General features: G+C 42.6%; 4 protein-coding genes across 5 annotated transcripts; 3 read left to right on the top strand and 1 right to left on the bottom strand.

Annotated features, from left to right (window-relative positions):
• LOC8084345 (monothiol glutaredoxin-S2) lies at positions 13338 to 14143 on the top strand. Its single transcript, XM_002457143.2, has one exon. The coding sequence runs from the start codon at positions 13413 to 13415 to the stop codon at positions 13773 to 13775; it is 363 nt and encodes a 120-aa protein (XP_002457188.1). The 5' UTR covers positions 13338 to 13412; the 3' UTR covers positions 13776 to 14143.
• LOC8082835 (protein indeterminate-domain 7) lies at positions 28597 to 31774 on the top strand. Its single transcript, XM_002457142.2, has 3 exons — positions 28597 to 29704; positions 29884 to 30283; positions 30394 to 31774. Exons 1-3 carry the CDS (start codon positions 29524 to 29526, stop codon positions 31307 to 31309), a joined length of 1497 nt encoding a protein of 498 aa, XP_002457187.1. The 5' UTR covers positions 28597 to 29523; the 3' UTR covers positions 31310 to 31774.
• On the bottom strand, positions 41838 to 48518 carry LOC8084344 (receptor-like serine/threonine-protein kinase ALE2). 2 transcript variants are annotated; one of them, XM_021457549.1, is made up of 16 exons: positions 47886 to 48518; positions 47109 to 47219; positions 46912 to 47016; positions 46457 to 46807; positions 46263 to 46361; positions 46102 to 46185; positions 45890 to 46015; positions 45598 to 45816; positions 45445 to 45522; positions 45289 to 45363; positions 45095 to 45199; positions 44555 to 44926; positions 44063 to 44341; positions 43307 to 43711; positions 42966 to 43209; positions 41838 to 42896 (listed from the first exon to the last, which is right to left on the bottom strand). In XM_021457549.1, exons 1-16 carry the CDS (start codon positions 47938 to 47940, stop codon positions 42260 to 42262), a joined length of 3345 nt encoding a protein of 1114 aa, XP_021313224.1. In that variant the 5' UTR covers positions 47941 to 48518; the 3' UTR covers positions 41838 to 42259. The 2 variants fall into 2 exon arrangements, with proteins under 2 accessions (XP_021313224.1, XP_002455010.1); XM_002454965.2 differs by having other exon boundaries at positions 46102 to 46182.
• On the top strand, positions 49336 to 63153 carry LOC8082834. Its single transcript, XM_021455205.1, has 4 exons — positions 49336 to 49500; positions 59478 to 59647; positions 61055 to 61351; positions 61374 to 63153. Exons 1-4 carry the CDS (start codon positions 49336 to 49338, stop codon positions 63034 to 63036), a joined length of 2295 nt encoding a protein of 764 aa, XP_021310880.1. The 3' UTR covers positions 63037 to 63153.

Here is a 72089-nt window from a genome sequence, read left to right as displayed (position 1 = left end):
GATGTATAAAAATAATAAAAAAATAGCACTCTCATTAGCTATCGAGGAGAGAGATCAAATAGCTAACGACTTATAAATAGCTAATCTAGCACGATGTTCTAAAAAAATAACTCTCTCAGGGCACTCCCAATACAAAAACCATTGTGGTTTCTATAGATATTAATTGTAGTGCCACCTAAACATTTTGCTGACGTGGCAAGAGAGTTATTAAAGAGAGAGAGTAAAATCATAGAAACTAAGTCTAAGTTAGAAACCATGTCTACACAAAATCTAAGATATAAAGTGATATGATTGGCCGGTAATGAAGAAAGAATGAATGTGATTGGATGAAAAATATTTTATAGAAACTATCCGTTGATATCATAGTTTCTATAAATAGTATATATAAAAATTAATAGGTATAGAACCTACATATAGTTTGTAGCATTAGGAGTGCCCTCACAATACTCTTCACAATAGCTAGTGACTTTCTAATAGCTAGTGAATTCCTAAGCTAACTATTTGTAAATTTCTATTGAAAGCTTTTAATATTCTTCCTAAAAATCAAATAGCTAGCGATTTAAACAGCATCGCGGACGCCCTTATATAAATTGTGTATGGGCACAGGGCACGTCGGGGTAGCACTAGTCTATGCCTGTGTTGGGTGTCGATGCGATCGAGACAGTTCAGAATGGCCGCTCTGGACCACATTTGACCGGCTGGCCGGATGTGAGAGATTTATTTATTTATTTCTATACGTACGTCGTATGCGCCAACAACTTGTGTACGTATACGTACTTTGACTCATCAACGTGCCGGGGGCTATGTGTGTACACAACTTATTGCATTGGAATCTTGTAGCTTCTTACTATTTGGAGTAGCAGCCTAGTACGAGCTGCACATCTTGGCCTTTGATCTGTTTGCAGACTTCAAATAAAACCGTAGTACTTCTGTGTGTCCATTTGACTTGAATTCGTGAAATGAATTTGTGACGCCTGCCTTTGCTAGAGCACGCAGCACTGCAGCAGCACTGATAATAATGGAAGAAAAGCATCAGTTGTTGTAATTGTAGCATGCATGCATGGTAACTGGCAAAATATATTGTTGCTTGATTAATTATTGTCTTTGAACCGTTCGATTGGGGTTGGCCGGTCCATGCATCCACGGTACCTATACGCACCGAAATTCTAGATGCTTTAGCTTTGCGATATATTGTTGCTTGATTAATTATTGTCTTTGAACCGTTGGATTGGGGTTGGCCGGTCCATGCATCCACGGTACCTATACGCACCGAAACTCTAGATGCTTTAGCTTTGCGATTTTAGGAGGGGAGAAGGTACTTTTTTTTAGGCTGTTGATGTACTAGCATCAAAGTATCTTTTAGCTAAGGCTTTCCTTTATGGTGCGTCAGAGTGAGCTAGGTAATTAAGTACGTGCTTGGATCACTAGGGCTAGCAGGTCTAGAGCTAAGCTAGGCCTTGTTTAGATGTGAAAAATTTTTGGATTTCGGTATCGTAGCACTTTCGTTTGTTTGTGGTAAATATTATCCAGTTATAGACTAACTAGACTCAAAAGATTCGTCTTGCGATTTACAGTCAAACTGTGTGATTAGTTTTTGTTTTCGTCTATATTTAATACTTCATGCATATGCCGCAAAATTCGATGTGACAGGGAATCTTGAAAACTTTTTAGATTTCGGGGTGAACTAAACAAGGCCTAACAAATTAGCCCTTGTATCCAACATGCCCTTGTATCCTCTAAACTTTAGACCTCTATATTTAGAGCTAATTTTAGCTATAGCTAGCAAATTTCAACTCGACTAAAATTTAAAGTTAACTTTGGACCGCATATTTGGACACTACATCATCAAATATATTTTCTCAATGTATTTGTTTAATATCATAGATACTGTTACTTTTTTATAAAGTTTGTTAAACTTAGAATAATTTGACTTAGATCAATTGTAGAAACACATTTATTTTGGAACTAGACGTACTGAACTGACACATGGCGGGTCTTGACTGGCGAACGAAAGAGTCAGAATATATATCTCCAATCAGGCCTTGTTTAGTTCATGAAGTATTTTGCAAAAAAGCCAAAAACCCAAAACCTTGAGACTCCCACCAAAATTCTAACACCAAAATCTTTTGGTTTTGGTGTTCACTTGCCAAAAAATTTGGCAAAACTTTTGAGATTCCCTTCACATCGAATCTTGCGGCACATGTGCAGAACATTAAATATAGATAAAAAAATAACTAATTGCATAGTTTATATGTAATTTGCAATACGAATCTTTTGAGTCTAATTATTCCATTATTGGATAATATTTGTCAAATACAAACGAAAGTGCTACCATATCCATTTTGCAAAAAATTTTGGAACTAAACAAGACCGATATTTTGCAAAAAGTTTAGGGCCAAAATATTTTGGACATGTTTACTTCCAAAATGCAAAATAGCAAAATTTTTTGCATTTGACCCAAAATATTTTGGAACTAAACAAGGCCTCAGCCGGCCCGGTCCGGAATCAGGTAGTCGTTGTCCGCTACCTGGTGTCGCCAACAGCAGGGCAGAGCAGATAGAGCGTCGCGTCCGCATCAATGTTTGGATCCGATTCGGTGAGCACTGCATTACGGTCATACTCCGTACATCTACATGCACAGCAGCAGTACAGCACCAACCAAACCTCAAGTGCTGGACGGCTGGCAGGAGTTCAGAAACATGAGCACTGCGACGACTAGCTACAGCCTCTGGTTAGATCAAACAGACAGCCACAGTCTATGTTATCCAGATTTCATAATCCCGAGATCACGGTTGTCATAATCTAAAAAGTATCCAAGTCCTATCCGCCGAAGTACGTACGTACGTACGTACGTACTTGTTTAAAACAAAACCGGTTAAGTACTTATTAAAAGGCAGAGCCATGCATGCCTACTCCGTGTCCTGTCCTCGTGTGCACCGCAGCGCAAATGTCTGCACTGTTGTATCCTGTGTATGTCCTGACAATAATCAGGCGGATTGGTGCTCCCGTCGGGAAACTGGGGTCTTGTTTAGTTTCAAAATATTTTGTAAAATATGAATAGTACCAATTTTGTTTGTATTTGACAAATATTGTCCAATCATGGATTAACTAGGCTCAAAAGATTCTTCTCGTCAATTCCGACTAAACTGTGTAATTAGTTTTTATTTTCGTCTATATTTAATACTTCATGCATACGTTTAAAGATTCGATGTGACGGAGAATCTAAAAAATTTTGTAAAATTTTTTGAGAACTAAACAAGTCGTGGGACTAAAAAATGTTTGATTGTTTTTGTACTAGTGTATTCAAAAGTAGAGAGCGAGAGCGAATAATCAGCCGTCCACGAGATAGTAGCTGGCGAAAGAGAGACAGCAAGCTGGCGCAGGAGACGTCAAAGTCAGCCGGAACGTAGAACACGGCGGCGTGACTGTCCTTGTCAACTCGGCGGCGACAGCAAGGAACGGCGAGGAGGATATCGGCATGTCGGGGGAGCACTGCACCGGAGCAAAAGCGGAAGGAAAGCGATGATGAAGCCGACGCCGTGGCCCGTGGGCGGTGCGTGGGGCGCATCGATCGTTTACCTGATGAGGTAGCAATCAGTCACGTTTGGATCTGCTGAGACTCGGTGAGCATTGCACACTTGCACACCACCTGCTCCCTGGCTCCATCAATATTCTTTATGTTCATGCGAGGATAAGAGAGGTGCTATCGGAGAAAGAACCCATAAAGACATCATAAGTACTGGCACGTGAGTACTGTTGCAACAACGCTCGACTCTTTTTTTTTTCCTGTCTGGTCGTGTACTATGATCTTGTTCAGTTGGCGAAATTTTTTATTTTTAGATACTGTATCACTTTTGTTTATATTTTATAAATATTATTCAATCATAAACTAGCTAAACTTAAGAGATTCGTCTTCTAAATTACAGACAAATTTTATAATTAGTTTTTATTTTCGTCTACATTTAGTATTTTATGCATGTATCATAAATTTTGATGTGACGAAGATCTTGAAATTTTTTAGTTTTTGGTGTCAAGGCCTGCAGAACCTGAGTATTCCTACGCCACACGGATTCCTCTGGGGCCGGCGCCGGATATGTTGTCACGTTGGATTTGGGATTTGTTTTTCAACATCATGATGGCTTGGTGTTACAAGGGATTTTTTTTTATCTATTTCTAGCACTTTCTTTAAACTAGTATTTTCAAATCTGATCCGGTAATTTATTAAAAAGGCAATTCTAACACTTTCGTGGTGGTGGGCCTGGGGCTTTGGGCACACGCACAAGGAACTCTCTATCGGGGAACCTTTTCCTGGTGGTGGCGTTCAAAGTCAGCAAGAGCTGCAGCTGGCGGCTCATGCTGATATGTGCTGGGGCCGCCTACCGAGCACAGCTACACGAGGCACTGGCATAGTGACACACTCAAACGGTCTTGTTTACTTGCTTAAAAATTTTGAAATTTTTCAGCACATCAAATCATACGATACATGTATGGAGCATTAAATATAAATTAAAAATGATTAAATATAGTTTATCCGTAATTTACGAGACTAATCTTTTTAGACTATATGATTGAACAATATTTATCAACTACAAATAAAAATACTATAATGTTTATTTTGCAAAGAAAAAATTGCAACCAAACAATACCTAAAACGGGCAATTAGTCCACGGTACAGCTGGTCGTTGCCACGTGGCCGTCTTATGACCGCACCGCGCCATAGCATGATTCTAAATTTAAACAGCAAATCGCACCGCACCGCGCCATACTGTGGAAGTACGCAGGAACATGTATGGTGAATATCGGCTCTATTCACTTGAACTTGGACTTATAAACACGGGCTATAATATAATATTTTTCTCTCACAACAAACAAACAAAGTTGATCATAACTAATAAAACCATTCACACGGATTTGATTTTTTTCTGCCTCCATCCACCGTGCGCCACCGCCGGGTGTGCAACTTGGACTTGCACGTCCGTCTCTCTCGGCTCCCATCACATCACACTGCTTTCTTGTAACCTTTCAGATCACTGAAATTAGTTACAGTATCTATCCATATATATACGCGTATCTATATATCCACATATAAATGTAAATAGAAAAAAATAAACAACAACGAGATGAGATGGGAGAAGAAGCTTCCCCGTTGCTGTCGGAGGAGACGTCAGTGATCCAATCAGATTCGAGGCCCTGCACCTGCCTTGGCAGCGTTCAAATCCGTGGAACGACGGAGCGATCAAGGCAGCGTGGCTGACTCGCTGTACTACTGTGAAAGACCACGACCATGGCATGCAATCACATCGTTACGACTCAGACCCTATCATTTGCCCCCACAAAACTAGTATTGGGGCCTTGTTTAGGCTTTGTTTCGTTGGTGAAGGAAAAAAAAATTTACGATCCTGTAGCACTTTCGTTTGTTTGTGGTAATTATTGTCTAACTATGGACTAACTAGGTTCAAAAGATTCGTCTCGTAAATTTCGACCAAACTGTGCAATTAGTTTTAATTTTTGTCTACATTTAATACTCTATGCATACGTCTAAAGATTCGATATGACAGGGAATCTTAAAAAAATTTGGGTTTTTGGGTGGAAGTAAACAAGGCCTTAGTTCACTCCAAAAACCAAAAACTTTTTAAGATTTCTCGTCACATTGAATCTTGCGGCACATGTATGTAGTATTAAATATAGACGAAAACAAAAACTAATCGCACATTTTGGCTGTAATTCGCGAGATGAATCTTTTGAGCCTAGTTAGTTCATGATTATGCCAAATAAAAATGTAAATGGTACAGTACCCAAAACCAAAAAATTATCGAAACTAAACAAGGCCTTATTTTCTCAAAAAAATTGCAAAAGTTTTCAGATTCCTGTCACATTGGATCTTTGTGGCACATGCATGGAGCATTAAATATAGATAAAAGAAATAACTAATTATAAAGTTTACCTGTAATTTATGAGATGAATCTTTTGAGCAGAGTTAGTTCATAATTGGACAATATTTGTTAAATACAAATGAAAAATGCTACAATATCTATTTTGCAAAAAAAAAAAATTGAAACTAAACACGGCCTTGGCGTCTTGCTGGGCTTCGTACACCAGTCCTATATGTGTATCCTTTATGTTATGTTATGTTTTGTTTTCCTTTTTATTGTAACCCATCGTATCAGTTGGGCCGCGTGCGACCTGTAAGCCCAGACAGCCCAGCACAAAGCAGAGAGCAGGACGAGAGGCCTCATTTGTTTTCCCTCCGATCCAACACATTCCCACGCGAGGAATGAATGGTGGAGAGCTCGACAACTTGCAGCGTTGCTGTGGCTTGGCAATCAGTTTCTTTTCTTTTCTTTTTTTTTTAAAAAAAAATGAGACACGCTTGGCATTTGGCAAGCAGATATTCAGATGGATGGGAGCTGCATGCATGCATGCAGCACCACGGGACGTCGGCGTGGCTTGGCTTGGCTTGGCGTGGCGTGCGTGTGCGTGTGCGTGGCGGCCCGCGGCCAAATGCATGTGGTACCACGTACGTGTCCTCGATAGTCTACTCGAAGCCAAGGCACAGAGTACCTTAATCAATCACGTACGCTAGCAAGAACAACCTGTTGGCTGTAACTGTATAGTCATCATGCAATGCATGGTGGCGATCGGCGATACCAGTTGTTGAGAAGCTCCATCTGCTCTGCTGGAAGGTTGGTTGGGGTTTCCCTTTCTGAATCCGAAGAATGAAGGCATATGTGGAGGTGCTAGCGGATCGACGCTGAGGCCTAGTTTAGTTATGAAAACTTTTTAGTTTTCGGTATTATAGCAATTTTGTTTTTATTTGATAATTATTGTCGAATCATGAACTAATTAGATTTAAAAGATTTATCTCGTGATTTACAGATAAACTGTATAATTAGTTTTAATTTTTATCTATATTTAGTGCTTCATATATATACTTTAAAAATCGATACGACAGAGAATTCTAAAAAAAATATATAGTCGGGCGGGGCAGTGGTGGTTGCAGAGAGGCCCCCACGCTGCATGACACTAGTCCCAGTACCTAGGCTACTGTGGTTAGGCCTTGTTTAGTTCACCTTAATAATGAAAAAGTTTTCAAGATTTTAAATCACATCGAATATTACGGTACATGCATGAAGTACTAAATATAGACGAAAATAAAAATTGATTACACAATATACCTATAAATCACGAGACGAATCTTTTAACTATAGTTAGTCTATGCATGATTGGACAATATTTGCCACAAACAAACAAAAATGCTACAATAACGAAATCTAAAATATTTTCGCATCTAAACAAAGCCTTAATTAGCAGCACCACGCACTGGAGGCCGAACCAGACGAGCTCTCTGGTGGTGGTGCATACGATCAATAATTCTACTCGATACATGCATGACCACTAGTGGTGGTGAATGGTGATGACAACCGGCTAAGGTAGTGTAGCCTAGTCGGCGCTAGCTTGCTGCTTTAGCAACAACGCGCTCAATAATTCTATCTAATCTAATACATGGCCCATTTTCACGCATCAATTCATATTAGTGCTATCGTCAACACGTGTTATGCAGTACATAATCTCTCATGGGAGCGAGCAAGGCGCGCGCTAGCGCTAGCTTAGGTTAGTTTAGCTTGTGACTAGTTGTGACACAATTGTGGAACTGTGATTCTGTGATGTTGGGTCATGGATCTCAGGTCAACGTCAAAATAGGGCACTTAGATGAACTAGAGTCTAGTGAGCCCATTTTAGTCCCAAATAGTCCCTACTTTGTCAAACAAAAGGACTACTAAATAGACTAAAGCCTTGTTTAGATGCAAAATGTTTTTAAAGTTTGACACTGTAGCACTTTTGTTTGTATTTGACAATTATTGTCCAACCATAAACTAACTAGGCTCAAAGATTCGTCTCGCAAATTACAGATAGACTGTGTAATTGGTTATTTTTTAATCTATATTTAATATTCCATGTATGCGCCCAAAGATTCGATGTGATAGAGAATCTAAACTAAGACTAAGGGCCCGTTTGGTTCAAGAGGCTAGAGACTAGCAACTAAAACAAGGAGTATATTGGTAGTCCCCTACCATGTTTGGTTCAAGGGACTAAAGACCATTAAAATGCTGGACAATGACAAAGATATTCCTATTCAATGCTTTTGGGATGGGTGGGAGGGCAATAATAGAGGGGCATGAGCTGTTCTTTTGGGCTTGTAGTCCCAAATAGTCGTCTTTAGTGGCACTACGACTACAGGCATTAGGCCCTCTGTTTAACAAATTAGAGACTACTGTAATTGCGACTAAATTGGGTTCACTAGTCTCTAGTCCAATCTAACCAAACAGGGCCTAAAGTGGGTTTGGGTTGCATCCCCTCAAGGGGTGACTATTTGGGACTTTTAGCCCCACTTGACATCACATGCCCCTCTCTCTCTCCCTCCTCTTTATTGTGTCGCGACCATCCTCACCACCCATAGACCCAACCCTGTGCCCGTCACCCCTCTAGATCGGTGTTGACGTGGGCGCGACGCCACCCCACTCTATGTGTCGCTACCGCTAATCCACCTCCTAACACAATTCTTTGTCCCCATAGGCACGACAGCTTGGCCAACTGGCGGCACCGCGGCCCCTGTCAGCGCGTAGCTTCCCAACCCCAACTAGTGATGGATGATGTTCCTAGCGACGTCGTGGACCACATCTTCCACTACAACTCCTTCCTCGGTGACGGCGTCACGTCCCTTCCACCCTCACAGTAGTGGCGACGACGTCCACTCCTTACCTTGCAGCAGTGAGGGCCGAGGAGCTGGAGGAGCAAGTGTGGTGGTAGACGTTCAGAGGAAGAAGAAGAAGAAGAAGAAGAAGAAGGGTATTTTAGTCTTTGTTCAGCAGCTTTAATACCTTTTAGTCACCACTATCCCTAGATCCAAACAGAATAGAAGACAAAGTTTACTACCTGTTTTAGTGTCTAGTCCCTGGATTATAGAACCAAACAAGGCCTAGATTAGTACCAGTTGTTGTTAGTTTTGGCTTATTTAATATAAGAAATAGACATATGGATTGAGCCAGATTATACTACTCCACTAATAAGTTTGCTTGTATTGTTAGGCCTTATTTAATTCGCGAATTTTTTTAGGTTCGGCTACTATAACACTTTTGTTTGTATTTAGTAATTATTATCCAACAATTGACTAAATAGGCTCAAAAAAGTTATCTTACAAATTACAGATAAATTATATAATTAATTATTTTTTATCTATATTTAATGTTTTATGTATATGTCTAAAAATGTAATGTGATAGAAAATATCTTGAAATTCTTTGAGGACTAAAGAAGGCCTTACTTCAGCAGCTGCAACGAACGCTGATGATGAGGCCGCATCCACCACCGTAGTCGTCCACACCGCCGAGAGAGGCTAGGGGGCCGGGGGCAGGGGCGGATCGGGTTGACTTGAGCCTACCTATTCATCCATAAGTGCAGCTGATCGATCGATACTATTCCAGGGAGATTCGATAGAGGAAGATTCATGGATTCTCGGGACCAGGGATCCATGATCCCTCCACCGCGCGCGCACGAATGCCTGCTGTAGGAGAGTGAGAGAGAGAGAGAGAGCCGTGGAACATGCATGCAAGCTAAGAGCCATATATACACACGATTATACTCTCTATATAGAATTTAGATATCGTTCCATACGGTCTCCAAAACACAACTTTGACATCTTATTTTTATAAAACTATTTAGAATAAATGATATATGTATACTTTTATGAAAGTATTTTGACAAATCTATTCATATAATTTTTACATTCGCAAACTCAACCATTTAAAAGTTATCGATTATTTATATTTCTAATGTTTGACCAAAAACTTGTCCAAAACGACATCTAAATTCTATACGGATGGAGTATATATATATATATATATATATATATATACCACACAAAATACAATACTAGTAATAATATAGTATACTCTCTCTATCTCAAATTCTAAGTCATTACAAGAATGGCAACATATCATATGCAATCCAGCTTCGTGTGCAACCTATGCAACCACTAATTAAGGCCACAGGATCTAGATCCAACGTCTGATGTTTTTTTCACTTAAACCCCTCCACCTGTGGGTTTAAAATCTAACTTGTGTGTATCCAGATGGGAGGGTTTAAGTGAAAAAAATCTTAGACATTAGATCTAGATCATGTGGTCTTAATTGGTGGTTGCATAGGTTGCACACGAAGCTGTGTTGCACAGGATACGTTCCCACTAGAAGAATCTTGGAGAGTCGAAACATCTTAAGTTTGACCAATTTTATATGATAGGATAATAAAATTTATGACATCAACTAAGTATTATTAGATTCTTCATTAATTATTTTTTCATAGTATATTTATTTGATGCCATAAAACTTTGTAAATTTTTCTATAATTTTGGTCAAATTTGAGATGCTTTAACTTTTCAAAATTATTTGGAATGGAGTGAGTATAATGCAAGCTGACGACGACCATGGCGCATACACTAGTGGCACGCAATGGCATTGCCGCACCACACGAAGCAGCAGCCAATCAACCTAAAAATCTTTCTATCTCCTGAAGCTAGTGCGGCAAATCAGCACCAAAAGCGCGCGCGGGCTTTCCACCAAATGTGTCGTGGAGTCGCCCACAGGATAAGAAAACTACGGCCATTAGTTTCGCTTCCGTTCCATGGATGGACGTGCGTGCCCTGGCTGCCTGCCGGTGGAGTGGAGGAGGCAATTGCATGCTGCAGTGGGCTGTGGGCAGTGGCAGTGCCGATGCGCGCGCGCGCGTACGTAACCCATGACGATGGCCGATGGGCCACCATTATTACGGCATTGCCCACCATCACATGCATCATGCCGTACATGGTTGGGTTCTGGACGAAGCAATCTTTCATTATTATTTTTTTGTTATCATCCTTATATTTTACAATAATCGCAGTGCAATCAGACATCTCATATATCGCTCATCTCTTATGCATGTACTATGTCAGTATGTGTGTGTGCATGCGCCAGCAGGGTTACGGTAGCAAATTGGTGAATGGTAGTGAACAAATAAAGATGCAGCACCGGCCGGTCGATGCATCGGATCGGATTCGATCGGAGGCCAAAGAGTGTCTCTCGTATGCTTGCAGCTGCACTAGTCACAAATTAATGTTCCTTTTGTTTATAGATAGATACTAGATACTAATATAATATTATTGGTGCCTATGAACCTATCAGCACACTGTTTTTTTTATAGTTTAAATTCCTTTGTCGTTATTCGATACACTTACGAGTTTCTCCTTCCGTACATAAATAAATGCCTCGAGAAGTCAATTTTTTTTAATTTTAACTAAATATATTTAAAAATATACTAATAACATGAAATATATTTTCATAATATATTTATTTGTATATATATAAAATATTGATCTTATTCGATATATTTTTAGTCAAAGTTAACAAAGTTTGACTTCTTAAAAAGCGAGATATGTATTTATTTGTGAAAGAAGGGAGTACGACACTAGCTACTTCCGGCCGGAATCCGGATGATGGTGCACGTACTACGTCTGTGCCGTCCGATCGCCCGTGGAGAAGGTGTGTGGTGCATGATCGAGATCGACGCATATGCATGTGGCCGACGACGTGTCACATGTGCATCACATCGTAAGGCCTGGCTTAACGTGATCGGCATGCATGCATGCTGATCGGTCGAGTCCACCACCCTACTGGTTGTCTCGGTCCTTGTGCTGGCCGGCCGGCGGGCCGGTATTTGCTGACCGGAGTGTAGCAGCTGCCTTTTTGCTGCCGACAATTCACGGTACTACTGTACTCCTCCGGTACTCCCATCACGTCGTATGGCCACGCACACAGCAGTGACCGTGACGTCACCACCCCGCGATCGCGACCCGTCAACGGCACTCAGCACCACGGGATGGGAAGAAGGGGAGACCGCCGGACAGTCGGCCACACACGACGCCGACCCGCGCGCGCGAATCGATCTCCGCCGTTCACGTCGCCTCCTCGGGATGTGGGCGACGACGAGCGCAGGGAATCATCGATCAGCACCAGGAATGCAACAGCTAGCGACGTCAACGGCCGGGCGCCCGCCGCGGCACGTGTCCGGTGCGCCGCGCGCTCGCCGGCCGCACCGAACGATGACGCCACGGGCGCTGCTCTCCCGTCGTGCTGACGTACGACGACTACTGCTGGGACACGCATGCAAGGCAATGCAGTGCAAGTAGTACGTTTCTTGTTTGACGAACGCCGGCCGGCCGAATCGCCTTCGCCTAGGGCCTTGTTTAGTTCGGAAAAATTTTGGAAAATAGATACTGCACTTTCGTTTGTATTTGACAAATATTGTCCAATTATGAACTAACTAGACTCAAAAGATTCGTCTCGTCAACTTCGACCAAACTGTGCAATTAGTTTTTATTTTTGTCTATATTTAATACTCCATGCATGTGTCTAAAGATTCGATGTGACGAAGAATATGAAAAATTTTGCAAAATTTTCTGGGAAGTAAACAAGGCCTAGCTTCGGCCTCCAGGCATCGTTCTAGGTACGGAGAAGACAATGCCAGAAATCAAAACTTTTTAAAATTCTCCATTACATTAAATATTACGACACATGCATAAATCATTAAATATAGATAAAAGTAACTAATTGTATAATTTGTCTTTAAATTATGAAACGATTCTTTTAAGCATAGTATTTTTAGAATTAGTTCATATAGAATTAGTTCATAGTTAGATAATAATTGTTAAATATAAACGAAAATTCTACGGTATCTAAAGTTTCGATCGAATTTCAAGCGGAGGCTTGTTGCACTTGCACGCAGATTATAGGACTTGCTTAGTTCGCAAAAAAATTTAGACATTGTTACGGTAATATTTTTATTTTATTTAATATTAATGTTCAATCATAAACTAATTAGCCTTAAATGATTTATCTTATAAAATATATGTAAACTATATAACCAATTTTTATCAGTATTTAAATATGTTTAATAATTTGATGTGATGAGATGAAAAAAATTTAGAAATTAAACGTGGCCTTACATTGACGAGATTGCCTCCACTAGTCGGGACCAGCGCGTATCAGCCAACTCGCGGGCCGGAGCACGGAGAGAAGAAAAAAAAAAAATCAGCTCAAGCACCACACACCTTCTCCACGGGCGACCACCCGCTTCTTTGGGTGGCGTGGCGCCTCCCCTTCCGGCCCGGCCACGTGACGCAACCTCCGGCCCCACCCCTCGCCGTCACCGCCCGCCTGACGTCACCCACCCGCCCCGCCGATATGGGGGCATCAGGCCATGTGGTGTGCCGCACCGCACTGCAGCTCCCGGCTATATATATAATACCCGGCGAGCGCGCTCTAGCCTCTAGCTACTCCTAATCAGCGCTTAATCAGCAGCAGCAGCAGCAGCCAGCAGGGAAGGATGCAGGCGGTGGGCATCCGGCGTGGTCTGACCATCGACCCGGCGGGGGAGGAGGAGCCCGCGGCGGCGCGCGTGGGGCGGCTGGTCCGGGAGAGCCCCGTGGTGATCTTCGCTCGCCCCGGCTGCTGCATGGCGCACGTGATGAAGCGACTGCTGCAGGCGGTGGGCGCGCACGCCACCGTCATCGAGCTGGACGCCGGCGCCGCCGAGGAGGAGGAGCTCGCGGCGGGGGCCGAGGGCGCAGGCGTCCCGGCGCTCTTCGTCGGCGGCGACCCCGTCGGCGGGCTCGAGGGCCTCATGGCGCTCCACCTCAGCGGACGCCTCGAGCCCAGGCTCAGGGAGCTCGGCGCGCTCTGCGCCTAGCTGTCCGCTTGCTTCTCCGCCGTCGATCCATGTGTCCGGTCAGCGTGCCCGCGGCCGGGCGCCCCGGGCTGTACATACTACGCGCGCGCGCGGCGGCCTCTGCGATTTGGAGAAGGAAGCTTCAGGGTGCTGGGAAAAGAGTTTTTATTTACAGGGTGTTTCGTGTTCGTGACAAACGGCACTGGACCTAAATGTGATTAATTACTCAGGAGTAATACTACTACTACTACTAGTTTCTCTCTCTCTTTCACAGCAACAAGCAAGAGAGAGAGAGAGAGAAAAAAAAAACAAGCTTCTGTTTTGTCCTGGACTCATCGATCGATCACTCCTGGTTTATTTGTTAACTAATAGTATGATGAAGTTGTTAATCGCAAGGTGCGTGAATGTAGTTAGCATAAACTAGCGCACATGATTGCGATGCAGGCGAGTATATAATCAATGCGTGGATCCTACCTGGAAGCCCCGATTATGTTATGCCCAGCACGGGAGATAACATACAAAAACCTTAGCTTAATTAGCGCCGGGCCGGGGGCGACGTACTTACTACTTATTAGTGGAGGCCGACGTCACCGCGAACTTAATCGCGACCCTAATGGCTGCCGGCCGGACCGGTTAATTCGTGCATCTTTGATCGCGCAGGTGCCAGGTCCGGGAAAAAGCAATCGGGGTGCCATTATTCCATCTCTCTCGCTCGCGCGCTTCCTCCTCCATTCTTTCCCTCGGCAGATCTGGGCCGTTGGTATTGCATCGACCATCTCTGGTTGACTGGTTGGCCGCCGCCGGAAGGCATCTCCAAGGGAGACGACGACGATCGAATGGAGGAGGGCGGCAACGGGATGGCTGCGGGGAACGGGGGCAGGCATGTGCCGGCGAGGTGGGGGGGTTGGGCGAATCGATGGGCGGACTCTTTGCAGGCGTGCACCGGATCCCACACTGTTCACCCGTGTCCACGAAACCGGCCCAGCGATGGATCCAAGGTGGGTAGGGTAGTGTAGTGTGCAAAACACTGCTCCGTCCCCCGCACCCCAATAATGGGGCAGCAGTAGCAATACGACAACAGTATTCTACTACTTCCAGAGCCTCCTCACTTTGGTTTCTCCAGTTAAAACTTATATGACTCGATTATCTAATTTATACTTTTGATAACTATATTATAAAACTACTGTATGTATTAACACTGACCTTACAGCTTACTAACGGTGTAATAAGCCGACTTGGACACCGCCAAACAGAGCTTAATAATTGCCTTGTCAGCTTCTGATTGATGATGACAGGGGATCAGAGGCTCGTAAGCCACGTCACCCCTGTCAGCTAGCTAGCGTAGCGTAGTAAGTAGCGTGCAACTCGTTTGTCCTCTACTGCGTGCGTGCTATTCCAGCGTGCCACCAGTAATAATTTTATCTTGATTTTCTGGGTCAGGTTTGTTTGGCTCCTACTAGTAGCAGACGATCAGTTTTATATTCAGTCGCAGACTCGCAGTAGTAATAATAGTTTAAGTACAGTGCACACATGAGACATGACGCGCTGGCTTGTTCTACTGCTACCAGCACACTAGTATAATCTGGGCAGTGCTTGGGCCTTGTTTAGTTCACCCTGAAAACCAAAAAGTTTTCAAGATTCTCCGTCACATCGAATCTTATGGCACATGCATGAAACATTAAATATAGACGAAAACAAAAACTAATTACACGGTTTAGCTGTAAATCACGAAACGAATCTTTTGATCCTAGTTAGTCCATGATTGGATAATATTTGTCACAAACAAACGAAAGTGCTACAGTACCGAAAACTTTTCACTTTTCGGAACTAAACAAGGCCTTGGTATTAGCGCTACAGATTCTCATTCTGGCAGCAGAGTTCAGTTCGCGCGATCCGAGTTCAGATGCCCTCCGAGCTTTGGCCGCAGCACGCAAGGGCATCCATAGTCACTGACATGTATGGTGCAAGATGGGATCCCACGTGTCAGGCTCTACTAATGCACTTACAATACTGTTATACATGTGGGTGACATTGCAGAGTCGCGCCACGATTCGGGGAAGAACAAGATTTGCACGCTAAATTCAGCGGGGGCGCTGGGCCGGCTTCTAGTATACTACTGGGCCATCTCTCTCTCTGGGCTTCGGTTCCTGCTGGCCTCGACGGTGAGCCCACGATGGAGTCTGGCCCAGTATCCACCTCATCGTTTCCCTCTTTGGTCGTTGGAGAGAGATGGCCCATCCCTTTTGGTTTCTAGCAAATTAGCCTGGCCCAATTACAATGTATCCCTCAGCTCTGGGCCCACGGTTGCAACTATCGTCTGGGCCGGAGACTACTCCTCTTCCAAGCTTTTCTGTACTGTTACGTTTCAGGATACCCTCCAACAAAATTAGATTTGAAATAAAAAAAATAATATATAATATAAAATTTGGTATTGTCAGGCACGTCTTGCTAGAATGCGTGAAATTTTCGCTATTTTACCTTTTGTTTTAAGTAAGCGGGAGAAATCTTTTCTATGTAATTTTTTTTAAAAAAAAACAAATGTAGATTTTTTCTCTTTATGTCTAGAGTTCAGATGTCCCCTGTTGTGGTATGGCAACTCTGCACAAAGTTGGGTATTGCTTAATCAGTTTGTTGTTTTACGACTTAATAATAAAAAAATTACGCTATATCTACTTCTTACTTTTATATTTTGCACATCAAATCCATACATTTGTAATCAATCACTAGGGCGTAGGTATTCCCTTCTTCCCAAAAAGAAAGTGTCATCCCCACTTACCGAGAAGTCAAACACTTTCAACTTTGATCAAATATATATAAAAAATATAGATATATAAGAAAATACCATAGAGACACTATTTTTGTAGGACATGGGGACCACTATCATAATGATAAAAAACAATTTATTTCATATATGTTCACACACTTATTTGAAATATATGATGTTAAGATAAAACTTTAACTAATTAAGATCATTCTTGGCGGTATGTTTGCTGAGTGTACCCTAGACGTAAACGTTGTCTAAGGCGGTAGTGCATGCTGACCTGTTTTGTTCTTTTCGGCAACCCAACCCACAAAAGCAGGGTGTTGAGTCAATTGACATCACACGCATTCTCTCTTTCACGGCCATCAACTACTGCTATTTGTCTCGTGTCAACTGTCATTTTGTTTGATGGATCGGACATTATTCTTTGGACGCTCATCTTTGTCGACCTTCACTTGATCTCTTCTGCAGACCAACCATTCGCTCTGTTTATTTTTATATTTATAAATATATAATAGCCTTTTGGACCGGCCGCTTGACGATGATGCCATCATCCAACCAATAGAAAAAAATGCAACAGCTTGCAAACACGGTAGAGTTAAATAAATCTACCAACATGCTCCGATCCATCAGAGATTATTAAATACTCCCTCCATACCCGTTTTAATAGACGTTTAGGATAGGATTGTGATAACCAATGAGTAATTAATTAGAGGATAGTTTTTCTGCTTTATCTCTATCAAATACGTTTGCGCGTGGAATCTTGAGAGGTTGTTTCCATAGCTCAATTGGTTAGCTTCTGGGGGTGTGTGGCTATTGGTCGTAGGTTTGACTCCTGGTTGGGCGTGGTTTTTTTTGCGTCGCGCTGGCACATACGCTGCAACATCCATCTTTGCAAAATCACAGATGATGGCCAGAACGTCTATTAAATCGGGTACGGAGGGAGTATATAATCTATGTCGACAGCTACTAGTAAGTAACATTATTGTCGCTAGCACGAGCACCCTTTTTATGAACCAAGAAAGCTACCTAGTTATAGTACTAAAACCTTAACACTAAGGAGTTTGTAGCTAGCTAGCTAGCACCGACCTTTCTTTGAACCAAGAAGCTACCTAGTTAGCTAGTACTAAGAGCAAAGCTTAACACGCTACATGGTATTATAATTATACTTATATAGAAACCACATCATTATTTTTTTGGGGTAAAGTATATTCGTAGGGATGCCGATCGACGTCGCTGTTATATATTTCGGTGGAAACGAATTGTTGTATCGCGTGCATATGCAGTAATCATCCTACTGTACTAGCTATCTACCGTCTACGTCACCGACAAGCGAGTAGTACAAGGCAGCTGTAGCGAAGTACATAGCTGGGTAGGCAACGTCACGGGCTAATGGACAAGAAGGCAACAACACGAGGGAAATGGTAAATCATGTGGTTTAGCTAGCTAGCAGCCACAACTGTCCAACTTGCTTCTTGTTGCTGGCCCCATCCATATATCTCAGGTCATTCTTCAAATGAGTCATCATCATCAGTTTGCAATATAGGAAGATTTACGTCAACATCTGGGACAAGGATGTGTGAGTACAATATATACATGCATCTTTTCTGAGTCCAACTATATATGCTCCTCTTTTGAGGGGAAATAAAAAAGAAAAGGAACCTTTTTCGAGTACAACGGCAAAAGACATGTGTGTACTGTGTGTATGGAGAATTTTTGGATGTGAAATGTGTATATTGAAAAAAAAAAGCTAGAACAATTTCCTTTATTTATTGAAAAAATATATATGAAGACTCAGATTGACCATGACTTAATTTCACGATGATGTACCCGATTTGCTTAATGAAATAAAACAGATTAAGTGACACCTGATAAAAAAAATTGACACCTCTTTTAGAAAAATGTTGACTACTCTGTCAATCCATTCTTTACACATGCTAGAATAGTTTCCTGAGATAATGAGCATTAGTAGTTCTTGTTTAATACGGTAATACCTACCGGCAATAAAATTAGTTATTCTCCGTATGCTCACCTTTTTGTTCATCTAACATATATATAATATTCATACAGATATTATGTAATTTGTATCTGGTCATGATAAATTTATCTATGTATATATATACATTTCCCATCCATATCCATATGTTTTCTTCCTATGTATGGAATCTCCATGTGTCTTCAATATATATTTAGTTAAAACCTTAACTTATGGTGGCTCTTATATATTGCAACCCATGTCTCACAATGTGATAATTAAATAGTTTGCTCAACATCGGATTCCGGACAATATTGGGGGCTTGGGGGCCATGATCACGCGGACAGTAGCATAGAAAATGATCCCGTAGGGTACCGCAAGTCCCCATCATGTGTTCCGTCCAATGTACCAGCAGTCCCCTGCACTGCAAAACAATTTTGGATTTTAGGGGGAAAAGCAAAACAGATGTGTGTGGTAGCTGCCAGTGCCACACACTACGACAGGGCCCCGGAACAACAACAGCTAGTCTACACAACGGAAAAATCGATCATTATTGCACGATATAGGTTGAATGAAACTGCACATCAGCACATGCACACACGCTGCATGCCCGGTCCCTTGCTTAATCACCCACATCACGCAGCAAATAATCACAAAAGGGATTTAATTGGCGTGGCATCCGTGCGTGCACCGATCGAGCTTTGATCTGTGTGTCGGCGATATATATATTCCTTGCTTGGCTCCAAAGGAATTGCTCAAATAAAGTCGTCCTTTTTTATATAATAAAAAATGACTAGCCATGAGAGCTGCCGATTATATAAAATGAAAGATGAATCTAGACCGGATGAAAATAAAGGAGACTTCATATTAAAAGAAAAGATAAATGTAGCTAGAGTGGATGGAAAGAAATTAAAATAGGCTAATGTAGTTGGGTTACTTGTCCATGAACATACACACTGCTATGTAGTACTAGCTTCGTTGCCTTAAAAAGTATGTAACCATATCATATAGTTCTATTCCGAGGTAGTATTTTTTTTTAAAAAAAATATCTTTTAAATTTATATATAGAAAAGTATCAATGTTTTATAACACAAAATATGTATACTACGAAAATATATATCATAAACACTGAATATTTTCTATTTAATACTAACTTGGTTCGGACGATTCAAAATGGTCTGACTTGAAACTATATTAGAATTCCGTTCCTTTTTTAAGACAGAGGGAGAGTACTACTGTATTGTACCCGTAGAAAGAATTTGAAAATAAGGACTTGTTTAGTTCTAAAAAATTTTGCAAAATCAACACTGTAGCACTTTCGTTTGTATTTGACAAATATTGTCTAATCATGGACTAACTAGACTCAAAAGATTTGTCTCGTCAATTTTGACCAAACTGTGCAATTAGTTTTTATTTCCGTCTATATTTAATACTCCATGCATGCGTCTAAAGATTCGATGTGATGGAGAATCTAAAAAATTTTGCAAAATTTTTTGGGAACTAAACGAGGCCTAAGGCAGATTTTTTTGCGACCGAGGTAAGCAAAGATCACGGGTCCGATCCGGCCGGCTGTAAACTTTTTTCGATGGAGGACCATCCTCGCATGCTCTAAAGTCTACGCTATGGTGTTGGTGTGTGTCCATGTTGTTTTGTCTGGTTGCTTGTTTGTACATGTCCGTACTTCACAGCAGGCATAGTGCACATCGATCATCGGCTGATGATCCACCAGTCGTTCCTTGTACCACCTCCATCCTAAATTGTAAATTATTCAAAAATCTCGAAGAGTTAAAAGCATTTTCACGTTTGATCAAAATTATAGAGAAAAATACTAAACTTTGTAATGTAAAGTGAGTATAATATAAAAATATAATTAAGAAAGAATCTAATGATACTTAGTTAGTACCATAATAATTATTATTTTATAATATAAATTTGGTCAAACTTAGAAAAGTTTGACTCACCAAAATTCTTGGAATGACTTACAATTTAGGATGGAGGGAGTATATATTTTTTGAATGATTAACTAGGGCGATCGATTATACTATATTTTTTTTTGACTGATTAGGGCGATCGATTATATATTTTCGACCAGGTCTTGACATACTACTGTAGCTAGCTTGCATTGCGATCTCTCTGAACTCTCGCGTTGTGGTGCGGTGTCAACTGTCAAGGCATGCTCGCTCGCTGAACCTGAACCTGAAGCCAATGTACGTTGGCATCTGGATGATGGAACTGAAAGCTCACTGCCTGCACTGAACTGCCACTGCATCGATGATGAGCATCATCAGTGTTGCATTGGGCGCGTCAGGGCAAACTAAAGGGATCCATCAGATGTTTGCTTTCGTTGGTAGCGGTCCCGGTCCCGGTCCATTCCCATCAGGCCGCTTTAAAATTGGGTGCTTTGCGCTTGCATCAAAATGTGTTTGCTTCTTGTTGTTTTGTTTTGTTTTCTTCCCACGGCGCGGCCCCCCTGCACTGCACCTGCTGCATCGATCTGCATCTGCATGCAGGCTCGCTCATCACCTCGTCCTCACCCGTCCGTCCGAGTAGCCCTCCCTACCTGACGAACGACGCGCTACTGTAGCTATCTTGGGCTGGGCAGCTCCCCAAGAACAAGCAGTCCTGCCTGCAAGTCTGCCAACCCGCCAGCCGGCCGCTAGTAGGAGTACGTGCGCTCCATACTGCATTGACATTGCCACATTTCAAAGACCAAAGCCTGCTCGCTTGTTGGGACTCAGCCGTATGCATGTATGTCTGCCCACTTCGATTCGACATTTTTCTCCTTCATATTAGGCCTTGTTTAGTTCACCCTGAAAACCAAAAAGTTTTCAACATTCTCCGTCACATCGAATCTTGTGGCACATGCATGAAATATTAAATATAGACAAAAACTAAAACTAATTGCACAGTTTAGCTGTAAATCACGAGACGAATCTTTTGATCCTAGTTAGTCTATGATTAGATAATATTTATCACAAACAAACAAAATGCTACAGTACCAAAAATTTTTCACTTTTCGGAGGAAAACCTCTTCTCTACTAAGCTAGTACGTACGCATGCAGATCCAATCCTAGACAATATATGACAGCGGCATAATATGGCTGGATTTGACTAGTCTCCTGTTTATCAGCTTTGTTTTGAGTATGCACCAGGATATATTCACCCCTCTTGCGCCCAAAGCTACATATATACGTACTACTTTTTTTTTAAGGAAACATCATGGAAAAAAATAGTCCGCTATTTTTACCGCTATAGCCCGAAATAGCTTGAAAAAAATTATGCCGCTATTTGCGTTCTTCCACAATTTTGCCACTAAAATACGTTAATTATAATTTATAAAACGCTAAACACTTTGGCCTTAGCTCGCTATTTAAAACATGGGGAACATATATATATATACGTACTACATGACATACTTGACCGACCAAACTTCATCAAAATAATTTAGCACATGCCAACAAGGTCGTTGCAATGCACCTGGGTCAGGGGCTCAGGGTCAGGGCACGGAGTAGTGTTGCTGTCTTACTGATCCATAAGCATGCATGTAGTAGTAAAGTAGTAATAAAGCAGCAGCAGCCTCCTGTGAAAGAAGAAGAGCTTACCACCAATCGATGGGCCAATCATGTATATGTGTAAACGCAAAAAGCTAACCCTTTTCACTTAGTAGTGTACCTTTCTTTACCACTCACTCCCCTTTCTCTTTCTCTCTCCTTCTTAACAATTGTATACTAATGAATGGAATAATCGAGAGCCCATCATGCATCTCCCCAACGAAATCATACCAACCTTTTTCTGTCTCTCTGCCTTTTCCTTTCGATCCACTTTCAAAGACCAAAAAGGCTGCGTGCCCTAATTTAATCGCTATAGCTACCTGTGAAAGGTATATCGATCGAGCTGCAGTTGCGAGGGCGATCGATCGAGATACCAAACCCAACGCCGGAGGTATAAGAGACGTTGTTGAAAGCACTCGAAGCAGCAGGTGGATGGATAGTTGGATACACACGCATATGCACAGTCCACACTGTTGCATTTGCATCATCATCTGCAAGACAAAGGAAAAGTCAGATGGTTGTGTCCCATGTATGTCTTGATGTTATTATCTGCTCCGTGGACCGTGCTATGCTCGGCAGATATATGCTTTGATTTGAAGCAGTGTCCAAAAATCACATTGAAAAAACGTGTGAACGTCTTCTCGATCTCTGAATGATGCAAACATATTCTTGGGATTTGATAATGGTCTCCATTTAGTCTGTTATACTCTGATATATTCCAGATTGCTACATGACTCTTGGCTCCGCTCGCTTCTCTTGTCAACAACCAAATTTCCCTTTTCCTCCCTTGTTCCCAAGCAGCATGAGTGGATGGGAAAGAAGCAAAATTCGGATGTATAGCTCTCTCTGTTGATTTTTCAGCTGCAGTCACTTTTATTCTTAATTTATATATTCATTCGGTGAAATAGCTCCTTTTTCGAATAGATGAAAGATATATGTCAAATGTCTGTAATCCCTTCTTCCGTACTTGGCTTGGTTCTACAAATGATTTGTATGTTTCATGTCAATTTGTAATATGATTGTTCAGAATGAACAATATGACGATTACTAACAATTAGTGATTTTTTAGAGTACAATGATATTTACAAAAGTATGCATGATCATGACATCATTCAACCATACATCCGAACATACATGATCATCTAGAAAAAAGGTTGCCCTTGCAATGTCATCACATAATTTATCCATTTGTCGATCATTAGATAATGGAGTTGATGTATCGGACACAATTGATGGAAGATGTCTTGCATACCTAAAAGGTATGGTTGCACATAGTTGGGATTCTAATCGCACTTACAACGATCTTTATCTAGTGTGTGATTCTCACAAATATAGTTGCGGAGACATAACTCGACATCTTGAGAAGGATTATCCAATTTCTTTTTTTCCACATGCCAAATCTATGTTCGACCACACTACGAATGCTTGATGCAAAAAATTAAAAATCTATTGTTCACCACTTGGAGTAGGACCCATCCTTAATTTGAAATATATATATGACACCTTTATCCTTGTATGGCTCCAAGTAACTAGGGAAATTTGGGTATTCAATATCAACATGATAGAATATACCTAAGCACACAAATTGAAAAGTAAACATATTAGTACACACTGCCCTTACAAATGTTTTTTCAACAATGTACTAGGCATTCATACCACGAGGTGGGTGGGGAATTTTGTCATGATCCTAGTTAATGCATGAAAGAGTACACTTGTGTCATGCATAGCCGTAAGTTGTCCAATAGATTCATATGTTAATTGTAGGTCAAAATCAACCATAGCAGAAATATTTTTGACGCTTTGTCATTTCTACCGATGTATCTAACAAGATCACATGAAGATGGTGTCACAACAATGTGAGTAACCGAGTACCATCCAGTACACCCATGAAATCTTTAAAAATGGCACCATACTCTGATCATTAGAAATACTATAGTGTGTCAGAGAGAAATTAGGATCTATTGTGAAAGGTCCTTGTTTGGTTTTGGTAATTGAGTGACAACTTAGGTGGACTAATAGTGTTTATGTGAGATACACAGGAGATTAGTCCACAGGTGATGATATGATGGAGGAGCTCATTGCATATGAGACATGACATGGAGTCATGTGACCAAGGTGGAGAAGATCAAGATGAGGCTTGGCTTGATGGACCGGTTGCAAGAGTGAAGGGCAAGTCAGAGGCTTTGAAGCGAGGGACCGCGTGTGACGGTGAAGCTTGAAGCAAGACTTGGCGCCGATGGACCGAGGCAACGGTGAAGAGCAAGTGAGGTCAAGATCGATGAACCAATACGGTCACGTGATGATATGAAGTGGATCATATCATTTGGTGATTGGTTGGTGCATGTGTTGCATCAACATTGGAGGAGATGGAATGGAAAGCGCAAGGCAAAGGTATAACCTAGGGCATTTCCATTCCACCGGTCATAGGTGTGTAGAGAAGTTTATGACCGGATTTAGGATAGATGGCCGTACTATCAAGAGGGGCAAACTCGTTTGCATATCGGTCATCTAGTGCCACTTGAGCGATCTAACTTTGCATACGTGTTAGGATCGAGTGGCGTGGCAAGTTGAGAGGCTAACTCCTTGAGAAAATGTTTGTGCAAATGCTAACACACTTGCACATGGTGGTGTACACTTGTTGGTGTTAGCACACTTTACAAAGGAGGTGGTGTTCCTAGGGTTGAGAGGGGTGTGGGTTCCTCTCTCCCTCCCGCCGAGCTTGCGAGGCGGGATTCGGCGCTTTTGAGAAAAATAAGTGTATATTTTCTATTGCGCCGGTGGGAAGTTTGGAGAAGTCGCGGGAGTGTTTCTCGCTGAGAAACACTCACCGGACGCTGGTGCTGGCAGCACCGGACGCTGGTCCAGAGCGTCCGGTGTGGTGTCTGTGGCGCAGGTGTGCACCGGACGCACCGGAGTGAGTCCGGTGCTCAGCGTCCGGTGTGAGGAGTTTTTGCAACCCTCTCTGCGCACGAGTCCGGGGAGCACCGGACCGTCCGGTGTGGACTTGCAGAGCGTCCGGTGGTGTTGTGCAGGCGCGCGTGCGCAGTAGCCGTTGGCGGCAACGGTCGAGTTCAAACGGCTAGTGACACGTGGCGGTCAGCTGAGCACCGGACGCTAGGTGTGGAGCGTTCGGTGGCTCCCTGTGAGCGTCCGGTGCCCACGTGTTTTGCCCAGTGAAGGGGCAACGGCTAGTTTAGCCCTTGGGGCCATAAATAGAAGTGGTGGCCGGCCTTGGCCGGTGCTGAGCACCCTTGGGACTTAGTGTCCATGCTTGGGGAGTGCTAGTGGAGCCTCTAACTCACATATACTTGATAGTGATCATCCGATTGTGTGAATGAGCGTTTCTAGTGCGTTGCATTGAGAGATTGCATCGAGTGGCACTAGGTGTTCGTGTTGCAAGCCGGTGGTGCTTGTTACTCTTGGAGGTTGCCACCTCCTAGATGGCTTGGTGGCTTGTGACTCCGTCGAAGCACGCAAGGAGATTGTGCGGTGCTCCGGAGAAGAGATTGTGAGGGGTACGGTGCTCACCCCGCGGGGATCGCGAAGAGCAACTCTAGTTGAGCGAGACGTGAAGAGCGACAAGTGGTTCGGCCGGGTCAAGTGCTAGAGCTTGTGGTAAGCACTCCACGTGGGAGAGCGTGACTTGCGGGTCACCACTAGCAAGAGGACCGGCGGCAACCTTGGAGCTTGTCTCAACGGGGACGTAGCTTGGTGGCAACCAAGTGAACCTCGGGAGAAAATCATCGTGTCAACTTTGTTCTTCCCGTTGGTTTGCAAGTCTCTAACACAAGCTTGTTCTTACATTCATATACTTGTGCTTGTGTAGTTGCTCTTGTAATTAGTTAGCTTGTGTAGCTTGCTAGTTACCTTCTTGCTTGTGTAGCTAGAAGTAGTTCCCTTGCGTGACTAATTTGGTTTGTGTAACCTTGTTAGTCACATTGCTTAGTTTGTGTAGCTAAGTAATTTGCGCTCTCTAATTTGGCATTGGTTGCCTTGTTATTGAGCTTGCTAGTGAGCTTAGGCTTGGTGCGCTTTGCCTCACTAGTTTGTGTAGGAGCTCCCCCGGTTTACAAAGTACTAGTTGCATAGGTTTGTGTGACCTTGCTCCTAGAATTGTTTAGGTGAGCTCTTGCTAAGGTAGCACCTTGCTTGCTTGTTTAGGATCTTTTCAAGGTGCTAGAGAACTTAGATAGAGGGGTGTAGTCTTGACTAGACCGATAGTTTTAATTCCGCATTTATTTCGGTTAGCCGGTGCGTTAAGTTTTAGAAAGGACTATTCACCCCCCCTCTAGTCCGCCATCTCGACCCTTCATATTGGCCTTACATAGTGCTCACACGTGTTGGCACGTACATAAATCCAATATTTCTTTATTTTTCTGCCAGTTTGTCTCTCTAGAATGCTTGAAGATATATTGCATAGCAATATTTCACCATCCATGTCCACATGCAACAAGGAACATAGCAAGTGCTTCCATAGACTTCATATGAACATCTCCTTTGAGACCATAAGGACTCATTAACAAATCCAACAACACAAGTTGTAAATGTTGAAGCATTCATTTTCAACATCTTATGAATTCCTCTTGGAGTGTTCAAAGTTTCCATCAAGTATCAACCAACCTTACCTATTTGGTCCTATTGTTCTAGCATCAATCTTGTCAAGGTATGTCAAATAATACTTGGTGTCAATAAGAGCACTACCAATAATATTGTTCCAAGTAGACCAGATCAGGTTGAAACCCTTTGTTTTGCATTCTTTATCATCACTTCCACTGTCATCCATCTCATTATATGAAGAATCAAATCTGTTGACCACACAAATTGACACACACATCAATAAGTCACAAGTAATAGACACACAAGCATGTCTTATTATAATGGTCATACAAGACCAAATAAATTGTCTCATACAGGAACAAATTAATTAAGTCTTATTGCTTGAACAAATAAATTTTGTCTCACAAAAGAATAAAGAAATTAAATTTCACAAGATCGATACAACGGTTCAATCTGCAAAGGATCTACATAGACACATCATTTCTAGTTATCCACTCATGTTTTTCCGCAACACAAAAGCTATCCTCATGAGTGTCTAAATGACACAAACATTCCCTATTCAGATCTCTTGGTGAAAACTATAGATGCAATAAAATGCTCACTGGTCTGGGCATAGCATCATATTCCTTCAACAATGCCATTACTTCATGGATAGAACATCCAGATTTGCTCTCTCCATTCTTGCAATGGACTCATAAGATGCAGTTGCTCTTTCATTCATCTTGAAAAGTCTTTCCATTTGTCATTCATGGAACCACTAACCTCCACTACTCTGTTGGTTTTTTCCTCGTTTGTATTATCTTGCACTTTACCTCCTTTTCTCTCGCACTTGTTGGTGTCAAGTCATTCGGCTCACTACCACCATCATTGTTGGCCTCATCTTCTTCATTCGACTCACTACCACCACCATTGTTGTAACCCCTACTTTGAGTGTTTAATAATACATCTACAATTGTCACTTTCAATTGAGTAGCGTTATTCGAGTTCTTTCTTGTATTCTTTGTTTTGCAAGTAGGGATTGGCCTCTCGGTCAGGTCAATCAGATTGTGGCGCGGTTGATAGCTAAAGTAGACATGATGCTAAGGTTGTTGGGTTCGAGTCTTTTGATCTAAATAAAGCTGAACTGGTGTGTTGCATCTCCACCAAAACAATAGTTATCTCCACCTAATAGGATATCAAGAACCCCATCCTCATCACAGAGGCCACACCCTGAAACGAGTCAGGTAATCCATCGACATTGTAGTCCGAACTTGCGCCTGGGACGGGGGCCAAGAGAGTCTAGCTATCGCCCGATGCGCTGCCGAGACCACTCACACGTTGTTTGCTGCGGGAGCAAATTTATCAAGGACGCGATCACTGAAGAAGACTGACAGCCATAGCCAGACCACACCTTATCCAAGGTCGAAGCACTCGTCCTCACTTCCACAATAGGAGGTCCCAGTCTTCGTGACCCCCCTACCATGCGCTAGCTACCGCAAGGGATTCATCCAAACCCTAGCACTTCTTTTTTTTTTGCCCGTGCTAGAGGGAAGATGACGGTTGGATCCCACGATTAACGAGTTTCCATAACAATGTGAATGTGAGGTTGGCTCTATATCCATGTGGGCGGTGCCACGGAGAAGCCACATGAAGCCATAAATCCTAACTCCACCTCCCATGGCCTTTGTCGTTGAAGCCGGTTTCTACACTGCCGTTCGGTTGAAGGACCTGAAAAGCTCTCCCCTAGAGCCATAACAAACGGGAAACGGCCCCTCACAAAAGTAGTGCTAGCTAGTACTGTTGCAGTGTACAAGCGCACGGTGCAGTGCAGGTGGTGCGCGTAGTGCTCTAATTTAAAACCCTCTGAACAATCTACAGAATCGTAATCTATTGGAAGGACATGGAATGGGATTAGAACGCTAACAACAGAAGGTAGTACAAGGGATTTCTCGAGGCCAGTGCATGCATCAGCTCAGCTCAGCTGAGGTACAGAGGGAGGAGAGGGAGCAAAGAAGGCCAGAGGAAAAGACACAAAGCCCCGCTCCCCGTGTGTGCTGAGCTGAGGGCAGTGACGAGTGAGCGAGTGTACCCAACGCCAGACCAGTGTGATTGCGGGTATCGATCGGGTGGACGATTGCACGATAGCTTTTTGCCTTGTGCTTCCCCCCTCATCCTCCTCGCTCCTTCCCTCCTCTCTCTCTCTTGCCTTCGTTTCTCCTCCCTCTCCCCACCTGGCCTGGACTCTCTCTAAAAGCCTCCAACTAGCTAGCTATCAACCCTAGCACGCACCTCGCAGCAGAGGTTCCATCGTCTTCTTCCTCCAGTCTCTGATCGATCGGCCAGCTTAACCAGCTGAGGCAGCGGGTGATCGACGAGCTCCGGTCCACTTCTCTCCCCCTCCATGCCATGGACGGAGCCAGTTAATTCCACGGCGCCGCGGTGGTACTAGCATAGCACGACGTACCAGCAAGTCGCCCCCTCGAGATTCAAGGAGAGGAGAGGATAGCTTAGCTTAGCTTAGCTGCTGCCTGCCTAGGTGTCCTTCCGTCCGTCGTCCCCAGTCCGGCAGAGTCCCCACTGCTGCTGGAGCAGGACAGGCACTAGCTGATCTGGGGTGCAACTGCAAGTACCACCACCACCACCACCACGCACCACTGCACTGCACTGCACATGATCGGGTCGCCCAAAGCCGCCCGCCCGTGAGATCTCGCGTCCTATGCTGCTGCCTGTTCCGCTTCAATTCTGACACCCCAAGCAGGGTTGCATGCGGCCGCGCAACGCAAGCTGATCTGATCCTGATCCACCACCACCACCACCCATCGTCATCCCATCCGCAGAAGCAAGCAGCTAAGCTTGCTTAGCTGGTGGTAGAGGTGAGCAAGCATCAGGAAGGAGCAAGCGCAAGAAGCAGCTGGAGATATATCTGCTTATCGATCGATCGGGGAGATGATGCTCAAGGATCTGGCAGCAATTCAGCAGCACCAGCACCACCAGCAGCTGCAGCTGGCCGCCGCCGCCGACGAGAACATGTCTAACCTGACCTCCGCCTCCGGCGACCAGGCCAGCGTCTCGTCCCACCCCGCCCCGCCTCCCGCCAAGAAGAAACGCAGCCTCCCGGGGAATCCAGGTCAGCCGCGCCCTATATATCCCGATCTATATCTATCGATTCATGCAGTAATTCATGCACCTACCATACCATGGTTTCCCTCTCGATCGATGCATGCATGTGATGGATCGACGACTGTGCTCACCTGAATTAATTCGTTGTCTCTCTCTCCATCGGCCGGATTCGGCGCCGCCGCGCAGACCCGGACGCGGAGGTCATCGCGCTGTCGCCGCGGACGCTTATGGCGACGAACCGCTACGTGTGCGAGGTGTGCGGCAAGGGGTTCCAGCGTGACCAGAACCTGCAGCTGCACCGGCGCGGCCACAACCTCCCCTGGAAGCTCAAGCAGCGCAACCCCAAGGAGGTTGTGCGCAAGAAGGTGTACGTGTGCCCGGAGCCCGGCTGCGTGCACCACGACCCGGCGCGCGCCCTCGGCGACCTCACCGGCATCAAGAAGCACTTCAGCCGCAAGCACGGCGAGAAGAAGTGGAAGTGCGACCGCTGCGCCAAGCGCTACGCCGTCCACTCCGACTGGAAGGCGCACTCCAAGGTGTGCGGCACGCGCGAGTACCGATGCGACTGCGGCACCCTCTTCTCAAGGTTTCCCTTCCCCTTAATTCCCCATGGCCATGGTCTCTCCTGCCTTTACGGTGCTTGCACTTGCAATTAATGAAATGATCCATGTGCGGCATGGTCGGCGTCGCGTGCAGGAGGGACAGCTTCATCACGCACAGGGCCTTCTGCGACGCGCTCGCGGAGGAGAGCGCGAGGGCGGTGACCGCGGCGGCGGCGGTCGTCGCGGGCCAGCAGCATCACCCGGGGATGCTCTTCTCTCAGGCCGGCGGTGGCGGGGGCGACGGCAGCGCGGGGTTGCACCTGCCGCCGGGCGTGCTGGACCCGTCGCAGACTCTAGGCGGCGGGCACGGCATGTCCTTGCAAGAGCTGTGCCTCAAGAGGGAACAGCAGCAGCAGCAGCAGTTCGCCCCGTCGTCGTGGCTCACGGCGCATCGTCAGCAGGAGCTGGAGCTTCCCGGCGCAGGCAACTCGGCCGTGTTCGGATCAGCGAGGCCGCTAGACCAGCAGGACTACATGGGGAGCTCCACGCATGAGAGCACGGCGGGCCTCAGCGGCTTCGTCGGGTTCTCCTCGCCGTCCGCCGCTGGTGGAGGGGCGGCCTCGGCGCACATGTCTGCCACCGCGCTGCTGCAGAAGGCCGCGCAGATGGGTGCAACGCTGAGCCGGCCGTCGAACCAGGGACAGATGGCGAGCACCCACAGCACCACCACCACCACCAATGCTGGCACTGGCGCTGCCAACGCGGCAGCTGCAAGCAACGTGCCTGGCACTGGCGCTGGTGCCCTCGGCTTCGGGGCACCTCATCACTTTGGAGCGGAGGAGAGGACCACCAGGCCTGATCATCGCGACGCCGGCAACGGCGGCAATGCCGCCACCGGAGGCGGCAACGAAGGCCTCACCAGGGACTTCTTGGGGCTGAGAGCCTTCTCCCACGGCGACATACTCAGCATGGCCGGCTTCGACCCCTGCATGTCGTCGGCCTCGTCGGCCGCGTACGAGCAAGGGCACCACCACCACCACCACCAGAGCAGCAAGCAGTGGCATGTCTAGACATCATCGTCAGTACAATATATACGATCCCATAGCTCGCTCGCTCGCCATATCCTGAATGAGCTGCAGCACGTACGCATGCAAGGACTTTGCTCGATCATATTGGGTAAGTCGGATCATCGATCGAATCCAGTTCACTTTTTTGCTTGGCACTTACTTTGATACGATGTTCATTTGGGGGGTATGGGCATTTCAATTCTTATATATAAACTTTAATCAAGGTGCAATATATATATGGAGAACTTGCAAATGTTTTTGCTATTATATATATATATCATATATAGTCAACGATTCATGTTCTTAGCCAGAATATATCTATTTGCATTCAGTATGTAGCTACTTAGTCAGTTAGTCGGTAAGCTTTGTAGTTTGTACGAGAAGCTCTATTACGTATGCAAATTCACTGTTACTGGATATAGCTCTCTCATGATATGCTATGCGTACCTGATGTTCAAGTTCCCTCTACGTTTGAAGTGTCATTTGAAATGATTTGAAATGATTTGAAGTTTCGCATGAAATTGAACCGTTATGGGCCGTATAAGTTAAATTAACCAAGAAAATATGATATTAACAGCTGCAGTTTTTCTTTTTAAGAAATTAGGAATTAAGTATTCTTAAGTTTGGATATGCACGAGTATCCTAATAACTACTCACAGACATATCAATGTGAATTGACAAATAAACTCCATTCTTTAGTTGGAACGATGTTTGTTGAATTTCCTAATCGGCCTGTGATGTTTTAGATATCAATATTTATGTCACATTTTCTTGGATATAATTTTGTCCGCTATTTATGTTATGTTTAACTAAAATCATAAAAATTGCACTACTTATTCGGAAAAGAATTCAAACGAAAGAACTATCAGTCACATTAGATATGGAGTTATATGTACCATCAGATATGTAGTTTGTGCATGTACTAACTGTAAGTGGTCACCAGTGTTAGTTGGGTGTAATATTGCTTTTTTTATAAACAGATGGAATGACAACTTAACCTTTGATTACACAAGCTTATATTAATTAAGACGCCTAGATTCAGCTGGCTTATATTATTTTATTTTTATATACACAGACAACACTGACAGTAGTACATTCCTTCTGCAGAATGCCAGAAAACCAATTATTTTTTTATGAAAAGAGAAAAAACAATTCTCCACAGTTTTAGTTTTGTGCTCCATAACTGCATTAGTTGTAGCTGAGACATTGGACACCTTGACAGCATATAAAGTTGCTAGCTAGTCTCATGCATTGTTAACAAGAATATGCTACAGACACATCTCTGCTCCATTGATACGTCCATGAGAGTATGTCTATGTCCTCACGGCACAGAAAAAAGCATCCCGTTGAATAGTATTAAAATATATTATCGTAGGTGAAAAGGAATGGGCATTGTATTAGTTAACTGTAGTGCACTAGATATATTACACTTTTTTTCCCTGAAGCAAGCAAGCTAAGATCCACCCATCCAATAATCTTACTTAATTAGCACCAAATTTAATCCCAGGCCCATGCTTGTAAATCTTGTGCCCAAGAGAGGTAAAACTACTAGACTTTGTAAATAAGGCTATGCTGCTGCATGCATACAAATCAGTGAAAGCTTCTACTCCTACTACTACTCTATTGGTAGTGTATGCAAGCCTTTTGGGCACTCTTTCAAATGATGCATTTGTTTGTTTCGAAGAGAGTCTTATTCACCTATCATCACACACAAGAAATGTACAGAAGTAGAGTACTCCTAGTACTTGTGTGGTCTTGCAAAAGGCAAGGCATTGTACTCCTAGTACTCCTAGCTAGTTTTTTTTTCCATGTACAGCATGATTGCACACGTAGAAGGACGGAGCAAGGTTCTTCCTTTGCTTTTGGCCTTGCCTCGGTGATCGTTACATATGCTTGCATTTCCCCCCTTGTCTTGTTTTGGGGAATCTCCATGATTTCATGGCAGCTTTTGCCTGGCCAGGGGAAAAAAAATGTTTCTTCCCAGTTTCAAATTGCCACATCATCATGTTCATGTCATTCAAATAATCTTGTTGTTGCTAGGCACACGCCCATGGCTTCGTCTGTTTTTGTATACATGTTTGTCATCTGGCTTATGTACTCGTATGTTCTCTTTGTCATATAAAATACTAAACACGCACTCTAGCAAGAAGCAAGTAATGAAGTGATAATGCAACGTTGGTAAGCCGAGAGAGAAACCACGAGGAGGATAATAACGTAAGTTTTTACTGTGTACTCCTACTCATTGACCTGTCGTGGCAGGTATAGTACCCTACTGGAGTACTGTACAATGTATGGGTGGGCGGTGTGGGGCGGCAGATCGAGGTAGAGTGGCCGGCGGCGAGGGGCGGCACTGTTGACATGTGAGCCTCTGAATGAATGGTGGATTGGTGGTGGCTGTAGCTGCTGGCTGCTGCTAGGAGTTTGGTAGAGGAAGAGGAGATGATGGGGGGCAAGCATGCAGTGTGTAATCCTGCAAGGCTTGTAAGTTTGGAATGGCGCAGCACAGCATACTGTAGGGGGATTAGGGGGATTGATTGATAGTGTCATATATAAGACGAGATGCTCCTAGACCTTGTTTAGTTTTTCTAAAAACTTTTCAAGATTCTCTGTAACATCGAATCTTGTGGCATATAGATGAAGCATTAAATACAGATTAAAAAATAACTAATTGTACAATGAGTTTGAAAATTACGACAAATTTTTTTTGAATCTAATTAGTTCACAGTTGCAAACCAAAGTGCTACAGAATAAAAAAAATTTCCGAGGTCAGGTCAGCAGTGGTGATGGTGCATACTCTGGGCTGCCCCGCTTGCTTTCCACATCAAATATTCCGCGCATCAAAGTTTGGGCGTGCTTCCAAGTGCTACGCGACAAGCGCGTGTCTTCACGTGTCCCTTTCCTAGTCAGAGGCAAGAGAGAGCGCGCCACCGTGTTTGCTGGCACTATACTACAGTATGCTTGCTGCACTTTCTCTACATTATTATCTCTAGTATCCTCTTTGCAAAGAAAAAGTTTACCGCAAAGATTTTCGAAGGATATACTAAGGCCTTGTTTAGATAAAAAAAAAACTTTTTGAATTTTGCCACTATAGTGCTTTCGTTTTTATTTGACAAACATTGTTCATTATAGAGTAACTAGGCTTAAAAGATTTGTATCGTGATTTATAGGTAAACTATGTAATTAGTTATTTTGTTTATTTATATTTAATGTTCCATACATATGTCGCAAGATTTGTGATGGAGAATCTTATAAAGGTTTGGTTTTTTGGTGCATCTAAACAAAGCCTAAGTACTCCGTGTGTGTGTATATATATATATATATATATATATATATATATATATATATATATATATATATGCAGAGTGTGTGTGGCATGTAGTACGTGTGGATGCAGCAGAGAGCCAGAGAGAGAGTGCATGCAGATCGATGCCGGTATGGGGAGCGGCAGGGTGATGACGGACTGATGCCCGAGGCCCTGATCTGATCTGCTCTTGTCAACGGCGCAGGCAGGGCGCGGCACCGCATGGATCGATGACGACGATCGAGTGCACGGCTGCACGCTGCCTCGCTTCCGTGTGTTTTCCGTCGTGTCCACGGCGGAAAGCATCATGCACACGACCGTTGTTACACTTGCATGCGGCAGCCCGCCTGCTACTACCATACTCCACACGTAGTACATGTGCCACCTTTTTGACATACAATATACATGCAGTCCTTGTCTTCCGCTGTCCGATCCAGAGAGAGAGAGAGAGGTGAGCACCCACTTGCGTTACACACTTAAGCCTGGTCCCGGGCCGGCCCATCCAAGCACACATAAAACTACTACCGCATGCTTCAGTCTTCATCTGGGTCCATCATCAGTTCATGTATGTATGTATGTATGTATGTATGTATGTATGTATGTATGTATGTATGTATGTATGTATGTATGTATGTATGTATGTATGTATGTATGTATGTATGTATGTATGTATGTATGTATGTATGTATGTATGTATGTATGTATGTATGTATGCTGTGTTATTGCCTGATGATCATCATCGTCAGTTCATCCATTGGCGTTGGCAGCACACAGCGGATCGATCAAAGAAGTATTGAAAGAGATGGATGGATCTATCCATGCATGCATCGATCATGGAGAGAGAGAGAGAGAGAGAGAGAGAGAGAGAGAGAGAGAGAGAGAGAGAGAGAGAGAGAGAGAGAGGGACGACAGTGCTGGTCACTGCATGTCTGCAGCATCTGCAAGGCAAGAAAGGTTTGGACGACGAAAGCCTAATGGTAAGCTCCTTTCCCACGCACGCTTTCTTCTTTGCGTGGACGCGGCCGGTACGGTGTGTAACCAAAAAGCTAGGCTCTGGTCTGGTGGTATGGTGGCGTCCATCACGAGGCATATGCATGCAACTCCATCTCCTTGTTCCGTGGGGCTCCTATCCACTACTACTCGTAGCTCCACCCTTTTGCCCTAGTTGCCCCACACCACACTGTGGCATGCACGCTAGCTGCGCGTACTGTATGTTCAACCTCGCTACCAGTCTCGCTCTACAGTCTACAGCTACAGCACGCGCCATTCCTAGCTAGCTCATGGCTGCATCGACTTGCACAATGCACATCATCATCTCCCTACTACTACAAACCTCCGGTGTGGTGTGCACGCTGCAGAGCTGCATGCATGCCCCTGCATTTGCTTGTGTGATGTACAAGCATACCGATCGAGCTGCATGCAGCGGCCGAACTGCTAGCTAGCTCGATCGGCTGCTGCATGCAGCTCGATCGGCATGCTTGTAGATATACGATATGATGGTTACCATCGTCGTCGGCATGCCCCCACATCTGATAGAAGGTGTATCATCACACAAGCAAATGCAGCTCGACCCTAGCAGACGGCTCGAGCTCCCACAATAATCAGCTAGCTAGCTAGCTATATAGGCCATCGATTGAGACTTGAGAGCAAGGCAGGTCAAGGCCAAGGACGCAGGGAGGAAAGCCCAAACTTTTGGTAGCCGTTGACGTCGGAGCTCGAGCCGTCTGCTAGGGTCGAGCTGAGCGACCAAGCGCCATTCCTCTGTCGTCTCGGATGCTCGAGCTTTCGGGGGTGAATGAATAAAAAGCAGTGCACATGTGCTGTGCATGCACCTCGTCTCTCTCTCTCTCTCTCATGTGAGGCGGCTGAGTGCACATGTCGATCGTCAACAGTGTTGGCCAGCTAAACAGCCAATTTGTAGAAATAAGGCCTTGTTTACTTCCCAGAAAATTTTGCAAAATTTTTCACATTCCCCGTCACATCGAATCTTTAGACACATGCATGGAGTATTAAATATAGACGAAAATAAAAACTAATTGCACAGTTTGGTCGAAATTGACGAGACGAATCTTTGGAGTCTAGTTAGTCCATGATTGAACAATATTTGTCAAATACAAACGAAAATGCTACAGTGTCCATTTTCCAAAATTTTTCGGAACTAAACAAGGCCTAAGTATTTTTTAGAAAAATGGATGCTGTAAAGATTTGAAATTTGGGACCTTAGAGCTCTAACACCGTGTAAACTTGCTTAGAGACCCGTGTCTTGTGTGTTGTAGACCAAAAAATTTGAAAAGCATCTAAACATCTAATATTTAGAGCCAAAAGTTTTGGGCGTACTCGTCCCAGTTTCTTTTTTTTCCCCAATGGTGGTTTGGTACCCGTGTGTCAAATTGTCGGATCAGCGTTGACTGCTTGCATTGCTGGTCTCCTCGATCGCGGCGAGCACCCCTCAGCACAGAGGTGTTTCGGTAAATTAAATCACTTTGTTTAAGCGTGGTTCAGTGAGGATCACACATGAAAAGCTTGACAATTCAGTAGACCTCCTATCTAATCTCGTGCGTCTTGGACTTGGAGTGCTAGTGTCGGAATCTTTCTCTTCTCGTACGGTTTCTTGGCACAATCGAGCTTGGTTGCCTTAACTACAGCTCCTGTAGTAAGGACTAAGGACAGACGTCTTCTAGGTCTTGTAATTCGAACTATATAAAAAAAATATCTGGGAGGTGCAACACATGCATGCATAAAAAAAAACTCTAAGCCTGTTTGCTTGTCTGAAAATACATAATTGAAAGTATTGTTCTCCGATTTATTGTGAGATAAAAACACTGCTAACATTTTTTCGCATGCTTAGTTCAAAAAAAACATTTTTCGCATGCCTCATTTTGTTAATATAGAATAGGAGTACTAATTTAGTTTAAAACTAGCAAAACATGTCCGTGCGTTGCAACGGGAGAAAAAAAGCTTTCAAACCTTAATCGGAAGGGACCGTAGTGATATAATTTCTATTTATAATTTATTCTTTCTATAAAACTTGAAATTTGTAATTTATTTTATGATGACTATGATATCCATAATATAACTTAGTATATTGTCATTAATATGACAATGTCTTATTAAATTTGTATCAAATTGAAACATAACTTTGAGAGATTTTTTGGTGTCTTGTTCCAAGACACAAATTTATATTTAAATTAAATATCAAGCTCATGACTTTTAATTATAGTCCACAAGGAGTTATTTGTGGGTGTGTCAAGAATTTTGTGTGATGATGATTATGGCGAGAGACCTTTCTTGATTTTTTACAAGGCAGTCATCATCAATGATTCTATAAATACATTTATTTCAACTGGATTAGATAATAAACCACAACAAACTGATCAAGATTTATTTCATGGACTAATGATTGATTTTGATTAAAATATTTTTTGTAATCAATACTACATCAACAATTCAGTGACAAAATCTTTTGTATTATTAGTGACCTTGTTTATTTTTTTGATGAGGGACTGTTTTGGATGGATCTGGAATCTACATTTGATTCTATATTTGTGTGGCCTAGATACCGAATAGTGATATGATACTTTACACGGTCAAGGGAATCCTAATTTATTTCCTCAGGTGGAGTCCGATGAGTACATAAGCTAAATATGGTATGATTAGCAAGGGAGGCCAAATCAAAAAAATACCTATCCAAAAAAATGGTTGATATTTTGCATTGTGTGTCAAGAATATATTTATATATATAGATGAAATAATAACAAAAACAAGAATTAAATATAAACTACAAAATAGCCTGTAAACGAAGCCACACCACACGGCCACACCCTAACCCCCACTCAGATCGATTTCCTGTAAAAAAAACAACTAAGAAATCTCAGATCCATTCGTCCGCTGCCGCTTATGGGTGACGTTGACCACCGCCGATGCCGCTACCCAGCGAGGACAGCATCAGCGGCCTATCAGACGAGCTGTTGCAGGAGATTCTCGTCCGCCTAGGCTCCGCCCGTGCCGCAGCGGGCACCAGCGTGCTCTCCCGCCGCTGGCGCCATGTCTGGGCCGATGTACCCAAGCTCATCCTCGATGGTGGCCCTAACGCGCCACCGTCGTCGCCGCCGGCATCGTTCCTCGACGTCGCCCTCGACGCCCACGCCGCGCCAACTGTCCAGCGCCTCCTCGTCCCTCAGGGTCTAGGGTGGTCATCGTCCCTGCTCCCCGTCGAGCTCCCCGTGTGCGGCCGGGCGAAGAGGAGCACACTCCAGCTCCGAGAAGCATGACCCCGCCGGCCGGCTTGTTCACGGCGCTCAGGCCAGACCAAAGATTTCTTTTTATACATGCACCTTGTGTTGTGGATTTGGGAATTTCTTGCTCCGTATCGACTCCGACTCTGCTGCTTTCTGATTTGATTTAGAGCTCGTTTTGGATTCAATTTCATTGTTTAACCGATTTCTTCTTTTCTTCTTCTTGCCCCAACTCTACTACCGTACGGACATCTACACCGCTTATATTGGACAGACGAACAGACGACGAACAGCATCAGCCAGAAGAAAATATTTGGCAGACTGAAATTTTAGCTCTTTATAGATAGGTATAGAATAAAACACAAATGGTGCATCGGTAGTCGTCGCACCTATGGTGCAAGATTCTAGTGTCGTGAATTGATCGTATTTCAGCTAGTTGTGGTAACTAAATTCTGCTCATTAACGCGACTGTTTGTATTTCTTCTTACTTATTTTAGGATTTTTGTAGTAAATATGAGGAATTTATTTTAGGGTTTAACAACACTATGGCTGTAATTCATAAAAATAATACTCTCTTTATTCTATTTGATAAAATATAGATTGACATGACACGAGATCATATCACAACTTACTACACTTTGATCAACTATTTATTTTATATTATTATATTATTTATACTTATAAACTTATGATAATTAGATAATCACTAATGAAGAATATAACTATATTAAATTTGAATCATAGTAAATTAAAATATTAGTTAAATATTTTATAACTCACATCTTGATAAGCTTGTGCGCCCTATAAAAGATAATGCAGGGCTACTGACGCTAAGTACAGCGGAATGGGCCGTGATTTTCCCAGAATTGGAATCTGAAAAAAGAAACCAGAGTGGGCCGTCGTATGGATGCTAGTTGGGCTGGGCCATCGATCGCGGCTGACTCTGCCAAATAGGTCTCTATAAGACGGGATGGAACAATTGGTTAGTGCAGTCGTTCAAAAGGCCCACACCCTTCAGTTCTGAAAGCCCAAAAAAGTGTCAAACAGGCCTTGTTTGGATCTCTTAGTCGTTTAGCCACTACATTTTTTAGACTATTTTAGCTCTTCATTCAATCAAGCTCTAAATAGAAGGACAAAAATATTGTCTAAAGTTTAACCAACCTCACAAAAATTTGAAACCACATAAATAAATTAAAATACTCTAAAACTTTAGTCGACAACTTTTGCCAGCAAAATTTTAAATCAGAATCCAAACATGCCATTGTGTAGGCTATGAAAGCGATATACTACCGAGCTAAGGCTGTTTGGGACGGTGAATAATCCCGCCTACGCACCGCGTATCTAGCAAGGTGTTGGACGCGAGAAAACAAACTACAGTGGCCAATTGGCAATTCCCAAAACGCCGCCTCAGAGCTGTGTTCGCTTAATCGCGGCGCCAATACAGTTCCAAACACGGTCTAAAACTGTGGATTGGGGAAAAAAATAATGGGGCAGGAAACTTGCAGCTAGCATGCAGGACGAAACTTCTGTGATCTACATCAAGTCAAGCACACAGAGAAACTTCGAGAAAAAAGTGAGAAAGTGGCCTTAGAGCTAACTCAAATTGGTTTTGTCTTTAGAAGGGCACCGGTGGATAATAAATTTATAGAGTGGTTTAGTTTAGTAGCACAGATCTTAAATGTCGAATTGGTGGAAGGTTCGGATTATTTTAGATGGAGGCTAACCAAATCTGGTCTGTTCTTTGTATCTCTATAATATGGATATACAAACACCTTTTCACCGTAAGAAGATCTGGAATATGAAAATTCCTCTAAAAATTAAGATCTTTCTCTGGTTTTTGCAAAGAGGTGTTGTTTTAACCAAAGACAACCTCGCCAAAAAAAAATTGGAAGGAGAGTCAGAAGTGAATTTGCTGTGATAGGAATGAAACTATCCAACACCTATTCCTAGACTGCCCCCTTACCAAGACGATTTGGAGGATTATCTTTTTTGCTACTAGTTTAACCCAACCTAGATCAATCAACCACATGCTAGGTGGTTGGCTATCTAATCAAAATAAAAAGATTAGAAATCTGATCTGGGTGGGGGTAGCTGTCATGTACTGGGCAATCTGGAGATGTCGTAATGATGCTATTTTTAATCAAATGAAATCTAACTCCATTATGTAGGTAATTTTTAGAGGAGCATACTGGTTACCGACTTGAGCCCCGTTGCAGCATGATGAGACAGCCTCGGACGCACTCTCAACGATGAGCAAAAAATTAGAAATAATCGCTTTAGAGTTATCCAATAAAGGTTGGAAACATATTTATTGTTTGAACTAGCGTTCTGGTCGATCTATAAGACTAAGACTTCTCTTTTATTTTTTCCAAAACTCTATAATAATTGGCCGTGTACGTCTCTAGATGTAGAGACCGGATACTTTTATCCATTATCTAAAAATAGCTTTGCACTTGGACCGATACGCAAAAATGCTAGTAGCGAGAATTTTGTGGACAGGCAGAGTATGTTCCCAAATGAGGGAAGAAAAACAACTGCCACTGTGTATGAACGCCTTGTGACGCAGTTATTTTGCTAAAGAATCTTCACAACTTGCACGATTCAGATCCACGGAAAGATGTCCACTTGGAAATAGGAATCATGCTCAAGAATACCTTTCTTCCCAAACACAACTGAACTAAACTGAAGCGACTACTCAGAACCATTCACCCAAAGAAGTTCTGTCTGAATCCATACACACCAACAGCCCAAACAAACAACTGGCCAAACAAGATTATAACCACAAAAGCAGGATCTCATGCTGCAGTATATTCTCAAAGAGAAAACCCCTGCTGGTATGTACGTTCAGTATATTCTCAAAGAGAAAACCCCTGCCATTGTGCTAGATAACCTTTACAGCTTCTCTGATTCAGAATCGCAGACATTACAAATGTTCAGTTGACAACATACCCAAGAACATTTTTCTGAACATCAGATGGAATTCATAAGAAGCAACTAGTCACAAATTAGAACCAAAAACCTATCATCCTCATTTAAGACCAGCATATGTCAGTGTACAACAACTATGGAAGTCCACAAGCCCAAAGAAATGTAGCCTGAATCTATACAAATCAACAGCCCTAACAAACAACTGACCAAACAAAAGATTAAGCAAAAAATAAACTACTACCTAGACAAAAGAAGAGCTCAAAAACTCAAATTAACAAGCTCTAAACAGAAGTGGGGTATCAGGGTTCTGGAGCAGAGCTTATGTCCAGCAATCCAAAGCTCAGGCTCCAGTTTGCTCCCTGATGACATCCTGAACTATAGCTTTTTGTCTCCAGATGCATAATTTACACTAGCTCAGCTTGAAACTCTTTTATTCCCAATCGACTGAGCATCAATCCATCTTCTAATGGAAGCCAAGCAAAAGTTTCCTCACCTACCACTATATTGCGAGCGTGTTTCATAGTCTGGTGAGACGCCATGCTCACTCATGCTGCCCCTTGACAGGCTTCGCAACCTCTGCCAGAACTTCCTGTTCTTGCCTGTCATCAGCGGGCCTGAACTTGACTGCTTGCGAAAAGAATCCGAATCAGCAGCTGGAGTAAAGACTGGTGTGGAGCCATATATCTCGGATATTAGCACTCTCTCAGCTTCCATTCCAGTCGCGTCATAAATTGCCCTACTTTGCATGGGCAACTCCTGGCTGAATCTTCCTGATGCAAGGCAATCGTCACCCTCGCTGCACACAAGTTTCAAGGCCTGCACTACTTCACCCATGCTGGGGCGGTGCGCAACCTCAGGTTGTACGCACATTGATGCGATGGCAGCTGCTTTTGCTACATTGTCCAGTGGAACGTTAGGGCCAAGAAGTGGATCGACAGCTTGGCGTAGGCTCAGAACATTTGTTAGAAGGGGCCGAGCCCATGCAACTAGGTTTTCTTGCCCAGCAGGTTGAGACATATCCACAGGTTTCCTACCAGTGAGAAGCTCAAGTAATACAACTCCATAACTGTACACATCACTCTTTACAAGAAGATGACCCGTCATAGCATACTCCGGCGCCACATAGCTGATAAGAAAGCAAGGTGATTATGGTTTTGTCTATATAATGCAATTTAATAAGAAAGAGAGTTCATACCCAAATGTTCCCATGACACGTGTAGAGATGTGCTGGTTCCCCTCTCCCCTTGCAGTCCTGGCAAGTCCAAAGTCTGACACTTTTGGTGTGTAATCATCCTCCAGAAGAATGTTGCTTGACTTAAAATCGCGATGAATCACACAAGGACTAGAATCTTCATGTAGATATGCAAGTGCTCGTGCTGCCCCGAGCGCTATCTTCATACGAGAATTCCAATCAAGTGGAGCTGTCTCACGGTCCACTCCTACAGTGAGCAGACAGAAAACAAAACAAAACACAACACATTGCTGTAAGTCAATTTTCACAAATTCTACATGTACTTGATGATATGGTATACATACCATGCAAATGGGATTCTACGCTGCCATTTGGAATAAGCTCGTACACCAGACACCGTGCATTCTCCTCGATGCAGATGCCTAACAACTTGACCAAATTCCGGTGATGCAAACGTCCCAGCATCTCAACCTCAGCCAAGAACTCTCGCTCACCTTGGCCATCATATCTCTTCAGAACCTTCACTGCAACCGTAGTTCCATCTTCAAGTGTGCCCTGGTAGACACATCCGAAGCCACCTTCTCCAAGTACTTTTGAATCATCAAAGCCATTTGTGGCCTTGTCAATCTCAGCAAATTTGAATGTTTTTGCCTGCCCTGCATATGTTGCGATGCTTGAGCCCAGTGAACCTGATGGACCTGAAGGTGAACTATAGCGACCAGCACCAACTAAAAGTGTGTGACCTGTGCCTGCAATCGTTTCAGATGTGTCAGAAAGAAAACTAGTACTGCCTAAACTGTGCATATATTATTCTAGCAAGGACACGTAACAGGACGCAGAAACTGTACGCTGCCTTTTAACCGAAAAGTTATTGCAAGCACTGTGGGATGGAATTTCAAATAAGCATTGTAATTTTCCCTGGAAAGCACTGCCAAATAAAAAAAACTTGCTTATCGACTATAAGTTCATGATGAATTTCAACAGTGGCAACACTTCATTGGAGAACAGTTACTGTTATTCTGCTATGAATCAAATAGCTAGTGCCAATTGCATCACATCATGGTGCAATTATCATAATATTAAAGGTTAGTTACACGTACCAGATGACCTAGAAAATTTTGGAAGTACAGTACGTGGAAATCCTTGAGCCGTGTCACTCGGACCCCTGAATCTGAGTATCAGCAACCATGCAGCCAGACAGCAAATAATCAATGCTATAACAGTAGACAAAACAGCAACAGCAATGAGGCTGCCATTCACTTTTCTCTTGGGTCTTCCTACATCGACCCCAAGAGGCTTCATGGCCCTTGCATTTCCGTTGTTGCCAAATGCCCCGTCCCCAACACCTTCTGGCCCTGAAGGTGGTGAAGGAGGAAGCCCTGCACAAAATTCATATTTTTTGGTGAGAACTAGCGGCGAAGAATTTTAACGATTTCAACAAATAAGATAATGCATGATTTCTTCTACACTGTTATCTACTTTATGCATATCAAATCAATTGACGATAATAATTGGACCGCAAATAGATGCAATGATCAGCAATAGAATAACCAAATACAAAATGAGTCAAGAGCACTAGCAAGACCACGGACCTGGATATACAACATAGAGAATCGCATAGTTCCCAAAGACTGATGGTTTTAAAGAAACTTTTTTGCCCCACAAGCTTTCAAATGCTGAAAACGCTGTTGCATTGTCGAACTTCACTTGCATTGGAACTAGATCAACAAGAACCATTGTTTTGTCAGGTTGATCACCTGCAACATTTGCACCCATTACACGGACCTGACTCTGTGCCATGTTTACCCCTGAAGCTACCTCTTCAGCAAAATCAGAGACCAATGGAAAAAATGAATAAAGGTCAACGCTTAGACGAATTCCAACTCTGATTGGTAGCACACAGGCACATGGTGCTCCCGCAGGTGGATCTGTTAGAGGCTCTGGGCATGATAATGAATTGCAATCTGCATTTGACAGGTTAAACATGTAAGTAATCACAAATATCATATGCCATACAGGTCACAGGTAATACCAGATCCAACATGTAATTTTTGTAATGATAACCGGATGAGAACATATACAGAAAACTCTACCTCTGTTTCCATTATCTGAAAAAGTACAGAAAACTGTACCTGAATTAGGTGGTGGTGGAGGTAATGTCCAGATAGGATGTGCTGATGGTGCTTTTGGCTCTGGAAGGGGAGGGATTGGAGGCAGAGTAGGAGAAATACGATGACCTGAAGAATCCAGCAGTTTTGAAAATTTCTATTAACAATAGGAAAAGGCAACAATAAGTGAAGCAAAGAGACAAGGCACTCGAAAGTACTTTTCTTCCCGTTAGCAGGACTCCTCGATGACGCTGGTGAAGGGGACGGGGAGTGTACAGGTAAGCTTGGGTGTCCTGGAAAGGAAAAAGTTATGTGAAAGTTGTTAGAGTGTGAAATGAATTCAGTGTTTAAACAGACATATTAGCCTACATTACCTTGAGGGATTGGTGGAGGCGCATGGTGAGTATGGCTTTTAGTCCCAGTCTGTCTTGGAGCTCGTGAGACCTCGGGCCCTTTAATGATAATATTTTAGATCAATGTTCAGAACTGACAATATTTAGGCTGCAGATAGAAGTTTATTGTCAAACCTTGAGCACGAGGTGGTGGATAAGATGGGGCAGATGATCTATTTGTTCCGTTATTAGGATTTCTGGATTTCCATCCCCGAGCATGAGATCTACCAGTGGGTGCCAATTTTGGAGCTACACTTGGTGGTGAGGGTTGGGCATGTGACACTGATGAAGCATTCTTCGGGATTGAAGGCATGTTTGTGTTCTGGGGCAAAGGACTTGTTGCAGGCGCAGATCCTGAGAGTTTTGGTTGTCAATCTACACTGTCATGTTCAAGCGGACACAGCCTAAGTTTAGTAGCTGAGATTACCTGTAACTGGTGATTTGTGAACTGGGGCAGTTTGGCCAGTGGACTCCTTTGGAGGGGATGCATGTGGAACATGATGCTTCTTGAGACTTGTAGGAGGGTAAGTATTTGCTGACGGCGCCGTGTTTCCTAAATATTAACATATAGTCAAATATTTAGTACAAAAGGGATTACAACACAATCAGATGTATCGAACTAGATGATTTTATCCTCACCATTCTTATAATCTCTGCTTCGAGGATCTGCTTGCCGTTGTGGTGCTTGTGCAATAACAGGTGATGCGGTCGGAGGTGGGTCTGCTGTTCAAGAAATGGGAAATGACAAGAGATATATGTCGCCTGATTGATTTGACATACTTTCAGGGAGGGAAATTTACCTGAAGTGGAAGGAGGAATAGCAGGAAAACTTCCTGAAGGTGGGTATGGTGGAACGTCATTTGCCGGAGGGGGCAATACAGGGGGTCGATAAGGAGGGACTATAAATATTTTCACGAGTGAGTTGAGATTTTTTGCAAAAAGAATTCATGAAAAGTCAAGAATCTTAATCACTTCTATCAATCAGAAAATATACCTGAGCCAACTGGCCTACTTGGTTGATTGCTCGCAGATGGAGGTGACGCGACTGGTGGATTAGCCTTGAGAACAACAGATGGAGCAGGAGCCTGAACAGAAGGTAGCAATGCAGGTGTCCCAGGAAGAATTGGAGTGGGATTTCCAACTGCAGCTTGTGGTGGAGCTACTGGTGGACTAGGCTTGAGAACAACAGAAGGAGCAGGAGCCTGAACAGAAGGTAGCAATGCAGGTGTCCCAGGAAGAATTGGAGTAGGATTTCCAGCTGCAGCTTGTGGTGGAGCTACTGGTGGAGGAACCTCATCGGTGGGATCAGGGGGTGCCACCTCAATTGGAGGAGGTGCATTATTCTCTACATACATAACATAAAGTTTGCAGTGCAGCCATTAGGATTGCAGCATCATATCTAACTCCAGGGACAACAACAAAATTGAAGGAAGATGTTAGATGAGTTACCTTTAGGAGAAGTCACTGGACTGGGAGCATTTTGTGGCTCCACGGGAGAAGCAGGACTTACAGCTGCCTTCTCTGGGGAAGGACTTGCTGATGGAGTAGCCGGCCCTGAAACAAAGCAATGTAAGGGGTTACACTCCAATGTTGATTATGGTGTGACAACTTAATGCCACACTGTATTGGAAATTGAGAGCTACTACCTGTTGGAACAGTTACTGGACCAAGAGCAAATGCAGGTTGAGGAGGACTAGAAGCCTGTCCTTGGTTTGCAGGAGAATCAGTGACAGCAGGAGAAGGGGCCAGAGTGGTACCTAGATCGAAGTAAAGAAGACAAGTTCATGGCAAGGATTACAATTCTGAACACTACTCCAACAATTACTAAGAATCAAATTTTAAAGCCATCGGGATACTGTACCATGCTGCAGAACAGGTGCAATGATGATGATGCGATGCAAGTACGGGTCATGGAAATGCCCGTCACATTTATGCAGGGTATTTATGCAGGGTAAAACAAATAGATAGATATGCAGGCATCCTAAGCGTTTTCAGTTAGAAAGCTACAGAAAGCGGGCCAGGATGAGAACGAGAAATGCCAAGCCACCGACATTGATCTTAATTGGAAATTCAGAAACATAAATCCCATTTCGTTGTAATAAATTCAGAGTATCCTACGTGCAATTGCAGTTTCACGACCATAGATCAGTCAAGGACATGCGCACTGCAGAGAAAAAAAAAACTCTTGATCCAGAAATCGAAGTTACCCCGACAAATCACACAATACCCACTCTTCTGAATTGCTCATGCTAGTGAGGCTGGAAAAATGAAAACGTGTGGAGAAACAAACACCCAGCCAGCCTCCGCGTCGCTACGCCTGAAGCCAGTTGAGCGGCACACAGCCCTGACCCAAGAAACCAGAGCAAAGGGGGGCGAACAGGGAACTGAAAGAAACGTCGCAATGCGTGGGGAGCTGCCCTCACCTCTGGATCCGAGAACGGAAGCAAGAAGAAGCGCGACGAGAGCAAGAGGCCGCATCTTGCCTTGCCCCCCCTCACCACAGCAGGAACGGCGCGCGAGCCCGGCGGCAGGCAGTCGGCAATGCGGCGCGGCCCCAGATCACAGCCGCGGCGCTAGCTGCTCCTCCCGTCGCAACCGCAGGAAGCCCCTGAAGCGCAGGAAGACGACGAGGCCCGACCGACATTTTGGCACCACGCCATGGAGGACACCGAACCCATGTGGCGGAGGAGTCCGAGCAGTGGGAGAGGAGGTGTGGAGGACAGGAGGAGGAAGAGGGGAAGGTGCCGCGCCCCGGAGGCAGGAGCAGGAGCCAAGACAGCAGCACCACACCACCACCGCCAGTAATAATACAGGTACCGGTAGAGTAGAGCAAGGAGTGGTAGTAGTTTACGGGGGAGGAAAAGGTCTGGTAGTAGGCTGGTAGTAGCTAGGAATAAATTACTGCTAGCATCCTCCTCCTAATAGTAACAGAAAAAAATTACTACTGGAGTGTTAAAAAAAAGACAGAGAAAGCTTTATTGGTTGAAGGAACAAGGAGGAGGCCTATGGCTAATCCAGGAGTTGCAGGGCAAGAAACAGTAAACTAACATTCCTTGCTTCCACCACCACGCACCCTGCTGCTCACTCTCTCTCATGATCTCATCCTCAATTCCTCCTCCACATCCGAGGTCAGGTCCAGATCACATGGTGATGGTGTTGGTGGGATGAATAAGTAACTAATAATCTCAGGGCGGGACGAACAAAAGGGGGAGAATCTTGGTTGGGTTTTAGTTTAGCCACGGAGTAGTAATAATTGCGGTGTACCGGCATGGAAAGATGCAATCTTTTGGTAATTAACCTCCCCGGGCACCGGGCAGGGGGCAGAGGATAATAATAATAATATAATGCCAACCCCGCCCGGTGTCCCTGTCGCTGTAGATTCTTGGCCCGCGAGGCCGCGGCTGTGGGGCTTTCCTTCGTCGTGCTGTCCTCGCGTGCGTCCGGCCGGCGGTGGGGGCGTGCGGTGAGAGGTGATCTCGTCCGGCAGCTCCAGCCTGGCCAGGCAGGGACAGGGAGGCTGCTGAGGCAAATTCATCAGGTTGGTTTTACAGTTGGGGCCGCCGGCGCCGGGTGGGCGGGCGGATGCATTCGCATCGCAGGAGCGCGTCGTCCTCCCCTCCGTTCCGTGTCACGGCCATCCGGCTGCCGGCCGGGCGATCTCGATAACGAACGAGCGCGCGCGGCTGGCTGGCGTCTGGCGTCGTAAATGAGCAAGCGCCAGATCACGGGCTTCACCGGATGTGATCAGGGATCGTCTCGTTTATTCGTCTGCCGCGGCAGGATCAGGATCCTGACGGGCGGGTTAATTTTTGCCCGGTCTCCCCGTCTCCACGGTCGCTGTGCGCCGGTGACGGTGAGCGATGAGCAGGGCGCATGCGTTTGTTGGTCGAGGTTGGGGCGTCGCGGTCGCCGACGCGGACTGCTAACTTGCAGCCTTGTAGTGGTGGTGGTGGTGGTGGGGAGCGGCCAGGCGTGGCCTGGGACGCGACAGGCAGCAGCGAAGGCGTCGTGTGGTGCTTGCTGCCTGCTGTAGCCTTTGTACGGCGTACGCGTAGTAACGTGCTCGCAGGACAGTGGGTGAGTGTGTAGTACATCAGGGTTACCGGTGGATTTGTTTGGGATTACGTACGGTTAACCATCCATCCTTGCCAACTGTTCCCCTGAATTAATTCTCGGGGTCCCCTGCTTGCTTGCTTGCACTGTTGCATGTCGAGCTAGCTCTCGACTGCAACGGATTTCAATCTGAATCAAGTCGGATGCATGTGATCAAACTCCAAAGATTCGATGTGACGAGAAATCTTGAAAATTTTTGCGAACTAAACAAGGCCAAATAAACCGCAGTGTAGTGGCGCTGTCGCCCTGATGCCGCTCGTGATCACGGAACAGACCGACGTTTTGGACACACGTACGCACGCCACGGATGCACGGACGACGCACATATATACAAGACACAACAAACAGTAGAGAGACACGCCGCTAGCTAGCTCACGCCCGTGGTCGGCTAGCTAGTAGAGCATTCCAAAACCTAGGCTACAAAACTGCCTCTGCCTGTGCATGCTCCAACACATACTCCAGTCCAGGCTGCATGCCTGCTCACCCGTGGGAGACTGTCTTGTCTGTCGACTGTCGTATACGGGAGACTGAACATACTCTGTACTATACACTGACGGCGGCTGGCGAGTACTACGTTCATCTTCAGGCAGTCTTGATGCGTGTGTGTACAGTGCGCGAGCTGAGACTTGTCTCATTCTCTAGTTCTCTGGAAACGAAGCAAGCGACCGCGGCAGTTGGCCATCGCCGTCGTCGACCGGTCGCTTTCTCGTACGTGCGACTCCATTCAACAGCAAGCAACACCAAATGGCTATATATGTATGGTATGGCTGCTGCCGCGCTCGTTCTACCCAGAGCTTGCAACGCATTCGATTCCGCAGCGAAACGAGAGCGAGAATGCTCGTGTACTCGTGTGTCGCATGGTTGCTTGGCATTGACGACCTACTACACGCGACCGCCCGCTAGCGGCGCTGCTTTATTTTTCATCGGATGCCTACGTGCTACGTCCATGGCCGCCATCGGTTTCGAGAGATTGCGTGACAAGCGGCAAAGTTAATTACCTGCATGTCCACTCGCCACCTTTGCTTCCCTGCCATGCGTCCACATGCACATTTGGCATCATCCTACATGGACACATACAAGCCTGCTTTCTTGTCTTTTTTTCACGACTTTATTACACGCTTACTTATATATACTCCCTCCGTCCCTAAAAGCTTCAATTCTTAGAATCCGTGCCAGTCAAACTTGTTTAACTTTGATCAACTTTATAGAAAAGAGTATCAATATGTATAACATAAAATGAGTATCTTATGAAAATATATTCAATGATAAAACTAATGGTATTAATTTGGTACTATAAATCTTAGCGTTTTTTTCTATAAATTTGGTCAAAGTTTTAAAAGTTTGACTTAGAACAACTCAAAAAATTTCAGCTTTCAGGGACGGATGGAGTACTTACACAGTAGGAAATCCAAACAAACAGAGCATCTTTAGTACTGTATCATCTTTACTGATCTGCTCCAAATGGGGGCAAAATAATGGGGCTTTGGTCCAATCTAACTACTAGTAGCAGTATAATTACTGGTCCCAGTTCTACGTTCCTCAGGAGACCACTCGTCCATTCCAATCCAGGCACAGGCAACAAACAAGCAACACCAACTTTTTGTAGCGGAGATTGCGCAATTGTGCTCAGCGTGCTGTTCGTCCTGACCATCAATATCTCCGTGGAGGCGTCGACATGGACACTTGATGCATAGTTAAGCCGTTCCAGCAGTAATAAGGTGCAATTTATGCAGATTGCAGAGGATCGGAGACATCGCAGCCTACTACTGTACAGCACGGCATGCCGCATGCAGGGACGTTCTACCAATTGAATACTCGAATTGTAGCCTGCAAGAAATCCGAAGTGGTTACTTGCCCTCCAATCAACTTTTTCTTTCAATGGCACATAAGGAAAGAGTATATATAATTTCTGATGGCATGGAACAAATTTTCTCTTTCTTCTATGGGCATGCCTTCCATCCCTCCTCGTCTTCTCTCGTTTGGGAACAATTAATCAGCTTTGCCAACTTTCAAAAAAAAACCAATTAATCAACTTTGGTACAAGCGGCAACTAATAACTACCTCTCTATTCCAAATTATATAAGCCATTTCAATTTTCTTAAAGAGTCAAACCATCTTAAATTTAATCAAATTTATATAATAAAATAATAATATTTATGATAATAAATAAATATCACTAACAAACAAGTCCATGTGTTGCAACGAGAGAAAGAAGCTATCAAGTATTCATGGAAATTGAGAACCAAAATGATACATATCTATTTACGTTTTCAAGCTATAATTTATTAATTTTATGATAACTATGACATTTATAACATAAGCTAATTTTCTATCATCACTTTAATATTACATTGGTACATACATATTAGACACATTTATTTAGATTGATATGGACAACAAACTATTCCAGATTGTAGTTCACGATTTGATTAGTTATTAGATCATCAGCTAAGTGAGACTATAATAAAATAAGTTTTGTTTCTAATCAAAATTGCATCAATAACTTTTGTGATGTAAATCTCTACTTTTCAAAGAAGAGATGAATTTCAACTGCTTATACTATTATTATTATATCTCTTGTTTGTTTCTAAATATTTATATGACAAAAAAGGACGGAAAAAATCAATCGGAAGTTGACGACAGATGCGTAGAAAAAGAGGATTGTGGAAAAAAAAAACCCTAAGCCAATCAGATACGATAATGCGAACAAAAAGATAAATACAAAGAAACTTCTCATGCTAATAAGAAAATAGGAAAACAAAATAAAAAGCCCAAAACTCTTCGTGGTTTGATATTATGATAAGCTTTGTCAAATTTCTATTTTTATCCTTTCTAATTGGATTAGGATTCCTATTTAGGTTGTTCAGGATGGATTACTATTAGTATTCATAGTGAACTGATCATAGATCAGTTGGTTGGGTTACTTGGTGGAACCTGTCCATCCGGGTTCAAGTCCCCGACTTGACATAGCTGTTCGCATTTTTCTAGATTTATTTAGGATTTAACGGTGCTATGCTTTTAGTGGTAGGCGATGTGCACGTTGACAGCGAGGCGTCTGCAGTGCTTCATCAATCTCGAGATTTGTTGGTCCAACTTGGTTCTCCGGAGGTGCTCATAGGGGCAGGGTATCTATGTGCATAACAGTTTCCTTATTCATAGAGTTAGTTAGAGAGAGCTGGTCCAAAAAATGGGTCTAGGTTTTCACCCAGGGAAGACTGGGTCTCGCAAAAAAATAGTATTCGCGTAGCTATCCAGGTTACCTTATCTATATGCATAATAGTTTCCATATTCATAGAGTTAGTTAGAGAGGGTCATGTATGTGCATAAATAGTTTCCATGAGTTAGTTAGAGAGGGCCGGTCTAGAAAGCAAAAACAAAATAGTATTTATAGTTATCCAAGTAAACTTATCTATGTGTATAATAATTTCCATATTTATAGAGTTAGTTAGAGAGGGCTATCTATATGCTTAACAGTTTCTACATTAATAGAGTTAGTTAGAGAAGACCGGTCTAGAAAACAATCCACACAAAAATAAAGAGGACTGATCAATTGATGCTTTCAAGGAAGAAAACGGTGTAGGTGTTACCGTCATCGGTCTAAGAGGGATAAATCTTTCGCCATGGCATCTCAACACCGTGCACAACATTGGCCACAACCTGTTCGCTACGCCAGCCGCCGCTCTGCCCGACCGAGCCACTTGCTGTCGTCAATGCCGGTAGCCACCGTCGCTGAACTTGCCGCCCGATATATACCACAACCTTCCATATTCATAGAGTTAGTTAGAGAGGGCCATCTATGTGCATAACAGTTTCCATATTCATAGAGTTAGTTAGAGAGGGCCCGTCTAGAAAACAAGCCGCACAAAGAGAAGAGGATCGATCGATGCTTTCAAGGAAGAAAACAGCGTAGACGTTACCATCATCGGCCCAAGAGAGGCAAATCTTTTGCCATGACGAGATTGGGTAGGTCGAGTGACTAAGCACAACGAAGCGAGGACGGGAGGAGGGGGCCAGAGGCATTTATGGAAAGACATGTCTCTTTTTGCTTTTTTGTTGGAGTGGAGATAGCGGGGAAAGGGTCTAATTTTTTAATGCATGTGACATTTACGCGGGTTGTGGTGGAAGTACGGACAAAGCAAACAATGGACGATGAGCGGAATAGATGAATGTGTTTTTTGTTTTTCATAGTGTTAGAGATAGAGGTGAGAAGTTGCCCTATCATGTAGACCTCACGTCCACGTCAAATGCACGGTCAACATATAGAGTCAGTTAAACTCCGTTTTGTCTTATAAGACCCGGATCCAAGTTTAGAGACTTAAATATACCATTTTGGAAGTTTGTGGATCGGGATGACAACACCAACCAAGTTTAGAGACTGACATTGGTCGCCTTAGAAGTTTGTGGACTGAAATGACACCGATTACCAAGTTTAAGGATCATATATATCATATCATTTTGGAAGTTTGTGGATCATAATGTCATCGTCGGCCAAGTTTAAAGATCGAAGGTGAATTTTACTTTCCTTTTGATTTATCTGGACCATCATTACAATATGGACGCCTAACAGTGGATGGAGTGGCTGCATGGGAAGCAGCCATCGTGCCAGTTCCGCTCACATGTAGTGTTGGCATATCTGCCTTAATGCTCTGAATCTGCAAGTCCGATGCCCTCCTACTTAATACCTACATGTAGAGACGATATGAGCGTGCATACAGCAGACAGTTGGCGCATGTATGTACAAGTTTGTGGTCAGGAGTTTGTTAGGTTCAGTAGTAGACTAGATACTACTACTGTCTATTTGCTTGGGCCTGACAAGGGGCATCATGGACTGTTTATTTGCTCAATGATTAGCTCGCTGCCTGTCGCAATTATGTAGGAGTATCTGTTTGCAAGGGGAAACAAATAAAAGTACTGCAATTGAAGCACGTTGTATGTGTGCATTCCTAGTAGCAGCGAGGATATTCTAAGCCCAAAAGACAGCTATTAGTTTCGCTATCATCAGAATCTGGTTTGTCTGATTAGTCCATTATTATCAGAATCTAGTTTGTGTGATTAGTCCTGATGATGGAAATTAAACACTAATCATGCCCCCATTGCGCCTCTTTTTTTTTGTAGAAGAGGAAATAAGGCACATTGCTTTTACCTTAATCATTATTTGCTCCACAAACCATGCATGCCATTGCTGAATTAATTAGCGCATGCCTGTGTGATTAATTAGTACTGTTGTGCTTTGTGCTTTGGTGTTTCTGTGTTGCTGTATCTGTAAATAATAAAGCGGAAAATATGTGATAGAGGAGAGGAGATCAGGCGTTCACCGCATGTGCCGACTGCCGACGGACGAGCCCAAGCGAGAGCTTCCACTTGCATACCACCACACCACGCAACTCATGGCTTTCGCCAGTACGTGCAAGATGGTGGCAGCACAGAATCGGCACTGCTGCACGACTGCTACCACCAGCACCGGCGGCCGGCCGACGGTGCATGCATGTTCAGAGCAACAATTCTCAACTCTGAAGATGAGCATTCAGGCTGCCTCACTCTACTCTACTCTGCAAATGCATTGCTGTTAACGCAGAGGTTGTTAGCTGTAAGGCCTTGTTTAGATGTAGTCGTATTCACATCAATCAACATGTGTTGGGGTGGATTGAAGTGGAACTTAAACTAAATTCCACCCCAATCCACTTCAACACATGTGGATTGAGGTGAATATGACAACATCCAAACAAGGCCTAAGGTGTGCGCGCCCACCGTACCACTTTGGCCTTAAGCCCTTGGCACCTTGGCGAATGAAGAGATGATTGATGGTGATAAAGAAGAGGCCAGCCAATCAATCACTCTGCTATCTAATGTCTGATCCGATCTGATTTCTTGCGGGGAGGGATCAGAAGCAGAGACGAGCTGGAGTTGGAGTTGGAGTTGGACCAGGCCGAGGCCAGCCTACCAGAAAAAGCGACCGCTGCGCTGAATGCCTGAATCCGAACATGCGGGCAAGGCATGGGTTCAGCAGCTTCTGCACTCTGCCGTGCGCATGCACTGCAGTTGCGATGCAACCCTGGCAACGAAGCAGCCGGCATGTGAGGAGCCAGCGACTTAGCGAGGCATGCACGCAGCAGGCCCCTTTGCCTCCAGCAAAAGAGCAAAGCAAATTGTTGCCTCGGCTTTTCCTTTTGCCCTTGCCCCCACAAAGGAACAAGGAACCACCCATCATTGCCATCGCTGCTTTTAACCCTCCCTTGCCTTGCTCTACAATTCAGTTCTGCACTGCCATTCATCTCGGTTGCAGTCTCGGAGCTCGAGGATGGATCATGGATGGAATTGGCCTAGATCGATGAAACCCAGTAGCAACGGACGACAGTGGCTGGTCCTGACTGATGATCATGACAGTCTAGCTAGGCCAGCAGGCTTGACCAGGAAGCTTCCCATATACTATTGAGTACTCTCTTTTTCTTTTGCATGCAGGGAGAAGACAAGACAAACAAAAGAGCAGTTCGTTATGGCAAACCAAAGCGTTTCTTCGTTTAGTCATTTTCTTCCAAAGGTTTCAGAGGTTCAGTCTGTCCATTTCATCTTTCGTCTTTGTACTTTCGCGCTAGCTACCACATAGGAGTCGTCGTCTACGTACGTAGTAGCATCTATATCTTCTTTGAACCTAACATTATCCGTTCTCGTCTGTCTTAATGGTACTACTACTAGAACAAGGCTGGCTGCTCTTTATTAGTGCTCGCACGTAGCAGCCTGAACCTGAATGCGCAGCTTCTCCGATGAGAGAGGATTGGATAAAAGTTATAAAAGGGCTTGCTTGGAGGCTTTGGATCATGCAATGATTCAGGCTCATGCAGGCGAATCATCATCCACCCTCATTTCTATCCGCACGGCGTTCTAAGACAGATCGTGATAATAGGTTGATTAGTGGCCACAAGCAAAAAGGGTACCTGATGACTGCAGCTTTGAGTTGAGTTTCTGTGCCTTAGGCTGAAAGTCTGGCACTGACTGAATTTGTTTCGTGTCTTGGATGGATGGGAGATTGGGAGGAGGTACCGTTTTTTGTGTCTGTGAAAAGATAAAGAAAAAGGCCCAACCCATGCACGGGCTGACGACCAGATAAGCCTGTCTTGTCGTGGGCTAAAAGAAGCCTACCGAACTGAAGTTATTAGGCCGAATCTACACATGGGCCGAAGGGAATGACAGACATCCCGAGTGGTGCGGCCCACGAGCAGGTCCAGCGACGTGCAGCTTCAAATGGTTGATGATTTTGCTAAAAAGAATTTATGGTTGATGATGCCATAAACAGCACGACACAAGTTAGTCATACCTAGGCATGAAAACGGATCAGATACGGACGGATATTACCGATATCATATTTATTTTTATATTTCTGGTCGGATTCGGATTCAAATACGGATAATGTCAATCATGTCGGATAAGATATGTTTGGATGTCGACATCATAAATATACGATTTAAGTATTCGTGTTGAATATTTGGACTCGGATACGGACAAATCTAAACTCCTCTAAACGAATTCGGTCTTGAATACAGTCGGAAAATATTTGTACCGTTTTCATCCCTAGCTAGTCATACCCGACAGAATATTGTGATTACATTCATGACCAAGGTAAGCTACCCAACCTAGTGGCTACTAAAAATTTTGAATTGGGATGCACTCACTCCAATTTATGTATTGTGCGTATAATTAATTAATTAATTAAAATATTTACTTATCAAAAAAATATTGGGTTCACTCGTTTCTAAGCAAAGTTTGAGATGGATGACAATAATAATACAAATACTTTGTACTTAAGGAAGGCCCCTCAGATATTCTAGAAAGAGTATCAAAATATATTTCATGATACATCTATTGATACTAAATTTGTGTTATAAATATTAATTTTCTTTTCTATGGATTTAATCCTTTTTTTTAAAAATGACTTAGACAACTGTAAAGGTTGATTTTTTGGGAGAAAGGAACCCGACTCTATATATAACATATAAAAGAGTTTACCTTCATTGTTGGATCTAATATAGTACTTCCCCTTTGGTTCGAAATATAGTACTTCCCCTGTGTCCCTGAATAACTCAACAATTTGTCTAAAAATAAATCAGTATCTAGGGGTTTGAATGGTCCACCAGACCATTTATTTTCTCGAAGTCTCCTCGCATTTACTGCACCCACTCCCATCTCCCAATCCAGGATTGAGTTTTTTGCGGTTAGATGTGTATAGTAAGGACACTCACAATGCAGACTCTATTATAGAGTCTAAAGTTATTTATTATCTCGAACAATGTGGACTTAAAGTCTAAATAAGATTTGAATTCTTGTTTTTTCTACCTCTTTCTTTAATAAATATGCTGTCACATCAGCAAAATACTATAAATAATATATAATTAATTATTTTGGACTCTGTGATAGAGTCTTGCATTGGGAGTGCCCTAACCACTAAAGGTATAGATTGCAATAATCGGTTATCAATGTACAACTATGCAGGGCGTGATTGGTTGCCAAGCTCATGCCATCCGAAGGTCTAATCCGTATTGCTCGGTGCACTGTGGCCATATTTGGTTGCTTTGCACGCACCTTTTGCCTGCATCCTTTCATCCATCTGCCCTCCTCCGCCTTGCACGTCCGTCTTCTCAATTTCCACTTTCCTCTCCATGCGGACAGCTTGGTTCGTGCATGGTGCAGGGGCCATGTGCGAGATACTCAAAACTTTGATCCATACATGCAACCAAACACGATCTCATCTCGTATTGAACCAATAACAAAGACAACCAAACATGACCACTTGCACGAGCTCAACCCGGCTTCTTCGGTCCTGGACGGCCTGGCCATCCTGGCTCGAGGCTTGCTTTTCAACCAATCACGCCCTCAAGTTAACGAAGGGTAGTATGATCTTTTTGTAATGGATCTTGCAACTCAGTATCCCATGCATTAGCTAGGCAATCTTTATTAAAGAAGAGTTCTCATGTTTTGTTAAATGATCCCCCCTCATCTATTCTACTTTTGCTTGTAAACGATGTAACCATTTACGTGAATCAATAAAGTTTGCCTGAAGTTTCAAAGAATGCATCAATAAAGTTTGCCTAAAGTTTCAAAGAAAAGGCAGTATGATTTTTTTTCTCTCTATCATACTAATATGTCATAAACTTGCTAGGAATCTATTTATACAAGGACAAGGGAAGTAGCAAATTGTGTTGTCAATGTAAGATCTCCATTGGTAGTGATTGGGCTTCTCCAAAAATGGTAAATTTAGGGGGGGGGGGGAGGGGACATAATTTTGTGACATCATCTTATAAGAAAAAAATTCAAATTCACTATTTTTTTACTAGGTTTTTTGGCTTTAAAAATCATTTTCTGTGTGCACGTTTTGCAGAGCCATGAAATAACATGTGCTAGGATAGCTCTCTTTGTGTTGTGTAATTCTACTTCCATTTGATAAAAAAGTGCCACAATAGTATGGTCATGAAAAGGAATGAGATGCCGGAGAAGACCCAGCAAAAGTCCTACCGAAGAGAATCTTATTCTTTGTATATAAGTTTCATCAAATCGTTGATAGTTTAGTCGAACTTATGTTTTGTCAAATCGTTGATAGTTTAACCGAACTAAAACCAGTGGTGTAGTATTTTATATGATGAAACGAGGTCGCCGAGAGAAGTCGCCTAATTAAGAATCACTCCCGTCAAGTCGCCGAGAGAAAGTCTTCGTTCCTTTTGCTCAGTCTGGGGAACGAACAGACAAAAGAGCATTCCGATCCAATAAACAAACCATTCTGCTGAGAGCTCAGAATCTTCGTAAGCTAGACAACAAATCCCAGTTTAAGCATTCCGATCCAATAAACAAGCCATCCTGCTGAGAGCTAAGAATCTTCGTAAGCTAGACAACAAATCCCAGTTTAAGCTAAGCAGTTCCCGGCTCGTCGCCTCGTCGGTGGTTGCAGCGTCCGGCGCCCGGTGGGCAGCTACGGCAGCAGCAGGCTGCCAGGCTCCCTCCTTCATCGCTGGGTCGTCTACTCTTCTGTGTCTTCTTCGGTTCTTCCTGTTTTCGCCGTCGCCGGCATCCAATCTATCCACCCACGGTAATCTACTAGGTACCCTTCCAAACTACTGCATTTTGATTTTAGGAAAAAAAAAAGGATTATTGCAGCGTTTGTTTACCCGGAAGATCTCATCCACTCAGGGCTTTACAAATTCGGTTTCCACATTGTTGGAACAGAGAAGAGAAAATAATCTACGTAGTATGGTTCAGATTCTTCAGTATTTATTCGCAAAAAAAGATGATCCTTCACTAGTTACCGTTAGCATTGTTGAAGGAATGCGCCTCCGTATGTAGGGGAAAAAACAAAAAATTCCATAGGAATATCACGGAGAGATGAAGTCCGCATTTTCTTGGCTCGCTCTTGTAGGATCGACACAAACAATCCATATCGGGAAGAATAATCATCTGCAAAATGCGAGCTGTACTCGCTTCACTGGCCGCTCGTCGGTCGTCGCCCACCCTTCTCTCGTCCTACAGGAACGAATGGACAGGAATGAAACCGTACTGGGCTGGGATGGAGTCAAGTCAACCTCCCACCCTCCCAACAAATGATCATCAATGCATTAATTAATAATTAACAAATGTAATTCACCATGCACTTAAGGCCTTGTTTAGTTCCCCAAAAATTTTGCAAAATTTTTCAGATTCCCCGTCACATCGAATCTTTAGACGTATGCATGGAGTATTAAATATAGATGAAAATAAAAATTAATTGCACAGTTTGGTCGGAATTGACGATACGAATTTTTTAAGCCTAGTTAGTCTATAATTAGATAATATTTGTCAAATACAAACGAAAGTGCTACTATTCATATTTTGCAAAAAGTTTTGGAAGTAAACAAGGCCTAAGTGTCTGTTCTAAAATTCCAGCCTTTACCAATCTCTTCTTTTGGCCATCCAAAGAATTAACCTTACAAAATTGATATGATTTCTACTCCTATGGTTTTCTTTGGCGAATTCCCTACTGTGTTTTTTGGGAATAATTCCCTAGTCCCTACTATGGTTTAGCTGCCATTGGGCACAAAAGAAGCTGATGACACATGCCTGATATTTTGCATTCTAATTGCACTACGATATCCCTTAAAACAATGTGATTATTATCTATACTAGTCCATCTTACATGGGCCAATTTTTACAGCTAGTTTATCTCTATTTGTTTCGTATTAATGAAACACGGGCTCTAAACCCTGTTCGCGGAAAAAAAAAATCCATTTGCTTCTTGTGCTATAATTCTTCATGTTCGCATTTAATTTTTCAGCCAAGGAACAATGGGCAGAGGAGGGCTAATAGACATTTGGAAGAAATGGGAGATCCAAGTGCTGGTGCTCCTTAATTAGCTTCACACTGCAACTTATCCTCCTGATCTTGGCAAGGATCCGGCGCCGCAAAGGCTCCGCTCTGCTGAGGATCCTCCTCTGGTTGGCGTACCTCATGGCTGACTCCACAGCTATCGCCACCTCTCCCTCCGCGCCAGATCAAGCGAGAATCAGCTCGTCGCGTTCTGGGCGCCCTTGCTGCTCCTGCACCTCGGTGGCCCGGACACCATCACAGCCTACGCCTTCGAGGACAACCAGCTCTGGCTGCGCCACCTGCTAAACCTCGCGGTGCAGGTCATGGGGGCAGCCTATGTCCTGTACCAGTCTGTTGCTATTGCTATCCAGAGGGCCTTGGTCACCCCTTCCCTGCTGATGTTCGTTACTGGCCTTCTCTCTCAAGTATGGGGAGAGGACATGGGCGCTGAAGCGTGCTAACATTGACAGCATCAGAGGCTCTCTTGATCTGCAGGACGACAGAGACCGTCGCCAGCCGTATGATGGACGGGTTGGAACAGCAGAGCTGGATTCGGAGGACGTTCTGCTGGGTGCTCACTACATGTTCAATGCCTGCAAGAGCCTCTTCACCGACGATCTGATCACGTCGGGAGCAGAACTCGAAGCTATTAAGGGCATACAGTTCAATGGTGGCAAGTACATGTACGAGCTGATTGAGATGCAGCTGTCCTTGATGTACGACATCCTGTACACCAAGGCAGCCGTCATCTACACATGGTATGGTTTCTGCATCCGTCTCATCTCACCGGCATCCACTTTGGCATCGTTCTTGCTGTTCCAGTTGAGCAGCAGCAGCCATGGTGGTTACACTTACAGCAGAGTGGATGTCATCGTCACTTACATTCTCCTGGCCGGGGCCTTTGTCCTCGAGATCACGTCGTTGATCAGGGTACTAGGGTCTTCCTGGGCATGCGCCTTCTTACACGCTCGGAGATGGGACCGGATCCATGGCGCCGTCCGGTGCCTTCGCCGGCTTCTCTGGGCAGCGAGGAGCCGAAGGTGGCTGGACTCGGTTGGGCAGTACAACCTGCTGGATTTCTGCACTCGTGACAGGACCGAGCTAAGGAGCAGGATCGCCAAGAAAGTAGGGCTGGAGAAGTGGTGGGACAAGCTCCATTACTCGAGCACCATCAGCATTTCGGACAGCTTCAGGGACCTCCTGCTGGAAGAGATACCAAGAAGGCAGCTAGGGGACATGAGGGACGCGCGGGGCCGGTGGACGCTCCAGCAAATAGCTTACCCGCCGGGGGCCAGCGACAGCCGCAGATTATACGATGAGATCAGCTGGAGCGTCAACGACACCGACTTCGATCAGAGCATCCTCATCTGGCATGTCGCCACCGACATCTACCTCTCCTGCCGCCGGCAGCCTGAGCCAGCCGCGGAGGATCGCCATCGCCTAGGCCTAGCCAAAGCCGTCAAGGAGCTCTCCGACTACATGTTCTTCCTCTTCGTCGTCCAGCCCCACATGCTTCCGGGCCCGGTTCGGAGCAGCCGGTACGACAACAACTGTGACGGTTTGGTCACGCTGTGGCAACAACACTCTGCTGACAAGGATGGCATGGACCCGATGCTGACACCAAGGGAAAACCTAGCTAGATTGCTTTACCACGAGTACAGAGACAGATCCGACGACGACGACGACGACGATCGTGCTAGTCCAGCAGCATCCTTTTCAGTTCAGATGATGGAAGAGGAAGACAAGAACCCCCATGGTCTCGCTTACATCGACGCGGCTGGGCTCACCGGATTGCTCCTTAGCGAGCGCTCAGGTATACCTGACGTGCTGGAAATGATCGCCGGAGTGTGGATCGAGATGCTGTGCTACGCCGCAAGACACTGCACCGAGGTTTCCCACGCCAAGCAGCTGAGCAGCGGTGGCGAACTGGTGACTGCAATGGGGATGCTGGTGGAGTACACCGCTAGGTATGACCTGCATTCTGATGGTCATGGATCAGAGGATGATCGTCCACTGTCAGGGACATCTATGGAGAATGGAGAACCTAGCACTAGCAGAGCGGCGGCTGAGGTATCTGTCGATCTCGATAGTATCAGTGAAGGTGCCGGCCGGATCGGAGGTGAAATATGCGAGGAATAATGGGGTGGAAAATTTGATCGCCGAGAGATATTGTAACAATGCTCGTTGCCTAGTGGAAATGAATTGAAGAATCGATGTATAGGTAGGCATTGTCATGACATCTGATTCGATGCATGCCGCTGCTGTATCACTATATATAAAAACCATCAATTCATAAAGGTCGTGTTTCAACCATGCAAGATTTCTAACCGATGCGGGTGTGATATGAGCGATCGAGATGGTCTACGGATCTTGTCACTTGCATGATCAGTGTATTTGTAAAAAAAAAAGCGTGGGAATTGGGATAAACATGTGGAGATTGAGAAATATGAACACGTTGGGGAAATTTCTGGACTGTACTTATCATTATAGCGGAGCTAGCATGGAGGGTAGGAGACCCTAAATTGACATGCTTGGCAAAGTTCAACTAGTGAAAAAGGGAACGGTACTTAACTGAAGATGCCTTTTTTTTGCTTGGCGTGGGAGACCCTAAACTGCAATGCTGTCGAGAATGTCGATGAAACGGGAATGCTCATGTGTGGAGCTGAGCGTTGGGGCAATGCTGAATCTGGGAGGAAGTGATCTCGTATGTAGGAAGGAGACTAGCGTCGTTGGGTATAGCGGGCGTGTAAGCATGGACGACAGTACAAAAAATGATGCGGGAGAAAGGCACCGAGAGGGAATCGAATAGCAGAAACATCTAATTCCCCATAGAGGATTTTTTTATTTTTAATCTTTTTTATTCAATATATCAATAATAATTGCTCCTAAATTTTTTTTTCGGATCTAACCCATTTGGCAACCAAACAACATTATCGCTTCATGTGCATTGGCGCGACAACATCCACCATGTTATTAGACGGCATTTTTGACATGAAAAACATTGTCCCGCCACTTCCGCTGGCATGATAGTATTGTTCTGTCGCCTCTTCAGAAATGGCATGACAAGACTGAACTTTTGAAAAATCATAACTCTTTAATACGATGTCATATAAAGATAAAATTTCTATAAAAATTATAGCTCTCGATGAGATCTATAAATTTGAAGTTTTGAGCTTTTTCATTTGAGGAAGTTAAGATGCTCAAAAAATAATATAAAATTTTAGGAGCATAATAACCGCATAGTGCTTGTCGCATTAGAAAAATAATATTCAAAGAGTTATGATTTTCAAAAGCATTGTTTTATCACATCAGCGGAAGTGGCGTGACAGTATTTTCCATATCGGAAACGCCATCTAACGTGATAAATGTTGTCGCGCCAATGCATATAGCAAGACCAAAAAAGTCATATCCACAAAAAAGAGTAGGAGAAATTAATACTGAAATATAAATAAAAAGGACTGAAAATAAAAATTCGCCCCATAGAGATGGTTAAGACGTCACTTTCATATGTGTAGCATTAGAAAATACTAGATAAATTTTCTGTACGTTGTTGTGGGTATTGTGAGGGTGATTTAAGATGATTGGTAATCAAAGACCTGAAGTTGGTAGGAGCAGATAAAAAGTTAAATAGCCGTCACTATTCATTCTTGAATGATGATTACAAAAAGGCATGTGTGAGTTGGAATACCAAAATACAATAGGAGTTGATTAACTTCTCTATTTACTTTTATGAAGATACATAATATGACAAATGTTAAAGGAAACATAATGTCATTTTAATGAGTTGAATAAACGATTTTGAGATCTAGACGAACATGCAACCATTTGGTAATAAAATGGTGACTCGCTGACATGCATCTCTCAACCAATGCTACAAAACCAAGTGCTAGAAACAGAAGTAATGTATATGAGAAGTAATAACGTGTGTGCAAAAACGTGGTAGAGGCAAAGAAGCATGACACACGATCAGGCGCCCACACGACATGCAGTACGTAGCGTGGCGCGTGGAGATGTATATGGTTGGGAGTTGATACACTGCCGTGTGAGCACGCGCCCGAGCACATACAGCCTCGATAAGGCACTGTTTGTTTCCCTTGGATTGGTGTGGACCGAGACCCAATCCACCCGGATCAGAACGGCCACAAATGAAAAAACACTAGCGAACAATTATCGTTCGGTTAAGCTTGGCCTAGAATAGAATTCGGCTCATCTTAGACATCGTGTGTGATATACGGCCTGGTTTGCTTTCTGATCTCTTGACATAAGGAACCAAACTACCTGAATCTCACTTGTTTCCCTTCGACATTTTCGTTCCTAATAAAACGAACAAGGCCTAAAGGATCGATGAGCCGCTTGTCCGATGGAAACTACAGCTCAATATAATCCCAACACAAAAGTTATAACGAACTCATATTTCTGTTTAATGAAAAACTGCTAAGGCACGGTGGAGAGAGAAAAAACGCAAAAGCGACAATTTCTTCAAGCTTTGAAGCAAGAGCCGACATTGTTTCTTATGCAAGAAACCGTTTTCTCATCCTTTGCTCTCTTTATATTCACCAATGATGCTGAGCTGGCACATCGTTTAATTCTATGGAAACCGCGTGCTGAGAGCCTGAGAGCGCCCTAACGATGCTTGTGTTTCCCGTAGGCAAATCACCTACGGAGTACCCATTGGTAGTCGGGGTGCTAGTAGCTGTAAAGAAGTGAATTCAGAGAGCAGGGTATTGAGAGAACGTGCAGTGCATGCATGAGCCGGTTGCCTGATAGAGAGTCCACTCTCTCGTGTTTGGGCCGGGCTGTGCAGCCTGTGTGCGGTGGCGTCCAACCGAGTACTTTAAGAATTTGGCGGGAGTCTGCCGGACACACGGACTCTATCCGAACAGCCGGATCCGAAGAGCCCCCCGCTTACTTCTACCTCAAAACCCAATATTTTTTCAAGATTCTCCGTCACATCGAATCTTTAGACGCATGCTAGAAGTATTAAATATAGATAAAAATAAAGTTTAATTGTACGGTTTGATCAGAATTTACGAGACAAATTTTTTTTTCTTTTCTTTTTGTGCTTCATTTAATTTTTTTGTTTTTCTTTTCTTTTTGTGTTTAATTTTTTTTCTTTTATGTTTTTCATTATTCTTTCCATTTTTTTAAATTGTTTATCTTTATTTTTTCTTTTTCTTTTTATTTTCTTTCCTTTCCTTTTCTTATTATTTTTCTTTCCTTGCTTCAATTTATTTTTATGTTTTCGTATTTCTTTTTTTTTTGTTTACTTCATTTAATTTTGCTTTATGTTTATTCTTTTTTCTTTCTTTTCTCTGTTTACTTAATGTTTTCTATAGTTTTTTTCTTTTCATTTATTTTATATTTTCATGCTTCACTATTTTTTTGTTTTATGTTTTTTATTACTCTTTTAACTTTTTATATTTTATGTTTCTTTTATTTTTTTTATTTTCTTATTATTTTTTATGCTCGCATGTTGTGCATGTAATGCTCTTTGTTTCTTTACTAATAATTATATTTTCTTTCATTTATGTCTTTTATTTATTATTTTTATGATATTATTTTTTTGGTGTTTTATGTAGTTGACATGTGATTTTTATGTTTTTTTTATGTTCACATGTTATACATGTGATTTTGTTTATATTCACGTGGTATACATATAATATAATTGTATTTTGTAATATTTACATAATATATATGTCATGTTCTCATAGCATAAACGAGATGTTCTAAGGTGTTTTTCTATGCTCATATTCACATAGTAAACATATAATACTTTGGTATGTATTTAATGATGTTCACGTAGTATATATGTGATGTTCTATATTGTTTTTTAGTAATGTTCTATGATATATCTAGTGATGTTCACTTAATATACATTTTATTTTCTATGATGTATTTAATAATGTTCACATAATATATGTGATGTTCTATATTGTATTTAGTAATGTTCTATGATATACTTAGTGATGTTCACTTACTACACATATGTTGTTATATGATGTATTTTATTGGTGTTCACATAATATATATGTGATGTTCTATAACACATTAAATGATGTTCTATTATGTATTTAGTTGTATCTATGGTTTATTTAATGTTGTTCGTGTAGTATATATGTTCTATTGTATTTTCTATGTTTGCACAATGTATGATGTTCTATAATATATTTAGTGATTTTTTATGGTGTATTTACTGTTGTTCACTTAGTATATGTGATATTCTATAGTCTATTTTAGGACGTTTAAAAAGTATACTATATTCGTTTTTATTTTTCTTTATTATGTTTTCTCTTATGCTTTACTCTAATTTTATTGTTATTTATTTATGTTATCTGTCTATATTTATTTTTATACTATATTATCATCAATCTAAACTAGAATATTATTATTCTAAACTGAGAACATTTTTTTATTGAAGACGGAACATTGTTTCTATAAACCTAGAACATCATCTATGCTCAATAATATTCTATCTTCATAAGATAAATGTTCGTTAATAAAATATTATCTAAATATATTCATGTGGGATCTTATTTTGAAAGATTTATTGTAACAAAACCGTTGGTGTAATCGGAATTTAATTTGAATGACTAGTATAAAAGTTATGTCTTTTTTAAATCTGTTTAAAACTATTTGCATGCGTCAGTTCAGATGACGTGGGATGAGATGAGTGTGAGTCAAAATCTGCCGCGTGCTACTCTTGGCCTGTAGGTGCTAGGCGGGAAAATCTATTGGTCAACATCTAAAAGAATTTGGCGGGAGTCTACCGGACAGACGGACTCTATCCGAACAGCCGGACCCGAAGAGCCCCCCGCTTACTTCTACCTCAAAACCCAATATTTTTTCAAGATTCTCCGTCACATCGAATCTTTAGACGCATGCTAGAAGTATTAAATATAGATAAAAATAAAGTTTAATTGTACGGTTTGATCAGAATTTACGAGACAATTTTTTTTTGTTTTTCTTTTCTTTTTGTGCTTCATTTAATTTTTTTGTTTTTCTTTTCTTTTTGTGTTTAATTTTTTTTCTTTTATGTTTTTCATTATTCTTTCCATTTTTTTAAATTGTTTATCTTTTTTTTTCTTTTTCTTTTTATTTTCTTTCCTTTTCTTTTCTTATTATTTTTCTTTCCTTGCTTCAATTTATTTTTATGTTTTCGTTTTTCTTTTTTTTTGTTTACTTCATTTAATTTTGCTTTATGTTTATTCTTTTTTCTTTCTTTTCTCTGTTTACTTAATGTTTTCTATTGTTTTTTCTTTTCATTTATTTTATATTTTCATGCTTCACTATTTTTTTGTTTTATGTTTTTTTATTACTCTTTTAACTTTTTATATTTTATGTTTCTTTTATTTTTTTTTATTTTCTTATTATTTTTTATGCTCGCATGTTGTGCATGTAATGCTCTTTGTTTCTTTACTAATAATTATATTTTCTTTCATTTATGTCTTTTATTTATTATTTTTATGATATTATTTTTTTGGTGTTTTATGTAGTTGACATGTGATTTTTATGTTTTTTTTATGTTCACATGTTATACATGTGATTTTGTTTATATTCACGTGGTATACATATAATATAATTGTATTTTGTAATATTTACATAATATATATGTCATGTTCTCATAGCATAAACGAGATGTTCTAAGGTGTTTTTCTATGCTCACATTCACATAGTAAACATATAATACTTTGGTATGTATTTAATGATGTTCACGTAGTATATATGTGATGTTCTATATTGTTTTTTAGTAATGTTCTATGATATATCTAGTGATGTTCACTTAATATACATTTTATTTTCTATGATGTATTTAATAATGTTCACATAATATATGTGATGTTCTATATTGTATTTAGTAATGTTCTATGATATACTTAGTGATGTTCACTTACTACACATATGTTGTTATATGATGTATTTTATTGGTGTTCACATAATATATATGTGATGTTCTATAACACATTAAATGATGTTCTATTATGTATTTAGTTGTATCTATGGTTTATTTAATGTTGTTCGTGTAGTATATATGTTCTATTGTATTTTCTATGTTTGCACAATGTATGATGTTCTATAATATATTTAGTGATTTTTTATGGTGTATTTACTGTTGTTCACTTAGTATATGTGATATTCTATAGTCTATTTTAGGACGTTTAAAAAGTATACGTGTTATATTCGTTTTTATTTTTCTTTATTATGTTTTCTCTTATGCTTTACTCTAATTTTATTGTTATTTATTTATGTTATCTGTCTATATTTATTTTTATATTATATTATCATCAATCTAAACTAGAATATTATTATTCTAAACTGAGAACATTTTTTTATTGAAGACGGAACATTGTTTCTATAAACCTAGAACATCATCTCTGCTCAATAATATTCTATCTTCATAAGATAAATGTTCGTTAATAAAATATTATCTAAATATATTCATGTGGGATCTTATTTTGAAAGATTTATTGTAACAAAACCGTTGGTGTAATCGGAATTTAATTTGAATGACTAGGATAAAAGTTATGTCTTTTTTAAATCTGTTTAAAACTATTTGCATGCGTCAGTTCAGATGACGTGGGATGAGATAAGTGTGAGTCAAAATCTGCCGCGTGCTACTCTTGGCCTGTAGGTGCTAGGCGGGAAAATCTATTGGTCAACATCTAAAAGAATTTGGCGGGAGTCTGCCGGACAGACGGACTCTATCCGAACAGCCGGACCCGAAGAGCCCCCGCTTACTTCTACCTCAAAACCCAATATTTTTTCAAGATTCTCCGTCACATCGAATCTTTAGACGCATGCTAGAAGTATTAAATATAGATAAAAATAAAGTTTAATTGTACGAACAGCCGGACCCGAAGAGCCCCCGCTTACTTCTACCTCAAAACCCAATATTTTTTCAAGATTCTCCGTCACATCGAATCTTTAGACGCATGCTAGAAGTATTAAATATAGATAAAAATAAAGTTTAATTGTACGGTTTGATCAGAATTTACGAGACAAATTTTTTGAGTCTAGTTAGTCCATAATTTGACAATAATTATTACAAACAAATAAAAGTATTACATACACGGAATTTTTGTTTTCGGGAACCAGCACCCAAGGAGGCAGCGCGGCAAAGCAATGGCCGTCTGCTGCAGGCCTTTCGCCTCGTTCTGAACGGCTGCCACCCGCACCTCTGCCTGACCTGATCGGCTGATCCTGCGGCGGGCGACCCCACATGACCAAACTGGCATACTAGTGCCAGCTCCGCTGCGGCGCTGCATGTCCTTTGTCAAAGTTTTTAGATTTAGCTACGGTAAAATTTTTATTTTATTTAATAATTAATATTTAATTATGTATTATTTAAATTTAAAAGATTTATTTTTATGATTTATAGGTAAATTATGCAGTTATTTTTTATTTTATTTATATTTAATAATCTATGTATATATTACAAATTGAATACGACGGCTAAAAAGTTTTAGGCGTGAAACTAGACCTTGTCTAGATAAAAGTAAAAACTAATTGTATAATTTAAATGTGAATAACGAGATAAATTTTCTGAGCTTAATTAGTTTATGATTGGATAATAATTATCAAATAAAAATAAAATACTGGTATATCTAAAATCAAAAAGTTTTTGAAAAGTACAAGTACTGCACACCACACGGCGCGTACAGTGGGTTCGCCTGGCCCGAGATCACGTACTGCTGCTGGGCACGTCGAGTCGTCGACTGGACCCTGGTCCCCGGAAAAACGTGTGCCACTGCCACGCACGGTCCTAGTACCTGCTAGGCCCCCACATCAAATCGAATCGTTTCGACCAGACCGTGATCCGTGGTCCGTACGCGGTCGATTGTGACCGGGACCGTGCAGTGGACGGGCACCACACGGCCGGGACGGTTCGGGTTTGGAGCAGCCGGCACGGCAGCGGCTCGGCGCGACAGCGATTGACGATGGCGTACCTACCAGACCCAATTCACTGTAGGGCCTTGTTTAGTTCCATAGAAATTCAAAAAGTTTTTAAGATTTCTCGTCACATCATGAAGTACTAAATATAGACGAAAATAAAAACTAATTACATAGTTTGTTCTGTAAATCATGAGACGAATCTTTTGACCCTAGTTAGTCTATAATTGGACAATATTTATCACAAACAAACGAAAGTGCTACTGAAATCCGAAATTTTTTCGGAACTAAACAAGACCTAGGGCGTGTTTGGTGAGAGGTTGCAGTATTTTCGTATTATTTAATAAATAATATTTTAATTTAAATAAACTAATTAGGTTTAAAAATTTAGCCTCTCAAATTACTTTTTAGCTTTATTTTTAGTTTTGTAAATAATTTATATTTAATAATATATATATATATATACACCAAATTCAGTATTGTTTAGTACTTGATTTTCAGTATTTCAGTGTCTTAGGTGTACTCATGAATGATATTGAACGTTATTTAGTACTGCTCAGTATTTTTTCTTCTCAGTTTTGAGTTGCGGTGTATATACACACACTAGGTAACGTGTCCGTGCGTTGCTACGGGACAACTAAATTTTTATTTAAAAAACACATAGACCACATGAGTAGATAACAATACTATAAAATTACGGGACAACCAGATTTTGCAGCACCACCGTACTTCTAACTGTTGTTTAGTTGCTTCCTAATGTTTGGTACCACCACAACTTCTGAACTGTAGGTAAGTCATTTTTCATGCCTAGGCCTTGTTTAGTTCTGAAAAAATTTCGGATTTTGCTACTGTAGCACTTTCGTTTTTATTTGACAAATATTGTCCAATCATAAACTAACTAGGATCAAAAGATTCGTCTCTCGATTTACAGACAAACTGTGTAATTAGTTTTTGTTTTCGTCTATATTTAATACTTCATGTATGTGCCACAAGATTCGATGTGACGGGAAATCTTGAAAACTTTTTGGATTTCGGAGTGAACTAAACAAGGCCCGGCACACGTAGGCGTAGGCCAAATAGAATATAAATAACAATATTAAAGTGACACTAATTAAAAAATAAAGTTTGTGAAATTAACAGTCACAGAGACCACAATCTAGCTTGCTTACAAACTTTACTATCTAGACTTTTCTGTGATGCAGCTAGGTGTGCCACAATCAAATATTCAAAATATAAGAGTATTGAAAGATATATTAGTCCATAAAAGTTAGATTTTAACTCAACTTAACAATATGCTATTACGT

The sequence above is a fragment of the Sorghum bicolor genome, chromosome 3 (assembly GCF_000003195.3).
Source record: "Sorghum bicolor cultivar BTx623 chromosome 3, Sorghum_bicolor_NCBIv3, whole genome shotgun sequence".
NCBI classification, from domain to species: domain Eukaryota; kingdom Viridiplantae; phylum Streptophyta; class Magnoliopsida; order Poales; family Poaceae; genus Sorghum; species Sorghum bicolor.
This window is presented reverse-complemented; position numbering and strand designations above follow the sequence as displayed.

Excerpts from the sequence above, each read along its gene's own strand:
- LOC8082834 (XM_021455205.1), top strand. The coding sequence starts at position 49,336 with ATGCGTTTGTTGGTCGAGGTTGGGGCGTCGCGGTCGCCGACGCGGACT. Across the intron at positions 49,501-59,477 it reads TGCTGCCTGCTGTAGCCTTT|TTCCCGGCTCGTCGCCTCGT; the intron begins GTACGGCGTACG and ends TAAGCTAAGCAG. Across the intron at positions 59,648-61,054 it reads ATCCAATCTATCCACCCACG|CTATCGCCACCTCTCCCTCC; the intron begins GTAATCTACTAG and ends CTGACTCCACAG.
- LOC8082835 (XM_002457142.2), top strand. The coding sequence starts at position 29,524 with ATGATGCTCAAGGATCTGGCAGCAATTCAGCAGCACCAGCACCACCAG. Across the intron at positions 29,705-29,883 it reads CAGCCTCCCGGGGAATCCAG|ACCCGGACGCGGAGGTCATC; the intron begins GTCAGCCGCGCC and ends GCCGCCGCGCAG. Across the intron at positions 30,284-30,393 it reads TGCGGCACCCTCTTCTCAAG|GAGGGACAGCTTCATCACGC; the intron begins GTTTCCCTTCCC and ends CGTCGCGTGCAG.
- LOC8084345 (XM_002457143.2), top strand. The coding sequence starts at position 13,413 with ATGCAGGCGGTGGGCATCCGGCGTGGTCTGACCATCGACCCGGCGGGG.
- LOC8084344 (XM_021457549.1), bottom strand. The coding sequence starts at position 47,940 with ATGCGGCCTCTTGCTCTCGTCGCGCTTCTTCTTGCTTCCGTTCTCGGA. Across the intron at positions 44,927-45,094 it reads TCCACCACCACCTAATTCAG|ATTGCAATTCATTATCATGC; the intron begins GTACAGTTTTCT and ends TGTCAAATGCAG. Across the intron at positions 44,342-44,554 it reads TCTCTATGTTGTATATCCAG|GGCTTCCTCCTTCACCACCT; the intron begins GTCCGTGGTCTT and ends AATTTTGTGCAG.